Source organism: Protobothrops mucrosquamatus, unplaced genomic scaffold (assembly GCF_001527695.2).
Source record: "Protobothrops mucrosquamatus isolate PMUCROS unplaced genomic scaffold, P.Mucros_1.0 scaffold339, whole genome shotgun sequence".
NCBI classification, from domain to species: Eukaryota; Metazoa; Chordata; class Lepidosauria; order Squamata; family Viperidae; genus Protobothrops; species Protobothrops mucrosquamatus.
Window position 1 is genome coordinate 92,921 of NW_015386676.1, and position 72,089 is coordinate 165,009.

The 72,089-nt window shown below is 36.7% G+C and overlaps 3 protein-coding genes across 8 annotated transcripts in view; 1 reads left to right on the top strand and 2 right to left on the bottom strand.

Annotated features, from left to right (window-relative positions):
- Positions 1-7,445: 7,445 nt before the first annotated feature.
- LOC107286933 (ADP-ribosylation factor-like protein 5B) lies at positions 7,446-16,155 on the bottom strand. Its single transcript, XM_015815379.1, has 6 exons — positions 16,040-16,155; positions 13,072-13,132; positions 10,379-10,526; positions 9,189-9,272; positions 8,433-8,584; positions 7,446-7,566 (listed from the first exon to the last, which is right to left on the bottom strand). The coding sequence occupies exons 1-6, from the start codon at positions 16,083-16,085 to the stop codon at positions 7,518-7,520; spliced, it is 540 nt and encodes a 179-aa protein (XP_015670865.1). The 5' UTR covers positions 16,086-16,155; the 3' UTR covers positions 7,446-7,517.
- Positions 16,156-28,430: 12,275 nt separating this feature from the next.
- NSUN6 (NOP2/Sun RNA methyltransferase 6) lies at positions 28,431-60,354 on the top strand. Of its 2 annotated transcripts, XM_015815371.1 has the most exons (12): positions 28,431-28,492; positions 33,208-33,318; positions 34,881-35,036; positions 45,195-45,274; positions 46,574-46,683; positions 47,542-47,695; positions 50,057-50,138; positions 52,105-52,224; positions 54,815-54,959; positions 56,687-56,835; positions 57,965-58,090; positions 60,101-60,354. In XM_015815371.1, the coding sequence occupies exons 2-12, from the start codon at positions 33,244-33,246 to the stop codon at positions 60,305-60,307; spliced, it is 1,404 nt and encodes a 467-aa protein (XP_015670857.1). In that variant the 5' UTR covers positions 28,431-28,492; positions 33,208-33,243; the 3' UTR covers positions 60,308-60,354. The 2 variants fall into 2 exon arrangements, with proteins under 2 accessions (XP_015670857.1, XP_015670859.1); XM_015815373.1 differs by lacking the exon at positions 34,881-35,036.
- Positions 60,355-66,534: 6,180 nt separating this feature from the next.
- Positions 66,535-72,089, bottom strand: part of CACNB2 (calcium voltage-gated channel auxiliary subunit beta 2) — a 181,657-nt gene continuing 176,102 nt past the window's right edge. For all 5 annotated transcript variants that reach the window (XM_015815375.1, XM_015815377.1, XM_015815374.1 and 2 more), the window contains 4 exons: positions 71,494-71,645; positions 70,924-71,019; positions 68,528-68,713; positions 66,535-67,249 (listed from right to left, as the gene is read on the bottom strand). In XM_015815375.1, the coding sequence (XP_015670861.1) occupies positions 66,767-67,249; positions 68,528-68,713; positions 70,924-71,019; positions 71,494-71,645 (917 nt within the window). In that variant the 3' untranslated portion in view covers positions 66,535-66,766. The remainder of the gene's footprint in view (positions 67,250-68,527; positions 68,714-70,923; positions 71,020-71,493; positions 71,646-72,089) is intronic.

Consider the following 72,089-nt stretch of genomic DNA (forward strand, 5'->3'; position numbering starts at 1 on the left):
GATTGCTCACACAGCCACATTTTTAGATTTCTCAAGGAGAAAATCTCATTTAAAAAGAAAAAATGCTGATACTGTAGTTGTTTTGGTGCAGAGTATTGAATAATTACAAGCTACCAATTAATGCTAGTAGACATTTATTGTATTTGAAGTCAAGAGTAGAGAGAAAGGATGTGAAGACTCTTTCTCTTGTCTATTTTTCACCATTTGTCCAAGTGGTTAAATAGAGTTCATAAATGTCAAAAGATGACTCAGTCTTCAACTTTGTCTTTAACATATTGTCCATATACAGCTGGGATTGGCAACCTCTGGCTTTTAACATAATTTCAAGAGCTCCTGTATTACAATGAGTCATTTCAAACTTTTGGCACACATAATCACATATTGCTTTCTGGATCTTTGATTTTGTGGTATTTTGAATGATATACAAACATTACCTTATAGTGAAATATATAGAGTAGGATTACAAGGATTGTAAATGGCAAGTTGAATTTGTCTCAAGAAATCTTTTGTGCTGTAGAGACATGATTGTCTTACTGAAAAAATAACAAAAATGCTTCATATCAACTGACTGCCTTCCTTTACTATTTGCAAAGATGTATTTTTGCCCAGGTGGCTTGCATTTCCTCAGAAACTTGGAGTAATTGATAGGAAGCTTCAGAAGGTGCTTCTTTTATAAAAGCTTCTTTTAGGTCATAAATATCATATAAGGCTTTAGACCAGGGTAATAGAATACTAGTATTTTACTCTTAACAACAAAGGAGCCACATTATTTCACGAAATCACTCAAATGAAATATTGCCCTTGATCTAAAGTCAGTTTAGTTGAGCAAAGCTCCCTTCAAAGGTCTACAAATCCAAAATGATGGCAACACTCCATAGGCAGATTTAGTTGTGCAGTAACATAAAATGACAGCAATCACATTGATAAATAGCTTTTCAAATATTTGCTGAGATGCCTATGATTGAAAACTTTATACATTCTGGAGTTCTCCAGCATACCTCTAAGGCATTATGCGCATTTCTGTTAGGATGATGAATTCACCTTTGGCAGCATTGCAGATACATAGCTGGTAATTTAGGATTAAAACTTTTTCAGTTGGGTTGCACTCTTAAAGGAATAGGTATAACGACTATATTTTGTAGAATACCCACATGACTATAGCAACTAGCTACTGTATATCATTTGCTATAGGCCAGGGAAATACATGACCCTTTGAACATTACTAAAGTGAGGTACCATTTTACCAACCATGGCCAATAGTGAAAGAATCTGAATGGCTAATAATACTCCTAGCAAAATGTTAAGTGACTAAAAACTGTTGGACCTGCACAATAGATTACATTTAGTCTTAAGATTCTCTTCTGAGCACATGTTATCTAAGGCAACTACCATGGTTTATATTTTCAAAAAGTTCTGATTTAAAAGACTTGGTGAAATTGGGATTTTTACTTCTCTCCAATGAGGTGATTGTCTACAAGTAGGTTGTTTCCATCAGATACAGAAAATAATTGTTATCTTTGCCACTTATTTTCTCCAAAATGGCACTTTAAAGGTTAGATAGATGAGATCTCAAGATAAAAATGAACAGTGTGTACATAGTCTGGATACAGAGCTTGTTGATTATGCATAATGAGAACATACTATCCATGTGGATTTAGATATATATGAGTATTAAGTATGCTATAGGGCAGGGGTCTGCAACCTTAAACACTCAAAGAGCCATTTGAACTCATTTCCCAGAGAAAACACTGGGAGCAGCAAAACTTGTGCGCACGTGCACACATGCAAGGGGTGTGGACCTTGATTGAAGAGTTTAATTAAAAAGAAATAGAGGCTGCTGTGCATGAGTTCTCTCTCTCTCTCCTCTTCCTCTCTCCCTTTCTCTCTCTTAGTCTCCCTCTTTCTCTTTCCTCTCCCTTTCTCTTAGTCTTTCTCTTTCCTCTCCCCTTTTTCTTTCCTCTCCCTCTCTCCCTTTCTTAGTCTCCCTTTCTTTCCTCTCCCTTTCCTCTTTCCTCTCCCTTAGTCTCCCTTTCCTCTCCCTTTCTTTCCTTTTTTCCTCTCCCTTAGTCTCCCTTTTTCTCTCCTTTCCTTTCCACTCCTTCTTTCCTTTCCTCTCCCTCTCCTTTAGTCTCCCTTTCTTTCCTCTCCCTTTCTTTCCTTTCTTTCCTCTCCCTTAGTCTCCCCTTTTCTTTCCTCCCTTTCTTCTCCCTTTCCTCTCCCTCCTTCTTAGTCTCCCTTTCTTTCATCTCCCTTTCTTTCCTCTTTCCTCTCCTCCTCTTTCCTTTATTTCCTCTCCCTCTCTTTAGTCTCCCTTTCTTTCCTCTCCCTCTTTCCTCCTTCTTTTTCCTTTCTCTCTTTTTCCTCTCCCTTTCTCTTTCCTCCCCCTTTCTCCTTTTTCTCTCCCTTTCTTTCTTTCTTTCTTTCTTTCCTCTCTTTTTTCTGTCCTTCTCTCTCTCTCCCCTTTTCTCTCTCTCTCTCTCTTTCCTCTCTATCTCTTTCTTTCTCTCTCCCCCCCTCTCTCCGTTCTTCTGCTCACCTGGCAAGCTGGCTTCAGGCTCTTCTCCATCAAGCTGACACACATTATTGGGCTGGCTCTCTCTTGCCCTTCCTGCTTCCTGCAGATGCAGCAAAGGGAGGAGCCCTGCCCAATAAGCTTGTCAGCTTGTCAGAAAATAGAGTGAGGCAACTCTTTTTTATACACACACACACACACACAGAGAGAGAGAGAGAGAGAGAGAGAGAGAGAGAGAGAGAGAGAGAGAGAGAGAGAGAGAGACAGAGAGAGACAGAGAGAGACAGAGACAGAGACAGAGACAGAGACAGAGAGAATGGAAGCAGGGAAGCGCAAGTGCCTCTCTCTGTCTCTGCAAATGGCAGAGGCTGGGAGTCACAGGAGAAGGCTCAAAGAGCCACATGCGGCTCCGGAGCCACAGGTTGCCGATCAGTGCTATAGGGAGATATGGCATTCAGAATATCCTTCTAGAAACAAAAGTTTCACAATCTTCATTAAGTACAAATTAAAACATTATGTATTTCCTTTTCATTAGGAAAAAAAGGTATATGACTTAATTCCCGCCTGAGTAAACTGATCCCTTCCATAGTTAAGTCTTCTCGTCTTCCTAAATAAGGCTAGAAATTCATCTTACCTCTATCAGGCAACACATTAAAACCTGAGGATTACTTAACAAGTTCATTTGACTTTTTGACAATTTTTAATGTCAGCGGTGTGCTTAAGTATTTCATTTTTCTATGAAATTAGTAGGAACAAGATAAATTTGTATGCATGTTCAGATAAACTCCCTTCCACAGAAATTTTGTATACTTCCTTAACTTAGTCTTGAAAATGACAAACTTACCTGAAGCATATAATCAGTGTAAATTCAAAAGGCTACATAGTACTCATTCAGATTTATTACACTTTCTTTTTTCTAGTTTATTAATTTGTGTGCGTGATTGTAAAAAAAAAGTTGCCACAATACTTTTTTCCCCTTCTAATCTGCTAAGACAAGAAACACTTCTATAATTTGGTATTTACAAAATAGGAAGTCTTTCTTGCTAGCACAGGAATTAAGAGCTAACCACAAAAACCCAACTGCTACCGGAAATATAACATAAGGGATAACATTTCAAAAGTACTAAGTAGACCTCCTTTAGCAAATTACTAAACTAATGTTGGTGATGTGCAGAATTATTTTTGCCACGTGATTGTGGAGGGTGAAGAGGGTGGTATGAGTCCTCAGTGCTGACATAAATTCTCTGGATGCTCGTTTGTTAAAGGAAAGACAGCTTTAATAAGTAAGACCAACAAAATAATCCGTAGCACCTAAATATGTATTTTCATTGTTTATTTCAGTACAAGTTCAATGAGTTTTGGAACTGAACCAATTGCTCATTACAGAAATACAAAATGTAATATATCCAAATTTAAGAAATAAAATCCATGGTCACGATTCAGAGAACCAACCGTACTTGCATGCAAAAGGTGGGTGCAAACACAGTAAGAGTGGTTGTCAAGAATGAAACTTTGACAGCTACGTCCCTCTTCATTTCAATTTGCCATTAAAGTAAGGGGGAAGGTGTTGCTTTAGAATGGGTTAGATGGATTCTATGATTCTGCTGAAGTCCGTGAGAGCCTGAAACCTTTCCAAGGACACTGCAGCAGGTGTGGAGAAGAAGCAGATGGTTCCTCTCCACACCTGCTGCAGTGTCCTTGGAAAGGTTTCAGGCTCTAGGGTCTTCAGCAGAATCATAGAGGGTTCGTTTCTCCATTTAACCCATTCTAAAGCAACACCTCCTCACTTACTCTAATGGCAAGCGGAAATGAAGAGGCACATAGCTGCCAAAGTTTCATTCTTGACAGTGGTGTTTTATTGGCCAATCAGCCTCTCTTTCATTCTTGCCCCACCACAATATTGCGTTGCCAGCAGTTTTTACAGCAGCACAAAGGGTTTTACATAACCACGCAATTTAATTCACCTCAACATAATTACAGCCCAATGTCATGCTCACCATTTAATATAAAAGTGATAAAACCTTTTGACCATATGAAATGATAATACCAAAATGGGCCAGCTTTTTGAAATTCCACACCATAAAGGAGCCGAGATTTAAAAACATACTGTTTTCTTCTATGAAAAAATGGTATCTTTCCAGTTACTCTGAGGATCATAAATAGACTCAAAGAAAGAATGAAAATGATCTGTTATGATATATTATCTCACTTAAACCTTCCTTTCAAATGATCATATATCTTCACATAGGACACAAGCAAGGCAAAGAATTAGAAGAACCATGGATCAGAAATTGTTAAAACTCTCTTGGACTCATCTTGGACACAAGAGAATCACAGTGAGATAGTGGAACAGATGTTCCCAAAACATCCCAACTCTTAAGACATCTCTAGTTTGTAAACAATTAATAGATGATGAGACAGACATCTATCCAGCAATTCAAAAACAGTATTGGCCCCAAGTAACAAATCATCCATCAATTGTTACTCTGTAGATTATTATTGTTCCTATTCAAACACTATTTGTACCTTCAAGTTATGGAATTTGGGTTATCAAAAGGTACAGTAGAGCAATTTGTAGTTGACAACATCAAAAGGATAAACAGAATTAAGGGGATAGAGATATAACTAAATTTCAATTAAGAGTTCATTTGAAATTAGACTTAAAGATGTTTTCTCCAGAGAAATGTGTAATGGGATAAATGCCAGGAATAAGCAAAGCAAAATTATGGAGAAGCAACAATTCTTATTTTAATGAAAGGTAACTTGGTTATTAAATGAATACGCATGTGCATGTTACTGTATGCACATGTATATGTATGCTGAGTTTACCTCATACATGCTATTGGGACAAATCTATAATAAATTATAATAAATAATAATAAATAATCCTAGTTTTCTTGCTTGCTTATTTGCTTCCTAACTATCACAGTGGCTGGTAAATGTAATTTCAGTTAATATTTGAAATGAATAAGTAGCCTTTTCCAAAAGTGAGTTTTAAAGCTAAATGACCCACTTTGATATCCCTTTTTAAAATGCTCTTAGAAAATTTAATGGAATGGAAAAATGCCCTCCAGAAGAAATAGTAGAATTAACTGTTCACTTGGCTGATCTTAGAAAACTAAATTGGTTCAGATTACAAGGAAGGCAATGGCACACCATTTCACTAGTAACCAAGAAAACTACCTGGATATATCTATAAAATCACAAGCGTTGATTTCTATGTCTCAAACATTTGCTTCTCATTTTCTTCTGCTACAAAATGAGGCTTCAAGAAATACTGTGCCTTCTAAAACAGGAGTCCCCAACCCCCGGTCCGTGGACTGGTACTGGGCCACGGCATGCCAGCAACCGGTCTGCATAAACAAGGAAAGCCCCTTGCATGGGATGCAGGCAGCACACAAACCCAAGCACTCTCCGGTCCACGGAAAAAACTCTCTCCACAGAACTGGTCCCTGGTGCCCAAAAGGTTGGGGACCTCTGTTCTAAAATATTGTTTCCTCATGAAGATACAGTCTTCTTTAAACTATAACACACATTCCTTTTGCATTAAGTCAAAATGAGTTCTCTATTCAGGCTTTCATGTACAAAATATGCTGAATTGAAAAGTTTACCTTTGAAGTTTTTAGATACATCAAAATCAGTGTCTGCAAATAATGAGAAGCATAATCACAAGTATCATGATGCAACTGGCAGAAATGTCATAATTTGCATCACTTCCTGACATTAGTGGGGCTTATACTGTATACTTAAGTACACTGGCCTTCCCCAACCTAGCCATTTCTAGATGTATTATAGATTTCAACTTTTTAAACCATAAACTGCCTCTGTGACCATGGCAAGGAGATCAAGGAGGGTCCACAATCAGCTTCAATGTCACATGACAGCACCAGCATTACTACATGTCAAAAAATTCCTCTTCATAAGAAACAGACACCTTTGAGATTTAAAAGTACTACATAATACTGTTAGTGGGACATTTACAATAACTGTCCATGAAAACACAAGCCATTCACATAGTCTATACAAAATAAGACACTGATATGTAGTAGGAGTTCTAATTCTGGAAGAAAATCACATTAATAATCCAGCTTTCTATAAGAAAAAGTCATGGCCAATTTGCACAGAACAGAATTAATTTCAAGCATACTTTCTAATTTTCTTCAATGAATAATTAGCAGTTACTTTTTCAAACTTATTATTTCATACATTATTTACACCATTCAAATAATTTAATTCCATTAATCAATAATTTGAATCCAATTAAACGGTCCCATTGACTCATAGCCCAGAATCCCAAAGAGTTTGAGATGACATGTACTATCATTTGATAAACACATCTCTATTTATACTGGAATAGTTTTCTCTGTTAAATATGCATTGCTAGAACACAGTGCAGTACAATTAGCCCTCCTGCATAACATGAAGTTTTTTTTTCTATAATCATTTTATCAAAATCCTCAATATATAAAATATTTATAGCATACATTTTAAGAAAAAAGTGTATACTTTCTCAGGCAGAAATATAATGGTAAAAGGCAACAGCATTGATAGCAAATAAATAATCCTTTCAGTGTTGGAGAATTCCAATATTGTGTACTGACACTGGAATTCCCATTCCCTGGAAATCCACTGACTTTAAAAATCCATAATCCTGGAAGTCTTAAAGCTTAATGTTGTAGCATAAAACAAAAAGGGAACCAAACTGCTACAGGATATTAAGCTGCAAGAAGGAACCTTTTCAACTGCGAATTTGGTTATACAAGGCATAGTTCTTTAGCTTATGTTGTAGGAGAACAGTTTTATCCATCCAAGACTAGTGCATTTTTAAAAAGTTTAAAAAATACTCTGAGTTTTGACTAGCTGCACTTGATTCAAGTGTTGCTTGTTGTGGAGGTCTCAAACGTGGTTTTTTTTTTTCGTTTTTAAATTAAACCTGTTGCTACACTAAGCAGACAAGCAAAAAAGGGTAGTCCATGGGATAATTCACATTTCCAATCCAGAGGAATTATCTTACTCCAGTTTGGGAAGTCATCCATTCCAGCCCTTGGCACAATCTGGGAGAAAAGAATAAAACTCAAGTCTTAACAAATATTTGTTTGTTAATCATTGTGGCACTAGTAGTCTCAATTAAGAGATCATTATTTAAAGGCAAGATGTCAGGAACCTAAACAAAATGCAACTAAAAAGGTTTCTTCTGATGTTTGCCTTGAATCTAGATCTTTCCATAGCCTTCGCTATTACTGCCTTGGGAATTAACTGGAGGGAGGGAGGGAGGGAGGGAAGGAAGGAAGGAAGGAATTAACTTTTGTACCACTTTAGTATTTTGTCACCCCAGTCTGCTCCAGGCCAAGCCCAGACACAATAACATAATGATTTTAGTTAAAGAAAAAAGCAGAGGTCTATCTGGACACTACATCAAAGTTCCCTAATCTAGATTTCTTCAATTAACAAATACTCCTGAACAGAAAAATCTTGAACTTGTGGAACTGTTTAAAGATAGTGAACAATAGCTAAGTCTATTACAGCTCATTTTAATATACCTGCCTTCTATCCAGTGACCCCAAATTTAGAATTATCCTGCACTATATTACACACATTTCCATTCTGCCCCAGACCCAAACGTATTTGATTTAAATATCTGATTAAGCAGGAAAGAGTTAATAAATCAAACTGCTGAGTGATTTTAAAGCTTTTTGAAAATTACTCAGTGAAATATTCAGAAATATGTTCATGTTTTCTTATTTAGTTTAAGTTGTAAGAAACTAATGGCATTGTAATCATACCCCCTCTTTTCTATTAACAATTTCCTTAATTGAGAAGCTAGTATTAATAATGTATTTAGAAATATTTACATAACTTGAATAAGAAATATAGAAATTGTAATTATCTCCAAAGTAAAATATTTTATTACAATACTTACCCTTCTCCTGTTAATGCACAGCAGGACTGAATATGCCATGGGTGATCCTTTATGGAACTAAGGGTTAGATACTTGGAAATTTCAGCTGCAGTCATACAACCCTTCATATCTTGCTTATTTGCAAAAATGAGTACGGCAGCTTTTTGTAAATCCTGTAAATTGCAATATTTAGATGACTTGGATAACTATGATGCTACTTTCTACACATATATATCCTATATAAAAATATATGCTACTATAACTTTAATTTTGACAATTGCTTTAACACAAGGTAGTGATGCATTTCCCCCGTGCCAGAAAGGGACACTCTTTTTTAGGCAGTACTGCACAATGACATGTAAGTTTAACAAACAACAAAAAGTCAACACCTTAAAATATGAAATTTTAGCCATTTACAAAGTTTGTCTCCCCATCAGTGGAAAGTACTTCTCCACTGCTGGACCTTATAATTTTTGCCACTGAAATACTTTCTTCTTCCCAGAAGGCTGTTTCAGAGATTTGTCAAACTTTCCGAAATAACTGGGATAAAAAACTGGAACTCTTGTTCTGCACTAGTTTACAGCACTTAAGATCCAAACTGAAGTTGACATTCCAGGAATAAAGGTCAAAGCTCCCTTGATCTAAACTAGGATAATGCTGATTTCAAATACATCCATAGAATTTTCTCAACAACAATCCTCTTTTGGAGATTTTTATTTACTCCTTGATATAAATCCTGGAAATTTATAAGGAATAAAGCAAGACTAAATGAAATACCTCATGGGCCAACATTCGGTAGAGTTCTTCTTTTGTGACAGACAACCTCTCACGATCAATGCTGTCCACTACAAGGATTATAAACTGTGGAAAAAGGAAGAGTTGAAGAAAGAACTGAAGAAATATGTTGTAAAACAGGCAGTATCCCAGAAGACAAAACTTTTTATGTATGTGCAACTGCATAAGTCTGTTGCACAAACAAGAGCACCATAGCTCTTTTTCTACTCTTTCTTAAGTTCCTGCTCCTCTCTGAGAGCAAATGGCGAGAAAATCTTATGGTACAAAATAACAGGAGCAGGGACAATCAAAGGATTTAGCACTGAAACTCTCTAGAAATAACTTTTTGTTTTCTTCTTCAGGCTTTTCAGAGATCAATACCATGTGGTACTTCTCATGGCAAGTTCTTGGAAGCCTTAAAAACAAAGAGACTCCAAGCAAAGCCTTTTTTTATTATTGTCTTTCCAGGAATATCCTGCTTTAAAACTCATCTCAAGCACTTGTTAAATCATTGGGCAGAATGGAACCTTGGTACCAGCTGATGTATTTATAATAATGCCCTCCCACTTTTCTTAATACAAACCATTCTCAAAGTGAGATGCAGTATTTTTTTTCACACAAATCCCCAATACCATCAACATGAACAATCAGCATTGGGCATACACAAAGAACCAATCAGAGACTAGCCATCATTAACCTGTACCTGTTGCAAACCAGCTTAGCTAAGGGCCATTCAGAAGTCAGGACACCTGGCTATAAAGACAGGAACCCAGTTATTCCTTGTTTACTTGTCTGTGATCACCTTGCCTCTGAAGATGTCACCAATGTCACGAAATCTGTTCCCTAGACCAAGGGTCCCCAATCTGTGGGCTGGGGGCCACTATAGGCAATGGCCTATTTGCAACCGGACCATGTGAGTGGTGGACAGGTGCAGATGCCAGCCTCACTCCAATGCTTGCAGCCCCATTTATAAATGAAGCTGTGTGCGTGTCCGTCGCTTGCCCCTCACAAAAAACTGCCTCCTCTTCCCCCTGCGCCAGGCCACTAACCTGGAAAGGTTGGAGAACACTGCCCTAGACCATGGTCACAAACCTGAAGTTCAACATGCCCAACAGCTATTGGCTATGAAACAGTGCACCAAAAGAGCTCTGATACCATAAAGGGGCAAAAATCATAATAAAACAGTCACTTACCTCTGTATTTGAATAATACGTATTCCAGGATGATCTTAATGACTCTTGTCCACCAATATCCCACATAAGAAAATGTGTGTTTTTCACTACAATTTCTTCAACATTACTGCCTATGGTAGGAGATGTGTGAACCACCTCATTCATTAAGCTAAAAAGAAAGAGAAAAGATGATCTGTTTAAAGAGATCTGAAATGCAGCTACCAGGAGACTGCCCACAATGTTAACAATAACGATAACAACAACAATAATAGAAGAGACCTTGGAAGAGACCTTGGAGGTCTTCTAGTCCAACCCCCTGCTCAGGCAGGAAACTCTATGCCATTTCAGACAAAAAGTTGTCCAGTCTCTTCTTAAAAATTTCCAGTGTTGGAGCATTCATAACTTCTAAAGGCAGGTTGTTCCACTGATTAATTGTTCTGTCAGGAAATCTCTCCTTAGTTCTAAGGTTGCTTCTTTCTTTGATTAGTTTCCATCCATTGCTTCTTGTCATGCCTTCAGGTGCTTTGGAGAATAGCTTGACTCCCTCTTCTTTGTGGCAACCTCTGAGATATTGGAATACTGCTATCATGTCACCCCTAGTCCTTCTCTTCATTAAACTAGACATAACCAATTCCAGCAACAGTTCTTTATATGGTTTAGCCTCCAGTCCTCTGATCATCTTTGTTTTTCTTCTCTGTACTCTTTCTATAGTCTCAACATCTTTTTTACATTGTGGTGATCAAAACTGGATGTGGTATTCCAAGTGTGGCCTTACCAAGGCATTGTAAAGTGATATTAACACTTCACGTGATCTTGATTCTATCCCTCTGTTAATGCAGTCTAGCACTGTGTTGGCTTTTTGGCAGCTGCAGCACACTATTTAAATGATTGTCCACTAGAACTCCAAGATCCCTCTCACAGTTACTACTATTGAGCAAGGTACCACCTATACTGTACCTGTGCATTTGGTTTTTCTTGCCTAAATGTAGAACCTTACTTTTTTCACCATTGAATTTCATTTTGTTAGATAGTGCCCAATGTTCAAGTCTGTCAAGATCCTTCTATATCTTAAGTCTATCTTCTGGAGTGTTGGCTATTCCTGCCAGCTTGGTGTTGTCTGCAGATTTGATGAGTTCCCCTTCTATCCCCTCATCCAAATAATTGATGAAGATGTTGAAGAGCACTGGGCCCAGAACAGAGCCCTGGGGCACCCTACTACACACTTCCCTCCATATAGATGCAGTTCCATTGAGGATCACATGCTGAATACGGCTGGTCAGCCAGCTACGAATCCATCTGGTGGTGATGCTGCCTAACCCACATTTTTCTATCTTATCAAGTAATAGGTTGTGGTTTACTGAAGTCCAAGTAAATTACATCCACAGCATTCCTCTAGCCCACTAATTTTGTTAGTCCAATTTGATCCACTAATGTTGATATAGTAATTCTGTAGAGAGGTAGAGAGTGAGCACTACAGTAATTCTGTAGAAAGGTAGAGAGTGAGCACACATTTGTTTTCTTTAAAAAAAAAATCCCAGCGATTTTCATTATGTCCTTATATTTTGCTCACTTTTGCTCATCACTCTTTGCGATGTGCTTTTTAACATTTTGCCATAAATAAATATTGCTCACCAATTCTGGTATACCATTGTTCAAAGAAGTTTATAAAAGGGATGTGCTATAATTTGGAAATAAATTGAAAAAGGGGTTTATGAATGCAAATATAGCATCTCTATGGCTTTTTAAATCAATCATGAGTTTTTTTGGCATTGAACTACTTTCAATAGCTGCCATGTGATCCTGGCTAGTTTAGAGTTGCAGACAACTATTACATACATGCTCCATAGCAATATTGGATTCAAATATGAAATGTTTCAGAGCCCTAGTTTATATCAATCAGAACATCTAGGCCATATGCTGAGTATCACTTATGATTACCTGATCTGTTATCTGCAACCAAAAGTCAATCAGAATCGGAAGGGGTTATCAGCTCACATACTCCTATACAAAATCACATTGTCCTGTCAATGGAGGACCTTAGGTTCAAACAACAAGATTACAAGATCCAGTTCTACTTTCTCCATTACACAGTGAGGGTGATGTCTAAGTTCAGTTACATTAGAAGTCTTAACATTGTGCCAGATATGAAAATTTAACATTGTAAGGTATCCTTTTAGGCAGGACTAAAATAAGAAATTCTGTTTGATATTCTCTCTCTCGCTTATTCTCAGCATAAATGATTCAACAACACTTCCAGAATGTTCTGTTTCTGGACAGACTTCAATACTTGATCTTTGTGCTGACATCCAGCATATCAATTACATGCCAGTGTCCTTTAGAACAACGAATTCTAATAAGCCATAAAGTCAATTGCAATATAGGAAAGAAATATTCCAAAGAAAATCATATAGGCCAGTATTATATCATATGTAAACTAAATAAACTAAAACAGTAATAGGACATTACTCTTTCACCAATGGCAATAAACTGGATTATCAATCAAGTTCTGATACGAAAGGATTAAGGAAATTCCTAATATACTGGAAGAACTAAACTGAATATTGTTTAAAATGTATACTCATACTGAAAAACACATTCAAGCTCTCAGATTGAGATATTTGATACTCAGAAATTTAAAATATTTCTCAGTTTTTGGAAGGTTTAGTTTTCAGAAATTTATTAATCTTGCTAGACGTATATACTGAAATACTTACAATTGGTACAGAATTGTAGTCTTGCCAGCATTATCAAGTCCCACAATTATCACTTTGTGTTCTACAATGCATAAAAACAAGCAGTTATAAAAATTATAACACTTACAAGTAATCTGCCTTTTAATTTAATACGTCCTACAGCTATCTTATTTCATTTATATGTCTCAATATTATGATGTTTTCATTATAGAATAGTTCAAGTGACTAGAAATTTGATTTTAAAAGTGATGTCAGACAACTGTTTTCCAGCATAAAAGAGATTCTGTTCCTATATCATTTTTCCATTCTTACCAAAAACTTCCCCAAGTATCATTATTTCTTTAAAAAAAATAAAGTCTGGGGGCAGATACAAAAAAGCAGAGTGTTTGTTAGACAACCACAGTCTCCTAATATTTGTTTTACAAATAGCAACAGCTATATTGGAAAGTCCTCTATTTACAACCATGTATTTAGTGTAGTCCTCTATTTACAACCATTCATTTAGTGAATGTTCAAAAATATAATAACCTGAAAAAACTGACTTATGACTGCTCTTTGAACATGACTGTCATGACATGCCAATCGTCATAAGATTAAAATTCAGGCACTTAGCAAATATTTTGGCATATATGGTTACAGTATCCAAGAGTCACATGATCACCATTTACAACCTTCCTAAATGAGTCTGCCAAACAAAGTCAGTGGGGGAAGCCAATTTTTGCTTAACACTGCATGATTCACTTAAGAATAGTACTGATGCACTTAACAACTGTAGTGAAAAAGGTTATAAAATTGGGTGTTATTCACTTCACAACTGCCTTGCTTAGCAATGTAAACTCTGATTCAATTGTAATCACAAGTTGAGGACTAGCTGTACAAATTATTTTAAAACCAATCCATTTACTACTAAGAAAAATAAACACAGAGCAAGGGTTCAGGAGTTTGAAATTCCATCTCATGAAACATCTCAAGATCAAGGTTGTGAGTCATTATTAAATTGAGATGTCTTTCAATTACAGTATATACAAAACTGTATCAGCTTAATGCAACAAATATTAGGAGACAGATGAGCTAACATCATAAAATCAATCTGTTATTATCTCACTTTTTTCATTTCAATTCTTTCAATAGCTGAAATTATGGATCCACTCATAAAACAAGATTTTTAACCATGGATTGTTCACCAAAGTTGAATCTTGCTAACACACCATGCTAAATCAAGATAGAAGAACTCACATTTTATGTACGGTAGGTTGAAAACAAGCAAATCATATCATTGCTCCATGTTAACTAAGGTGCAGGTCAATCTTCTACTTGAAGCTATTACACAAGTCACCACAACCAATGTTATTTTTGATTAATATCTTTGAGCGGCTTCTCATACCAGAATCACTACTGAATCTTTTGAAGAATACTGTCTTCTGAGGACAAAACTGAGTGTGAGAAAGTGGTTTCTATCCACTCTCTCAGATCTGTAGCCAACAACACAGGCTGAAGATTTTTCACACAGTTCAGGCAATCTCCCCCAGGAATATAAAACTTTTTTGAGTCAAAGGTCAAATTAGGCCTTTCTGTTAGATACTGAGGGGCATAACCCCAAAGAAGATGAGAGAAGAAAGAAAATTGTTATAATGCTAATTTGATTTTAAAATGATTGAACATAGCTATAGTTACTAAATATATGACAAGTTATTAATACAGATTTATAATTTTTTTATCATGCTACTGTGGTCTGCAGCAGAATGGCTGTATGACTACATTCTCATTCTCATTCTCTCTCTCTGTGTATATTTCAATTAAAGAGATTAAAAGTTTATTTTCAAGTTCAATATAATGTTGCATTACCAACACTTAAAATGATTAACTATTGTAACAGCATACTATCAATGTATAATTTGGCAGACAATATTTAGGTCTTTGCTTTATAAAATTTTAAAATTTCATAAACTTTATTTTGTCTCTAAAAACCATCTGGCAAAACAATTTTTTGCATTCATTAGAGATTTTTAAAAAAAGACTGGTACATACTGTATACTTAAATATCGGCCACACTAATTTCAGGTATATGATACTGGAAGAATGACTGCAAAAGTTCTCATATTTTTACATTTTAATATAGTAAAATTTCTCCCTAAGGAGTCAAGGCCAAGAGACACAATAGAAGAAACTTTCTTTTCAGCCCAGTTCTCTATTCCCCTTTGATTCAACACCTAAACGTATCATCTATCCTTACCATCAATGACCTATGTCCCAAATACTTAACTACTTTAGTTCTGTGTTTCACAATCTTAACTTTAAGTTGTGTGGAATTCAGTTCAGTATCAGTTGGTGAACTTTCACTCCTAGAACTCTTTAGCCAGCAGGCATGTTAGCTGGGGAATTCTGGGAATTGAAGTCCAGGTGAGAAATGGTGTTCTGGTTTAATGTCTAAATGAGGAATACTGCACTAGCTAGCTGTTGATGGATTTGAAACTATCTTTTCCTGCCTGGCCACTCTTAGGATTGTTGGAGGAACAGGTGGGTGGAGAAAAGACAGAATAAGTTATGACATTTCAGGATAAAATACAGGTATTAAAAAGGGGAAAGTCCCTCAGTCAAGCTCAGCAACATGAACGTATTCCTAGCGCTATCTCAGCAACAATACAGAAGGGATTTGTCATTAGTTTTCTCCCACGTCCTCATCTGATCCATAGTTCTGGGATTCTCCTTTGCATGTGGTCTCCCATCCCAGTCCACACCAGAGCCGATTTTACTTAGCCTTCTAAGCTTCGCCTTCGGCTGCAACCCATTCCAGGAGAGCCCCCCCCCCATCTACTTTCCACTGGGATCGGCCTTCCCGCGGGACCCACTCCCTTCTTTGCTACAATATCCACGGCCAAAGCCCAGTCTGCCCACTCGGATCCATGTTGCCCCCCGGATTCTTCCCCTTGCCACCGCCTTGCGGGAGCAGAGCTGCTGCTAGGCTTTCCTGCTCGATCTAGTCACTCACCCTGCGTACAGAACAGGCTCCACAGCTTGGCAAACAGGAGCCCCATCCCGGAACGGGAGCCGCGATCTCCGATAGACCTGGCGAAGCTCCTTCCCTCCGTCCAATATTCCCTATTCAACACCGCCGGAGAAGTAGGCGGGACCGAAACTACTTCGGCTCCGCCCTGGCCCCTCCCTCCAGCCACACAGGCAGCAAGCGGGGCCCCACCCCTCCTGCCTGCCTCAGAGCTGACGTCACTACGTCGGGGTTCGCGCAAGATGGTAAAGCCCCGGGACTTGCAATGACGCATAACGTTGCTCGAAGAGCGACACAGGGAAGTCTCTTCTTGACACTAGAGCTTCCATTTCAGCGCCGCCATCTGCGGGGCAACTGAAGATTGCAAGTGAGAGTCACTGTTCGCTTTAAGTAGCTACGTCTTTTTTCACCGTTTAATATTCCTGGAGGGGAATCCATCCTTGTTCCAAAAGGAGAATATTGTTTTGGGATATTTGATTTCACAAATCCAGTTAACAAAACCAAAAATTATCCTTACAGTTTTTTTCTACTTTTTTTAAAAAAATCTGATTTGTGTAAAAGCAAAAAAATATGGGATTGACAGGCTATCACGGAACATATACACTAGCCTAGTTCATCTCCACAGAAAGTAGAAATGGCTTTCAGTTTACTGCCTTCCAGTTATGTTAGAATCATTATCCAGTGTTTCCCAAACTTGGCAACTTTTAAAACATGCTGGCTGAGATTTGAAGTCCACATCTTAAAAGTTGTTAACTTTTAAGTTGCAAAACACTGAATTAAACTCATTGTTATTTCCAGCAGAATGAAAACCAGTCAAACACATTTGATGGGCAGCAGGCTAGGCACTCTCTTATCTATTGTTAAATAAATAATATGCCTGGCTTTGCCAAACTACACTTTGCATGCTCCTTTCCTGTCAGCTGTAACTGCTGGAAATTTAGTCCATAACATTTGCAAAGCCATGATCTACAAATGTACCTCCCCTTCCATTTTTAGATTCAATTTCTAAAGTTTAAAGATATTTTAACGCTCACAAATTCTACTCACGTTGAGTAGTTCAGATTTAGTGTGTCTGATTACATATAGATGTAATGGTGTACTGGTCCATTATTCAATCTAAATCATCTAAAGAGCAAGTAAAAATGTAAACCATTAAATTAATACTGTATATTTCTTCATGTTTACGGAAAGTATACTTAATGACAAAGATGAGTCCGCAATGAGTCCGCAAGGAGAAGGGTGGGATATAAATATAATAAACATAACAAACATAAACATGATAAATATGCATCAATATGATAAATCTTCAGAGTCAGTTAAACCTACAATTGGTGAGAGTCAGGAAAAGAAAACATAAAGAAAGGATGTAAAGGAAATATGTAGGCAAAAATTGCTGGGTCTGAGAAAGGAAGAAGAGAAGCCATAAAAATATATAGGAAATAGCTAGCCAGGAAAGACAGATAATAGGAGAATAGGAAACTAAGCCGAATAAGATAAGAGAAACGGCACAATGAATTGAAAAGCAGAAAAGAACTTATTGTTTAAAATGGGGACACAACTATCTACTGAGTTTAAAATAACCATTTAAATGTATAATTTTTCTTATTCTTATTGTATATGTGAATATGATTTAATATGTTATCAGGAAATGTGTATAGGCGGTCGGAAAGAGTGTAACCTCATACTACCTCAGCCAATGGGGAAAGAGGAGGGCTGTAGCGGCCAGTGATAGGGATGAATAACAGAAGGAGATATTTTGGGTTAAAACTTTGGAGAGAACCAAGCTTTGATAGCTTCTCTCCCCGCTTATTGCAATAAACGAAACAAAAGGCCTTCACTGTGTCTTGGCTGGTTATTGGTCAGGTGAGCTTGCCTCTGGTCACGAAGGAAAGTAGCCAGGAGCACATAACAGCCTTGGGGGCTCGTCCGGGATTTGCATCCGTTTCATCTTTGGCAGCTGGGGATATTCAAAAGGGGAGTGCGCACCTGGGTAAGTTTTTCCCAGCCCTAAAGGTCGGATTGCCCCTGCTCAAACAAGGAGGAATTGGAAATCCCGAGACAAAAAGCCAGGGCCCAGTGAAAACCTAAGGGAAAGTCAGCCGACATAAGGAAGGACTTCAACTCAGCCTGACAGGTAAGATACCAGAGGGGTATCTATATATCAGAGGGGTATTAATGGGCAGTAAGAGCTTGAAGAGGAGGGACGCCTCCCGGCCAGTGTGCCGGCCAATAACGAAAAAGAGGAAAGTATTTACATTCTGGAATGAATCCCCTTAGGGAGATGGGAATCCCTTAGGGAGAATGTTGAAGTATTTTAAGTCAATGCTTTAAACAAGGCATTTGTTATACCTGGCCTAAGTACATGTTTGGCCAGCCAATAAATTAAATTGGGCTTCTCAGCTTGGCTTAGAGCGGTGGGGAATGGATAGGCAGTGGTTAAGGTCTATCAGAAACGCTCCTTGCATTTCCCCACTGCCTGGAGAACAAGCTGCAAGTTGCCCCAAAAGAGTAAAAGTGGAAATTTAAAGTGGAAATGATGTTTAATGGTCTGTATGTTTGTGTGTTTGTATTGACTCATTTCTAAAGACCTGGGGGAGGGAAGGGAGAGACCCTCTAACAGTAATATACAAAAACAACAAGGTCTTATTCCAAAAGGAAATTTGGGAAATGGAGCTCATTGGCTTTGAAAAAGTTCCTTGAAAATAAGAATGATTGTTTTGCCTGGGGTGAAGCATTTGGAATTTTTCGTGTCTGGTGTAAATGCAAGAAAGGGTGAAGAAGGCTAGTTTCTTAGTAATTAGAAGGACAATAGAAGGTGTTAAAAGAATGGAAATAATCAGATGGAAGAGAAGGAAAGAGAGAGAGAAAGAAAGGAGCTGTGTGAAGTTTTATGCCTGGCCAGGATGAAAGGCGAGAACTCTGATCTGCTATTTTGTGTGAAAGAGTTAAGTAGGAAGCTATGTATTTCTTGAGGTTCCTATAGTTTGGAAGGTGACAAGAGAGGGGAAAACCCCTCTCCAAGGGGGGGAATTGTCCCCTAACAGCTTTTGAAATCAGACAATTTAGGAAAGAATTGCCCAAACTAATAGAAGATCCTATTGAAGTAGGAAAACAGGTTAGAAATGTTTTTAGGACCAATGAAAAGCATGAGAAAGTATTAGAATAAAAATGCAGAAATTAGACACATGGAAAACTAAAACAACAGAAGATTTATTACTGGTAAAAGAGGCTCAGAAAGTATATGGGAAGAGAGAAGAGGAGAGAGATAAACGTAAGATAAGATAAGATAAAAATGATGGCTCAATTGTTGCAAACAAGCCAGCAAAGAAGATGGGGAAGGGTAATCAGGAAATCAATAAGGCAAGCTGGGGGGGAGGACAGCCAGTTGGCACCAGGGGATATAAATCCCTAGGAGAAAAATTTTCCCCAGTCCATCCATCCATCCATCCATCCATAAACAAACAAACAAACAAACAAACAAACAAATGTGCCTTTTGTAAGGAGGAAGGACACTGGGAAAATGAATGCCCTAAGAGGAAGGAGGGGGAAGAACTAGCAAATTTGGTGAATTTTGAGGATTAGGGGTGTCAGGGGACTAATCTGTTTTTTGGTCCAGCTTTTTAGGAATCCCTGATAAACCTTAAAGGTTGGATCCCTGGAGGAGGAAAGGGTGTACTCGGTGGATTCTGGAGCCACCAGATTTACCCTGAACTATATACCTCCAGAAATGCAAATTGGGAAAGGGAAGATTAAGGATCAGGCAATTATGGACATGTAGTAGAAGCAACAATGTTTAAACTTGCTATGGTCCAGACAGTAGTAAAAGGACCTGAACTTTGTATTGGTTAAAGGAAGCTGCAATTTGGCCAGGGGGTACTTAATTGGTAAATTGGGGGTTGTTATTATGGGGAATGAAAGAGAAATAATTGTAAATATTATGACCTTGAGTGAGGAAGCTCAAGGAAAAGTGGATCCTCTTATATGGGCCCAAGAGGGCAATAGAAGAGGGGTGCATATGGATCCTTTAAAGGTGACTTTAAAGAACCCTGGTGAAATAATTCACCAGATACAGTATAACATTACATTGGAAGGAAGAATGGGTTTAAAGCCCATGGTGGAAGGGCTATTGAAGGGGGGTGAAATTTTTGAGCAATCCTTTTAAACATGTTTAATTTGTTACTTTTTTTAACCCAAGAATTTCTGCCTTGGAGAAGTAAGAGATGCAGAAAGAAGAAGAAAAAGGAGGAGGAGGCCGTTTTGTCTGCATGTTTGTTTGTTTGTTTGTTTTTGTTTGTTTTTAAATAATAGAAATTGGGTAAAATTTCCTGACTGTAAGAATAATTAATCAGTGGGATAATTGTCTCTAGAAACTGTGGATGCTTCATTATTGGAGGTTTTTGGGAGGAGCTTAGAAATTGATAGGGTCTAAAATGGATAGAGTTTCCTGTTTCAGTAAGGAGTTGGACTAGAGGACCTCTAATGTCCCATCCAGCTCTGATATTTTGTTTTTGTATGTGTGGCATGCTTCAGTGGTTTTCCTTTGCATTTTAGTTTGGATTTATCCTTAATAATGTATTTGAGGGTATTCTTGTCAAAGGAACAATCTTATGATGTTTTATTCAACATCTGATAAAAGTGTCTTTGGGACTCCTTGCTACTGCAAAAAAAGAGATGACTAATTGCTGCACACTGTATGTTCAATTAGTTTTCCTTTTCCTTGGAGCCAAGGAGGGGAAGGGAAATCTTTATAGAAAGCCAATTTGGTTTCAGGGTTATAGCCACAGGCTGCAAGGCTGGATTTGAGTTCAAATCCTGCTTTAGCCATGAGGGTTGGCTGAGTGTTTTGGGGTTAGTTTATTTTTGTTCAGCCCTAGGAGGGAGGTTTTGGCAAGCCATTTCTGTAAATGTTATGCCAATTTTCCTCCTGAGGGCTGTTTCAAGCAAAAGTTTTGTATAAATTTTTACTCTGTCTGGTTTGGTGATGGGGGAAGGGGGAGACAATCTTTTGTCTTCTTATGTGCTGCCAAAAGAGTGATTTGAATGTTATTTGCCTGAGACAAAAGGCATTCCAGAAATGTTGGCCCAATGCTAATTGGTGAGCCTATGTGCTTTATCTTTTAAAATCCTGAATGTGTTATTTACAATAAGTTTATTGAGTTATATTTTTGTAACATAGTATCTAATCAGGGTGAAAGGGGGAGGAGAAAGAAAAATGTGACAATTTTTGATAGAGCTTCCATGAACAAGTATAGTTTATCTGATACAGGACAAATTATTTTTTTTCTTTCTTTTCCTTCCTCCATTTTTAAGCTGTGGAAGCAAATACATTTTTATGTAGTTTCCCAGTTTTGTAAGATCTTATTATGGGAATTATAAAGAAATGGGAAAGCAACTTTTTGGCAGAAGAAAGAATTCTTCTGAGGGTGTTTAGCAAATAAAGCCCAATTGGTATGAAAGGAGGTAAAATATCTAGAATATATTATAGTTGAAGGGGAAAGGAAAATAGATAGTAAAAGGATTGAGGCTATAGTAGATTTATGATTACCAAACAACAAAAATGATCTTAAGGGGATTCTGTGGTTATCACAAGGTACTGCAAGAATAGTGATCCAAAAACTATATGGAATCATTGGGGAATTAAAGCATAGGTAGAAATGTATTTGAAATTCTATGCTATCCTTGGAATTTATGGGATAACCCAAAGGGCTACAGAGGGATGTTTGATATGTAAAAGGGTTAAGGCTCCCAAAGGAGGGAGACAAATAGCTAAATGGAGAACAAATACTGGGGTCTCTGTCTTCTCTTTGACAGGAAGGCTTGGTGGTGCAAACAACTCCTTTGGAATTTCCAGTCCATAAGATCTAGCCGGGACAGTGGGTGCTGATTTGCAAATGGAAGGAGGAACTTCTACAACCAAAGAAGGGAAGTTCCTTATGTTAAATCTGCTGTCCGGAGGGCTGAGAAGGGTTGGACTCACTACACACGAGCAAAGGTGGTGACTGGACCTGAAAGACCATGTTTAAAAGGACTTGAATGGGTAGTGGACCAGAACCCCTACCTATTTTGAATATCTCTATTAGAATTTCAGGTGACCCCAGATGAAGAACAAAAATGTTGGTGGTGACTCATCAGAGAAGTAAAAGTGGTTTGTTACAAATAAAATGAATACCGTATTTTCCGGCGTATAAGACGACTGGGCGTATAAGACGACCCCCAACTTTTCCAGTTAAAATATAGCGTTTGGGCTATACTCGCCGTATAAGACTACCTCTCTTCCAATGCACACCAAATAAAAATTAAAAAACATCAGATTTGATTCAATATGGTAATTTTAATTCAAATGCTTATGACATGCAGGTACTTAGCAGGAAAACTGTCACTTATAAATATAAGGCTGATTGTCATCAAACATGTAAACATAAAACAGTGCAAGTGGATTAAACTTTTCCTAATTCACTCTAAAGCTGAAAGAAAGGATAAGACAATAAACCCATGGGAGCTGCCATGCTGTTTTTTTCTAAGCTGTCAACCAAACTGGAACTGATGATGATAGGAGGAAGATAACAAACAAGTGCTGGGCAAGTCCCTGGTGAGTCAGCAACGTCCATCATAACTGCAAGCTATTTTTACAGGTTTTGCTGGCGTGACACTTTCCCTTTAAAAGCCTTCAAAATCATCCTGTTCATCATCTGATATCATAAAAATATCAATGACATCTTGTGATACATTTGTAAGGCAGTCATCGTATGGATCAAATTCCGTATCAGATGGTGTGGTCTCAGCTTTGGCTTCTTCTTCATCTTGCCACAAGTAGTCGTCCTCCATACCATCTAATGAATTTGATATGCCACACTTCTTGAAAGACTTGATTACTGTTTCTGCATCAATATCATTCCAGGCTTTTATGACAAACTTGCACAAAACATCCAACTGCGGAGCACGCATGTTTCCTCCTTTTGTGAATGACTTTTCGCCGCTAACCATCCATTCATTCCACTGTTCTCGAATGCGATCTTTAAATGGTTTGTTTAGGCACACATCCAGTGGCTGTACCAACGATGTCAATCCTGCAGGAATAACTGCCACATCTGTGTTTATTCTTGCAAGCCTTTGCTTGGTGCTGGGAGTTAAATGAGCCCTGAACATATCCCACACCAGTAGACTATGTTTTTGAATAAGTCCACCTGGTCGCCTGCTCCATACATTATCAAGCCATAGCTTTACCCCTTCTTCATCCATCCAGCCTTTTTCATTCACATATACAAAACAACCAACAGGGAACTTGAGTTTCGGCATTGTTTTTCTTTTAAAAATAATCATTGGTCTCAGTTTTGCACCATCAGCTGTGCATGCTAGTACCACTGTAAAACTGGACTTCTCATGTCCTGTTGTTTTAATTAAAATTGTTTTTTCACCTTTTTGATGGACAGTTTTATTTCCAACCATATCAAAATTCATTGGAGTTTCATCCATATTTCCAATACTACTTAACGCATAGCCATGTTTAATGCGCTGTCGTATTACGTATCGATGGAAACTAATTACTTTGCTATCAAGATCTGCAGGTAATTTATGTGCAACTTTCGTCTTTTGCCTCAGTACCATATTATGCCTTTCCAAGAATCTAGTACACCAGGATACAGTGGCCTTAAATCTGTTGCTGTGATCTGTGTTAGATATGGCCCACTGAAGTGCAAACAAACGTATTTTATTTCATGTCACTACATAACAGTTTTGGCGATGCTCATTCACCATGTCTGCTACATGTTTTTCGAGTTCTGGCCAATGTGGGGTGCCTCTTTTTAATGCACACTTACCCCTTGGCATACTCTTTAATGCTTTTTCATTTGCTTTCCAGTCCTGAACCATCTTTTCTGTTACTCCATATTGTCTTGCAGCAGCGCAGTTATTATGTTCCATGGCAAAGTTTACAACTTTAAGTTTGAAACTGGCTTAAATTCTTTCTTCTTGCTGGTGGAGCCATGATGGGGTCTTGACTAGTGGACATTTGTATTCTGTATTGTATGTATTGGTGCTGTACTGTATGAACTGGTACAGATACTGGTGCTGTACTGTATGTACCCAGTATACAACAACCAGCCAATCATGTACCTTACCAGTGATTGGCTGGTTGTTGTATACAAAGCCTGCTTGGATTGGGTGGGTCAGCTATCCCTGCCTGCCCAGCCCTCTGTCATCTTATAGGCCGTAGGGAAAAAATAGACAAGCTAATACACCCTTTAGCTGAAGAAGGGGAGAGGGAGGGGGGAAAGGGAGCGAGGTTTTCTGAGTTCTCATTGGCCACCTGTAAGCCCAAATGAGTAGCTCAGGGTGTGTGCGTGCGCCTTACATAGCGTAGTCATGCCCCAAACACACCACAGGCTCACCGCACCCTCAATTAACCCCACCCTACTTGCCATGACCTCATCCAGGTGGAACAGAAAGGCCCCACCTACCCATTTGCGACCGCACCCCCCCCATAACTTACAACTCCACCCCCATGGCTTGCCCCTAGCCAGGCTTCAGCCAGGTCCCCAGCAAGGTCCGTAAACTACTCGCCACCGATGGAGCCTTGTCCGAGCACCGCCCTCCAATTGACAGTCCTCCCAGCTGGTTGTCGGCCCGGCGAGCAGTCCGGCGCTCCCAGCTGGTTGTCGGCCCGGCAAGGCGCTCCCAGCTGTCGGCCCGGCAAGGCGCTCTCGACCGATGTCATCAGTTTGCGACGCCGACAGAAGCAATGGAGGCAGGCAGGCAGCACGGACCCTCCCAGGCAGTGGAGCAGCACGATGGCTGCGTTTCCAGCCGTCCCAGGTGAATGGGCCTCGCAGGGCGCGACACGTATTTTCTGGCGTATAAGACGACTGGGCATATAAGACGACCCCCGACTTTTTAGAAGATTTTCAGGGTTTAGAAAGTCGTCTTATACGCCGGAAAATACGGTAACTAAGACAGAAGTCATACCATTAGAAACTGAAAACGTAGAATTGTAAATTGTAAGAATTAGGTGGTAAATGTATATCTTTTGTTATTGTCAATGTGATTGCTGTAGCTGTTATTACTGTTGTAATTGTGGATCAATTTGTGGATGTGAAATACTGTGTAATAATCATGAAGGGTGGATTCTACTTCTAATATTACTGAAGACAACACACCAGAACAGCCTGGGAAATAAAGGTAAAAATTTGTTTGTGGGATTTAAAGGTAGATGACAATCATGAAGCAGTGATGGACATTGCAAAAGGAATCAGGAATGTGGCCAAAGCTCCTGAACAAAAGTATGAAAATATGTGGGGTGATTGGAGTTGGTTAACAAATTGGCTTCCCAATTTTGGATGGTTAAAACAAATATTTATAGGACTAGTGTTTATAGTTGTGATAGGTATTATGTGTTGTGTTTGTCTCCAATGTTTACCCTGCTGTATTTCATTTTGCACCAAAACATTGGGGTCAGTAGCGAAAAATATCTCTGGAGAAGATGTACAGATTCAATTTATGTTATCTAATAAAGCCAAAAATGAAGATTCATCAGAGTATACAGAAATACAGGGGGGATTGATAAATATGCATCAATGTGATAAATCTTCAGAGTCAGTTAAACCTACAATTGGTGAGAGTCAGGAAAAGAAAACATAAAGAAAGGATGTAAAGGAAATATGTAGGCAAAAATTGCTGGGTCTGAGAAAGGAAGAAGAGAAGCCATAAAAATATATAGGAAATAGCTAGCCAGGAAAGACAGATAATAGGAGAATAGGAAACTAAACCAAATAAAATAAGAGAAAAGGCACAATGAATTGAAAAGCAGGAAAAAAACTTATTGTTTAAAATGGGGACACAACTATCTACTGAGTTTAAAATAACCATTTAAATGTATAATTTTTCTTATTCTTATTGTATATGTGAATATGATTTAATATGTTATCAGGAAATGTGTATAGGCGGTCGGAAAGAGTGTAACCTCATAGTACCTCAGCCAATGGGGAAAGAGGAGGGCTGTAGTGGCCGGTAATAGGGATGAATAAAAGAAGGGGATATTTTGGGTTAAAACTTTGGAGAGAACCAAGCTTTGATAGCTTCTCTCCCCGCTTATTGCAATAAACGAAACAAAAGGCCTTCACTGTGTCTTGGCTGGTTATTGGTCAGGCGAGCTTGCCTCTGGTCACGAAGGAAAGTAGCCAGGAGCACATAACAAAGATATGAAGGTGTGTTCTTGAGCTAAAGAGTAAAAAAAAAAATGGATAGAATGAATGGAAGTAAATGTTAATCTAAAGTGGCAGCCATAGAAAATTTAGATTAAATTGATATTCTCAAACTTTGCAAATTGTCAAACCCCACACTTGAAAATCAGTTTGAGTCAACTTATCCATTAAATAAAAGGCTTAAGATTGTGCCAGAAATGTATTTAATTTTAATGACTAATTATTGATCATAAATATCTAAAACTATGACAGAACCTTAGAACTATTTGTGCAATTTCCTTCCAGCCGACATTTTAGTTGGTTAGCTCTGACAAAAAACCGCACTGAAGCTGTTTTTCTAGAGAAACAAAAACCCTTGTCAAATCAAAAGATACATATCTTTCATTATACAATTACTAGCATGACTTAGGCTTATTTTATCTGCCCTAATGGTGGATTAGTCATTGTTACCTTTCCTTGTGCTAACCTACAAACCATTTCCGTTTTGAAAATCTAGATTTAAAATAACCAATAAAAACTGAATTTATCTTAGATGTACACTTCTACAGATACACATAAAGTGTGAAATTGGAGATCCTTTTTTGGGAGGGGGACTCTGCAGACTATATGCTGTGTACACTACTGGGAAAAAACATTGTCCTGTAGTAGTTGGAAGCAATAGCAATAGCACTTTGACATTATTTTGCCCATAACGCTTTACCGCACTCTCTGGGAGGTTTACAATGTCAACATATTGCCCCCAACAATCTGAGTCATTTTTCAGACCTCAGAAGAAATGCTTGAGCCCATTAAGATCAAACTCCAGGCTCTGGGCAGAATTTGCCCGCAATACTGCATTATAACCACTGTGCTATCACGGCTTCTTAGCATCTGAAGGCTTATAGTATTCTCACTTCCACAAACATATCATTCAAATATCACTTTTTCTATAGAAACCTCTATTACAACAAATAACACCATTGAGTCACAGCCATTCATTCTCATGATTTACGCAAATCTATTCTTATTTGAAGTATAATGGAGAAGTGAAATATTGGCCTCTGCTTTAGGAATTAAATGTATGGGCTAGGCTAGTACTGTATCTATTTCAGGAAGTTGATTATGTTAACCAATACATGTAAGACTCTAATTGCAAAAAGCTAAAAAGATCAGGGACTTGATTCAACAGTTGGGCACAGGAGGGACAAGGCAATAGCAAATCTTCACATCACTGCTATACACATTCATCAAAGAAAACATATTGGAGATGTCATTGTGGTCACTGGTTGTCAAATGTGATTCCTCAAGGCAGAATCAGGTGCCTAAAACTTGCCTGGAAGGTAGCTTGAAAAGACCCAAGGGCCAGGCTTATATATCTCAGATGCAAAAATCCAAAAGACCACTAGATGGGAGAAAAGAACTTTTGCCAGAAGACAGCCTTTTGCTGTCTTCTGGACTTCTGCAGCCCAGATTCAGGATGCCTATCACGTTATGGGCAAACATCCTTCCACAACAGATTTATGGATTAGGTGTGATAAAGTCACTGACTCTTTGCAAGTATGTAGATAGATTTTCTCCATAATGATCTGTCCCTAACCTGGTCCAACTCTTCCAATGGTGCATCCATCGCCATTGTAATGAAATCCAGCTATCTTCCTGCTAGTTTCTTCTTTCCTTCTGTCTACAACAGAGCCACCAAACCTCCAATATAAACGGCAAGGTGAAGCTTTTTTGCAAATGCTTAAAAGACATACAAATGAGAGGGTTGTATATAAAAATGGTAGGCTACGCTTTTCTTCAAAACCAATCTTTTAAACGGACACAAAATGAATCCTGTTCTGCAGCTTGGTGACTGCTCTCCTACTAATACTGTGCTTGCCTACAATCAATCCAACCAGATAAGAAACAACAGATGCTGGTATTCCTCCAATTGAAGCACTCCAGGAACCCAATTTCCCAGAATTCTCCGTCAGCCTGGCCATTGGGAACACTGCAATTCCCAATCCTAATGCTTTTCGGAGGCGCCAGGTTCTCAAAACGCCTCATGAGTCTCAGCGCAGCTTGATGCCCAGTAGGCTGATGCCCAGTAGGCGCATGCCAAGTTGCCACCGCGCCTCTCCCTCCGCCTCAGGAGGGAGGCGGTAACAGCGACCCTGGTTGGGCTGGGCCCGAAACAGGGTAGGAGTTCCTTTAGTTCCCCGGATGAGGCCGAGCGGGGTGGCCGGAAGAAGGAAAGCAGAAGGTAGGATCGAAGAACGATGAGGTGAGGAAAAGAAAACGTCTACTCCGTCCTCGGGCTCTCGGACTACTTTTCCAAATTGCCGGCTGGGAATTCTGGGAATTGTAGTTCCGGCGCATTAGGAGAAGAGAGGGTCTGGCGCTCGTCAGCAGAGGGCGCCCAGGTTATTACATTCCTGGGTTGGAACTTAATGGGTCTGGTCACTGAGACCTATTCAAAAATGGCCGCCCTTTCTTTCCGTCTTATCTTCCCCCGCCGGAAACCAGAAGACGCTTCCGGTTGTAGTGTTGCGTCAGTTCGGAGGAGCAAAGTTTTGCTCCCCGGAAAGACGGCAAAAAGGTTGTGTGGCTTCTCCTATTTGTTGGGCTGGATACAACTCGCAAAATACTCCACCGTCCCTGGCCATATGGATTATAGAGATGGAAGCTCAGCATTCATGATGGGTCTTAAAATGGGTCTCGGCAGCCACTGTTAATTGGATTAGTCACAAAGAGATGATCTCTCAAAATAGCATCTTAGGAAGGGTGGGGATTTTATTCAGCAAACCTGGAGGACGCCAGGGTCGGCAAGGCTGCATAAAAGGGTAGTTCTAAATTTGTGGGGGTGGGGGAAATAAATTTAAGCCACCAATCATATATTTTTGGAGTACATCATTTTGGGGTCAGTCATTTTCTTATGTCTCTGCATCCTATGGCTGCTACTGGTCTGAAATGAAGAAATGTTTTATTTGAAGCGAGTGATAGAAATACCAAGAATAAATAGTGTAATTAAATTATTAGTGTTATTAAGGAGAGATGGCTGTTTGTTTTCCCTTATTTTTAGCCAAGTTCTCTTTCATAGCATTAAAGAGTAAGACAGATATTTCAAAAAGGCCAGGTGAGACTTGGGTATCCATAGAATCATAGGTTGGAAGGAACCTTGGAGGTTCTGTAGAACAATATATCTCTAATTTGGGGCAGTACTTTTCAACTTTTTTTGCCTGGCAAATTATTTTTATTTATTCTTTATTATTTTTATAAATAATTCAAGGTGGCAAACGTACTTAATTCTCTTTCCTCTTCTTTTCCCCTCAACAACCCTCAGAGATGGGTTGGGCTGAGAGAGTGACTGGTCTAAATGTTGACAAATTATATTATTACAAAATATAATTATAGCCACTGGGGAGAGGGGAAAATGGACTGGTCTATTTAAAAAAATGGGGGTTGTGTGTGACAGAGCCAGTTACAAAGCACCAGTTATGAAAAGGTGACCTGCTTTCTTAGTAAAGCATCCTCTAGTTCTGCTTACTTTTGTTGTTTTATTCTTAAAACATTTTACGTTTAAGTGAGCCAGGAAATCAAGCAGCTGCCAAATGAAATATTTGCAAACTCTCTTGTGCACATGCAGAACCAGGATACTGTTGTGATACTGGCAGTACATGAATGTTTAGAATAAAATAAGACATCAATTTCAGTTTTCTGCATTACAGTATCAGAAAGAAGACTATTATCTATTACGGCTAATGGTGTTTTTAATGTTGCCAATTAAAAGAGGCTACATTCTGTAAAAAAAATGAAAGTTGCCTTAAATAAGTGAGTAATGTTTGCCTTGTTAATTTCAAGTAACTGAAAGTTTGCAACCAAAGCAATAGGAAACCTAATTAGCTATGTATTGTGTAGTAAGACTCTGTAGTAGCAAGAAATCTTTGACAAGCAGAAAATCATCTATTTTTAACAATATTTTGGAGTAATCACCTATCAAAATCTGGAAAACAGCAAATGAATAGTAATATTGTCATACAGACTTCAGATCTATGAAAGATCATTTATGCTTGAGTTGGCACTCTTTGTTCAAACTCTACATTTGAACTGTTACTGAGAAGTGAATATTATATGTAGAATTTACTTGTATTCTACATTTGAAATCATCTAATAAAACTTTTGAAGTAAGCTAATACTTTCATGTCCAAAATTTTCAATGTCTCTTTTTAAGGACAACAGGTGGGCTATTCTGAGTTTCTCCCACCCTTTCTATATCCCAGGACTGAACAATCATTCCATTTTTCTCATCTCTTCAAGGAGCATCATAGAGAAGTAGACCTGTCTAACCTCTGCAAAGAGCCATTCAGAAAAGGCCCTTGGAAGACAAAAATTAGGAACCTAGTGAATAATGTAATCTAGGTAGTCCTCAAGTTGTGATCACAATTCAGACCAAAATTTTTGATCCTAAGCAGAACAGTTGTTAAATGAGTTTTTCCCCATTTTACAACCTTTCTTGCCACAATTAAGTGAATCACTGCAGTTGTTAAGTTAGTAACAAGGCTGTTAAGTGTGTCTGGTTTCCCCATTGATTTCGCTTGTCAGAAGGTTGCAAAAGATAATCACATGACCCCAGGACACTGCAATCGTCAGAAATATGAGCCAGTTGCCAAATTTTGATCACATGACCGCTTGGATGCTAACAAAGGGTTATAAGTGTGAAAAATGGTCATAAGTCACTTTTTTCAATGCTGTTGTAACTTTGAATAGTCATTAAACAAATGGTTTTAAGTCAATTACCTATATTGCTTTCCCAACCTGTGTTCTGTGAGATGTAGTATATTGGACTTATCCATAGTCAAGTTGGTGAAAGCTACTGTAATAGTTATTCCAACCAAAGAACAATGCCATATACATGTCATATCCTTGAAAGAGGGACAAATCCCAATGCAGTCGGATGCCATTCCATTTCATTTCAAGAGATGGAAGAGGTCATCTGTTAATTATAATTGTGTTTTCAGATATATAGCACTGAAGAGACTAAACAGTACCCAATTATGACATAACTTCTACCATGTATACAATTGAAGTCCCCAATTTTTCATCCTCCACTTCTAGAACTTGAACTCCTAGTACTATATATTGAGTAATGATTATACTGGCTGGAGAATTATGGAACTGAAATCCACACATCTGGAGGATTAACAGATTGGGAAGAGAGCAGTAAGGAGAGATGATCGTAACTAATTGCTCCAATTTGCAACTTAGGGCCTAAAAGGAGAGTCAGTTTGGTCTAGTGCAGTGATAGTGAACCTTTTAGAGACCTAGTCCAACCCCCCCACCCACCACACTGCCCCTGCCCTGCCCACCGCCTGCCCGCAGGGCCACCCACCACCTCCACGGCCCACCGCAGATCGCCATGGCGGCCCACCAGCGCCATGGTGGCCACACCCTCCGCGCCCCACAGCGTCATCTGCGTGATGGGGTGCGAGGGTGGAGTCTTGTTCCCGCTGCCTGGCTGCCATGTCCTTGGCTGTGCTACTCTGCACGGCTGTGCCTGGGGATGACTCTTTTCCAGGGGGGCTGCTGGTGAGGGGGTTGTGGGGGGAGGCGGGGCTGGGGCGACCGCGCATGCCCACAGAGAGGGCTCTTGAGTGCCGCCTCTGGCATGTGTGCCATAGGTTTGCCACCACTGGTCTAGTGGTTAAGAAACCAGGCTTAAAACTTGGAGATCTGCCTTAGTTATGAAAACCAGCTGGGTGATGTTGGCTCTCATTTCGAACTGAAGAAATTTCTTGGATGAGAAGCAAAACATTTTCAAAGAAAAAAACTAAGAAAGTCCAGTTGCCTTTTGAAAAACACACCTCTGGGAATTTACAGGGTTGTTGTGGAGGAAATAGGAAGATGTGTTGGATATGTTTGCTGCCTTGAGTTATTTGTAAAAATAATAAAGGCAGGATACAAATAAAAACATTGAGATATAATTGAAAAAGGATTTCTTTTTTTTTCAGAGTTCATAACCAAATACCGTATGTAAAGCTCTCTGAACATCTGAAAGCACTGCATGGACACTAAGCATTATTTTTAAACATTGTAAGAAGAGTCAAGCACCAGGGGATTGGTACATTTTTTTTTAGCAATAATTAGCTGTAAAACTAAAGATTGGCCATTCCACATCTAATTTCATGCTATGTGATTTCAGTTGCCAACTTCAGAGATAAAAAGCAAGTAAATCTGCAATTTTAGTAGCAAATGATTTGGGGAAATAGGGTTGGGATTTTGACTCATCACATATTCCTTTTCAAACTTTCCAGAAGAACTAGTTTTATTGGTTAGTTTTAATTTGACCAGTTAGAAGTAAATTCCACCTTATGTGTTTGTTTGCAGAGAAAGGCAGTATATAAAATAAATAGTTAAATAAAAATCAAGATATTCCATTGAGTTCACTACACTTCTAGGCATATCAAAGAAATTGTAATATTTTGAACGTCATTGGGCAGAAAATTAAAATACAAATATAGTTATTTAATAATAGAGAACGTTATGTTACTCCATAAATGGTGTGATACTATCCTATATACTGTGTAATCATCGTCATATGAAATAAAATTTTGTTAAATTTTAAAATGTTTCATCATTCTTTTTCTGAGAATTAAGTATCAAATTCAATTCATATTGAGTTTAATCATGGTTTACTAAGTAAGCACCACTGGATAGATGCACAATGCACCAAATCATAAATCATGGTTAAAAACTACAATAGTTATTTACAGCATGCTAAATTATAATCACACAACCATATACTGGCCTCATATGTGAAATGACTTTTTTAAAAATAAAAACATGATCTATTGATAGAAAGACAATTACATTTCTTCAATAGGCTTCCTGGTATGACCATATTTATTGTCTATGTGAAGAATTTATTAACATCTGTTTTTATTTTAAGCTTATACATATTAAAAGCACATATCTGATGAAATAATACATTGTTTATTGCAGATGTTTCCCTGAGAAAAAAGGAAAATAGATTGAGCTATGTCTATTTTCTGCAAAATCTTACTGAAACCAGAGGTTGAGGAATATCTCAGGGCTACATTTCAAAATGCTGAGGTAAGAATTATTTTGGTTGATTAAAATACAATGCACCAAGAAAAATTAAGTTGCAGTTATCAGAATGCTGTCCTGTGAACTTAATTCATAATACTGGCTTGTATTGTACTGACAAAGTATTAAGTTTTCTATTACAGTTCTGTGCAGCTCTCTATATGGTTGGGAAAAAAATAGTGTTACATTTTTATAATTACTGCATTCTTCTTCAGGGCTATCAATTACTTGGTTATCAGGCCATTGCATTGGCAACATGTCAAAATGGAGACAAGATTGATATTGTCCAAATGATGGTATTATAAGTTATTAAATATGGACGGTGTCTCTGAATACACTGATATTGTTTCTAGAATTAATATGTGTCACACTATCCATTTTAAATGATAGTGATTTTATTTTAATTTATTATTTATTACAAGGTGAAATCTAAATATTCAGATTAAATATATAGAATTACCATTGTGCATATAGTAAATGAGGCAGGGAGGAATACCCAGGGCTAGTCTAAGGAAGAAAATTTCTGGAAGAAGAAGACAAATATTTAAGGCCAGATACTACAGCTGAGAGGTAAAATTTTATTTGTCAGAATATAATGAGGTATCTTTTTCTTCAAGCTGTTTATGTTTTAAGATAAAATATATTGATGCTAAATAAGTTTATTAAACAATAATATTACAGGTAGTCCTTGACTTAAAGAGTTCATTTAGTCACTGTTCAAAGTTACAATGCAGTGAAAAAAATGACTTATGTCCATTCTTCACACTTATGACCATTGCAGCATCCCCATGGTCACATGATCAAAATTTGGATGCTTGGCAACTGACTCATATTTATGATGATTCTCACAAGAAACACATTTATGACGATTGCAGTGTCTTGGTATCATGTGATCAGCTTTTGCAACCTTCTGACAAGCAATGTCAATGGAGAATCCAGATTCATTTAACAACCATGACAATTGCAATGATTCACTTAACAACAGAGGCAAGAAAAGTCGTAAAATGGGGCAAAACTCACTTAACAAATGTTTCATTTAGCAACATAAATTTTGGGTTCAATTGTGGTCATTAGTCAAGGATTACCTGTACTTTATGATTTAACTTAGCAAACATATGGTGGATTTCATTATTACTTTCAAGATATCTTTATATGTATACAGCTGGATTTATTTAATTAAATATATTTAAAAGAAAAATATTTTCAATTCTTTTGCCCACACATTCCCAGTAAAGCCAGCTCTGTAATAGTTAACATGAAGTAACAATAGAATCTTTAGTTAAAATGAATATAACTATCAACAATGAACAATAAAATCATTCTGTCGTGATTGTGAAACATCAAATGAACTTCAAGAAGAAAATTGTACTTTATAAATCCCATCTTTATCTCAATAAATTTATTTTAATTTGTCCCAAATTTTAATTTGCCCCTTAAATAAGTTAACCTACTTATTTAAATTTATGTTAAATATTATGTTAAAATAACTTATAAATCTAGAATACTGTGATTATATCATAAAATGCTATTATTCTTGAGTAAATCTCTTTATTTACTTTTATTTTAAGATTACAACATCTATTGGTCCACTGAAAGCAGAACAGAAATATGAATCCTTGTTAAATAACCTAGCACATCCACCAGCTTTTACTAGTGTTCGAGTAAACACACATTTGGCTTCTGTAGAATATGTAAGACATCTGCTGTCCAGTGAGATCCAAAAGGTCAGTACTTTACTTCCTTCCTTTACTTCCTTGTTCATCTACTTATCAGTTAGTTGAGGATATAGGTAGTCCTTGACTTATGACCACAATTGAGGCTGGAATTTCTGCCATTAGTCGCTGTGGTTGCAAGTTAAGTCAGAGCAATTTTATGACATTTTTATGGTTGTCGTTAAGCAAATCATTGCAGTTGTTAAGTATACAGTCATTAAGTGATTCCAGTTTCCCCAATGGATGATTTTTGCTATAAATTGATAAAAGTTGCAAACTGCAATCACATGGCTGCAGGATATTGCAGATGATCTTAAAGGCAAGCAATTGCCAAGCACCCAAATTGTGATCCTATTGTGATCATATATCAGTGATGGCGAACCTTTTAGAGACTGAGTGCCCAAAAACTGGCCCCGCCCCCGCTCCACCCCCTGCCTGCCCCTGCTCTGCCCCCCATCCCCCGCCCCGCCTGCCCACAGGACCACTCATCGCCTCCAGGGCCTGCCACAGATCGCCCAGGCAGCCCAGCAGCACTATGGCGGCCACAACCTCTGCCCGCGCCCAGCAGCATCAACTGCATGATGGGGTGTGAGAGCAGAGTCTTGTCTACGCTGCCTGGCTGCCATGTCCTTAGCTGCGCTGCTCCATGTAGGCCACGCTCGAGGGCGAGTCTCCTTCAGGGGGGCTACTGGAGAGGAGGGGTCATGTGGGGAGGCAAAGCTAGGGCAATGGCACGTGTGCCCATAGAGAGGGCTCCGAGTGCCACCTCTGGCACCCGTGCCATAGGTTTGCCACCACTGTCATATATCATTGGGACAGTGGAACAATTGCAAGTCATTTTCCCCCCTGTAATTTTGAACCATAGTTAAACATCGATCATAAGTTGAGGACTACCAGTAACTAGGAGTGCTGCATATAAAATAAAGCCAAATTATAGGATACAATTTTAATAGAAATAATTAAAAATAATTGCAATTGCTAATGTTTTTATTTATAAGCTTTGTTGAAATATTGGGATAAGTTTGCATTTCAAAAAATCAGGCAGACGTTGTATTGCTGGTATAGCCTGCAAGAAATTAAATAAATTGCATATAAATTAGAGTGAGAGAAAGCAACATCAAGAGAAGGAGTAAAAAGTGATGATTTCGACTATCTTGGGCTCTAAAACCCTGCTATGGCATGCTGAGGTAGGTAAGAAATGGAGCTAGATTTTACCATTGATTTTTTTTAAAAAAACCTGTTGCGGCCCATAAAGCAAAATTGGCTTTGCTCAACCTGTTATGCTTGATAAACCTAATTCAGGGGCTACTCAGCAGACCAAAGAGGCATTGAATTTATAATTATTTTTCTCCAGCTCCAGAATACCTTACTTTAAGGCCTAAATCTACTAGTGCAGCACAATGTGTCCCTCTGATTCAAGGGTGGGATTTAAAATATCACCTCAGGAGAAATGTTTAAAATGCAAGCCTTTGCTGACAATCTTGTTTTCATAATTGAAGAGCCACTACAATCAGGGACAAGGCTAATGGAAGTACTGGGTAAATATGGGTAAATAGCAGGCCTAAAGATAAATAAAGAAAAAACCAAAATGCTTGTTAAGAACATGACTAGAGCACAGAAAAATGAATTAGTTGATAGATTAGGCATCCAGACTACAAAGAAAATAAGATATTTAGGGATACAATTAACAGCTAGATGTGCCACACTTAAGAGAGATAATTATGATAAATTAATGGAACAGATTAAAACTGATTTAGATATCTGGACCAACCTGCAGCTCTCATTCATGGATAGAATTGCTGTAATCAAAATGAACGTGCTACCTAAAATATTATTTTTGTTTCAGTGCATACCCATCAAATTAGATAAGGATTTTTTTTGAAATTTCAATCAAACCATACTTAAATGTATTTGACAAGGGAAAAAAGCAAGGATCAAATTAAAATTATTGCAAGATTCAAAGGAAAGGGGTGGACTTGGTCTTCCGGATTTGGAAAAATATTATCAGACTACAGTTTTATAATGGGTGCGGGATTGGATACAATTGAAAAACAGGAGATTGGAAGGTTGGAAGGTCATGATTTGCAGATTGGATGGCACGCTATGCTATGGGATCAGAATTACAACGCCCACCAGTACTTCCGGAGGCATTACATTAGATAAGCGCTAATAGATGTATGGGTTAAAATTAGGCAACAAAAGTATATGCAAGTCCCCAATTGGATCTCAACATTGGAAATGGGAGGTGGGGCCAGCTGTCAAGAAGAACGGGTGTGCTGGACGATTCTCCGGAGCGTCTGTATCCGTTCCCGACCGCTTGACAGATCCTTAGGGGTCCCTGGTTCCCTGGAGGAAGACCGGGAACAACAAGGCGTCCTGAGGAGCGATCCTTAACAGCGGTTGGGATCAGCGAACTCGGGCGAAGCCTTTGTAAGTTGGGCAGAGGAAGAAGCCGGCTGCAAATGGCGGCCACGAAGAAATGACAGCTCCAGCTGGCCGAAGTATAGCGGTGGAATAGCTGGACGGAGACGTGACAGCTCCAGTTTAAGGTAACTTGAACAGCGATTTTTGACAGCTGATCCAGAAGGGCTCCGGCGTAAGAACGCTCCGGAGGATTCCGAGAGAAATTTGAAGCTTTTGGATGCCCATAAGAGGTGAGGAGGGATTTTTCCCTGCTCCTGGAAAAGCGGCGAAAAGAAAGTTTTGGGCTTAATCAGTTTGCCTACACAGCGGAAACATCACACTGGTTGGACTCAAGGAGAAGAAAAATCTCTTCTTTCCATCTTGTTCCAAGGAAGGGAAGTTTGACTTTGAAAGGTGAATCGGCTATAAACTAAAAGTGGAAGTGAAAGTGTGGAAGAAAGCAAGAAGGTAGACATTTTGGAATGACTCAGTGAGACTGAACATCAGAGACTAAGTGACACCTGCTGGCTGAATTGAGAATAACCACAAGAGGGTTTAAAAAAAGGGGGGAAAGTGGTTGTTAAGTATATCTAATTTTGTCTGCAAAGGTTACATAGTAGAAACTTTTGATTTTAAGTAAGAACTCTGTAGCTCTGGAGAATACTATAAATAAGTGGGGAGGCTGGTTTGGAGAATTGAGGAAAATGTCTAGTATTCCCAATCTCACAAGGGTTGGAACAGGGAAGAAACAGACAACACAGACTACATTGTTGGAACCAAGCCCTGCTAGACAAAGATCTTTAGAAGAAATGACTCAGAGAGACAAGACAAGTCCATTTAGAGACTTGCAACAAATGTTACAAGCGATGCAAGAGATAATTTGTAAGAATCATGATGATTTAAAAAAAGAAATAGGTGAAATAAGGAATGACACAGGGGAACTTAAAGATAGAATTAGTTCAATGGATGGGAAATTTGAATCCTTTCATCAATAGATGATGAAAAATGAACAGAAAATGTTGGAAATGGAAGAAAGGATGGATAGAGAAGAGCGAAGGGTGGATGAAATGAATGAAAGACTAGTTCAGGCGAATAAAGAACTAGAATCTACAGTAATTTTCCTTGAACTTGACAAAGCTGCCCAATACCTATGATTTCAAAACGTATGTGAGGTGAAAGGTGAAGACCTTCCAACAACAATGGCGGATATACTAGCGGGGGCATTGGGGTCCAGTAGAGAAGAAATGGCCAGTGAAATGGATGAGACTTTTAGAATACATACAAATTACGCAAGACGGAATAATCTTCCTAGAGAAGTACATGTTAAATTCACTAAAAAATCAGTTAGAGATGAAATATTATTCCGGGCTAGAGATGAGGCACTGGAGTACCAAGGGCGACGATTGTTCTCAAACAGGTACCGAAGAGAGTGAGGGACCTGAGAAGACCTTACCAAAAAATAACTACTAAATTAACGAGAAAAAATGTCAATTTTAGATGGCTGACACCAGAAGGGATTCTTGTCACATGGCAGGAGAAAAGGTTCCGTTTAGACTCAGTGGAGAAGGCAGAGGAGTTTTATAGGGAGAATTTTGGTAGTGAGGAAGATCTAACTGAGGGAGAGGTGAGACAGGAAAGGGAAACATCAGTTCAGGCTGTGGAAAGAAAGCGGGTTGATACTAGAGAGGATATGGACAATGGCAAAAACGAAGGGAAGCATGATGAGGATAGACCCAAAGAAATTAAAGAAGCCAGACCGACAAGATTGATGGAGGAAAAAGAAAAAGACTTACAACCTCAAGAGTCTAGGCCACCAATAATAACTAGATCTAAACATAGATAAGGAGGGGAAAAAAGGTGTTGAATCCATATCCATCAATGTTAATGGTCTCAACTCTCCAATAAAAAGGAAAAAGTTTTTGAATAAATTGTATAAGATGAATTTAGATATAATTATGTTGCAAGAAGTCCATATAAAAAAAACAATATCAATATCTATTGAACTGCCCTAAATTGGGGGATATGTTTGCGGCACTGTCACAATACAAGAAAGGAGGAGTGGTAGTATATATTAAGCAAGAAATCTCGGCAAAGCAAATTTATAAAGATGAAGAGGGCAGAATCTTAATTGTGGAAATAATTTTGAATAAAATGAAAATCCTTCTAGTGGGAATCTATGCTCCGAATGAGGGGCAGAAACAATTTTATAAAAAACTACATAATATTATTATCCAATTGGAATACGACAACATATGTATAATGGGAGACTACAATGTAATTATGGATAGATGCCTAGATTATAAATGTGGAAAGAATAGAAAAAGAATTAGAAGTACAATACCTGATACATTCTTAAAAATGGTTAATGAGCTTAATATTCAGGATATTTGGAGAGAGAGGAATCCAGGGAAACAACAGTTTACATTTTATTCTGGACGGCACCAGTCATGGTCCAGAATTGACATGGTGTGGATGTCAGCAGGTTTAAATTTAGAGGTAGAGGAGGTGGTAATCGACACAAACTCCTGGGCCAACCATAACCCAATTAGAATTAGATGGAAAGGGCAGAAAAGAATGGGGAGATGGACTTTGAAAAGGGCAATTCTTAAACATAAGGAATTTAAATTGAATTTGGAAAATCAAATGGGCTTGTTTTTTGAGACAAATAAAAAGGAAGACACGAACTGCCAAAACTTATGGGATACTGCCAAAGCGTATATGAGAGGTGTGGCAATTTCCTATATGGCCAGGGAAAACAAAATTAAAACACAACGATTAAGACAGTTAGAAGAAGAATTAACCAGAGTTGAGGAAGATTTGCAAAAGGAACCACAAAGAAGTGGGTTGAAGCAGCAGATAAATTTAATTAGGCATAAGATGGATATTATGGGCAAGGAAGAGCTAGGGCAGCAGATAAAACGTACTAAACAAAAAAATTTTGAATATGCCAATAAACCGGGGAGATGGCTGGCCTATAAAATTAAAAAACATGACAATAAACAAAGGATTACCAAACTTTGCAATACAGAAGGTGATATGGTGTATCAGAATGAAGGAAAGAAATCAGTGGCATACAAATTTTATAAGAATTTATACAAAGATGAAAAACGGAGAAATAACAATGATATTGTACAGTACTTGCAAACAGCTGACTTACCGAAAGTCCCAAAAGAATTTAAAATTTTATTGAACAAAGAGATAACACCTTTGGAACTTTCGGAAGCAATTAAGAAACAAAAAAATAATAAAGCACCCGGGCCAGATGGCCTACCTGCAGAAGTGTATAAGATCATACAAAAACTTTTAAGTCCAATAATGTTGGAACTATTTAATGAGGTCTTAACCAAGAAGCTTTCCTTACTCTGATTCCTAAGGAAAATGCAGATTTGGCGTATATCAAAAATTATAGACCCATCTCATTATTAAATTCAGATTATAAGATCTTTATGGCTATAATGGCCCATAGACTTGAAAGATTTTTAGCAGATTTCATACACTCTGATCAAAATGGTTTCTTACCCAAAAAATACATAAGAAACAATGTCAGGATTATTTTAGATATTTTGGAGTATTATGAGGTGCACAATGAAAAGCAAATGAGTTTAATCTTTCTTGATGCACAAAAAGCCTTCGACAACGTGAAATGGGATTTTATGTTTGAGCAATTGGTGTATATGGACTTTGGGGTAAATTTTATAAACATGTTTAAATCAGTTTATTCTAATCAAGTAGCGAAAGTAATAATTAATGGAGAAATGACTGATAGCTTTCCAATTCAAAAAGGTACGAGACAAGGTTGCCCGTTATCACCTTTGTTATTTATTTTATCCCTAGAGGTATTGGCCAGAGTAACTTGGAAAGATAGGCAGATCAAAGGTTTAGAGATCAAGGAAGAAACGTTCAAAACGCAAGCTTTTGCAGATGACCTAGTTTTTATAATTGAAGAGCCATTGCAATCTGGGATAAAATTGATGGAGGTCTTAAGCAAGTACGGGGAAATTGCAGGTTTGAAGATCAATAAAGAAAAAACTAAAATGCTTGTCAAAAACATGACTAAAGTACAGAAACATGATTTGGCTGATAGATTGGGTATTCAAATTACGAATAAAATAAGATATTTAGGAATACAATTAACTGCTAGATGCACCACATTAAAGAGAGATAATTATGACAAATGAGTTGAACAAATCAAAGCTGATTTAGATATTTGGACCAACTTACAACTTTCTTTTATGGGCAGAATAGCAGTCATTAAAATGAACGTGTTGCCGAAAATTTTATTTTTGTTTCAATGCATATCCATAAAATTGGACAAGAATTTTTTTCAAAATCTTAATAAAATTGTTCTCAAATTTATTTGGCAGGGAAGGAAGGCAAGGATTAGATTAAAATTACTGCAGGATTCAAAAGAAAGGGGGGGGGTTGGCCTCCCTGATATGGAAAAATACTATCAGGCCATAGTTTTAACATGGGTACGAGATTGGATACTCTTAAAAAACAGGAGATTACTATGTTTAGAAGGCCATGACTTAGAAATAGGATGGCATGCCATGTTATGGGACCAAAAATATAGGTCACATAAATATTTTTGTAGGCACTATATTAGACGAGCTCTAATTGATACATGGGCCAAAACCTGGAAACCGAATTACACTCAAGTCCCTGGCTGGGTCTCACCGCTAGAAATATACGTACATCCAAAATTTATTCAATTAGGGAAGATTATAACATATAAAAACGTATTAGATGAGAAAGGGGAATTGAAATCTAGGAAAACCCTGCAAGACGGAGGATTAAAATTAGAATGGTGGGCATACTTTCAATTGCAAGCGAGATGTCGGAAAGATAAAAAAGAATTAGGTATAAAAACAGAATCGATAGGGCTGGATAAAATATTATTAGGTACTGAGGATAAAATGATTAAAAAGCTATATCATTATTTGTTAGAACAGGCCTTATATGAAGAACAGGTAAAAGAGACCATGTTAGCATGGAGCAGGGACTTTGATCTTAATTTTGATCTGCACATCTGGCAAGAACTATGGGCACGAAATAGGAAGCTCACTCTAGCTACATCCTATAAAGAAAACTTGTATAAAATGTTTTACAGGTGGCACTACCCACCCACGAGACTAGCTAAAATGGCCCCCAGCATTTCGCCTACATGTTGGAAATGTAATTTGGCAAGAGGGACATATTATCATATGTGGTGGGAGTGCCCGAAAGCCCGTGTTTTTTGGAACAAGGTTCAAAAATGGTTAGAAAAATATTAACAATAGAGGTAGAACTAAAACCAGAACTCTTCCTACTTGGTATTACTATACAAAAATATGATAAAGGGACACTCTACCTAATGCTACACATCTTTGCGGCCGCCAGACTGACCTATGCACAAAATTGGAGAAACAAAGAAATTCCTACTGAAGAAGAGATTCTACAAAAAAATTTATCATGTACGGACATGGACAGGCTAACTATGGAATTAAAAGACAAGACGGAAACGGACTATCTTGGAATCTGGGACAAATTTTACTGCTGGCATGAGTCAAGAAGAACTGTTCGGGTTTTGAGTTAAAGTTTAAGTTTGTGGTATATAAAATTATATGTTAATATGTAGAGAAATAAGCTTGAGATTGTATTATATAGGGGAATATATGTATAGAGAGATGTATATATAGAACTTTAAATATGATAAGGAACGAATTATTAGGATTATGTATACTGGAACGTCATGCCATGTCCTTTTTTGTTTTAATTGTTTTATTAATAAAAAAAAACATTGGAAATGCATATACACCCAAAGTTTATACAATTAGGGAAAGTAATAACCTACAAAAATGTATTAGATGAGAGAGGGGAATTGAAATCAAGGAAAAATCTTCAAGATGAAGGGATTGAATTGGAATGGTGGGCATATCTTCAATTACAATCAAGATACAGGAAAGACAAAAAAGAGTGGGGTATAAAAAGAGTTGATAGAGCTGGATAAAATATTATTAGGAACTGAGGATAAGATGATTAAAAGACTATACCATTGCCTCTTAGATCAAGCAATGTATGAAGAACAGGTTAAGGAAACCATGTTAATGTGGAGTAGGGACTTTGGCTTCAATATTTATCTGCAAACTTGGCAAGAATTGTGGGAAAGAAACAGGAAAATCACCCTAGCCACTTCTTATAAGGAAAACCTCTACAAAATGTTTTACAGATGGCATTTCCCACCCACAAGGTTAGCCAAAATGGGCCCAAATCTCTCATCCATATGTTGAAATGCAAACTGGCAGTAGGGACCTACTACCATATGTGGTGGGAATGTCCTAAAGCCTGCGATTATTGGAACAAGATAAGAAAATGGTTGGAAGAAATATTAATGATGGAGATAGAGCCAAAACCAGAACTCTTTTTATTGGGCATAACTATTGAGAAATATGACAAAGGGATAGTCTATTTGATGCTACACATTCTGACTGCTGCTAGATTGGCATATGCACAAAAATGGAAGAATAAAGAAACTCCCACAGAGGAAGAAATATTACATAAAATATTATCGTGTGTCGAAATGGACAGGCTCACGATGGAACTGAAGGACAAGAGTGGATCAGAATACTTCGAAATCTGGGACAAATTTTACTATTGGTGGGAACAAAGGAAGTCTGTTTGGGTTACAGATTAGTGTTAAGATAGAAATGTATATAATTTTAGGTTAGTAAATAGAGAAATGAATTAGGTATTGTATAATATATATATATGTACTTATAGAGATACAGAATTAAATGTAAGAAGAGAATCAATTTGTTAGAAATGTGTATACTGGAATGTCAAGTCATGTCCAATCTTTTCTTTTTTTCTTTTTTAATTGTATTATAAATAAAAAACTTTTTTAAAAAATAAAATAAAATATCACCTCAGAACTTTTTTCTTCTTTTTAAAAGAATGATCCTTATCTTTGTTTCAGAGAACATTTGTTCTGTATTATCTGATCTGCAAAGCAGATGGTTATGTAATGCCGCTATATATGCCTTGGCAAATCCTGTTTGTTTCTCTAGAGATAAATAAATAATGGACATTTCAGCATCTAGAGGGAGTCAGTGCAAAATAAGGATATGCTTAGAATCAGCTTATGCTAAAGTTTTCCTTAGTAGCATAACATACAATGAACAGGAAAAATAATTAGTATTGTGATTTTTTTAAAAAAAGAAACGCAACTACATTATTGCTTGCATTCCATTCCATTATCATGCATTGTTCATTTTGTTGTTAGATATATCTGGATCATTAAGCCTATCCTAAACTAAGCTACTCAGCAGCATGCTATTTCTGTGCTTGCTAATAATGTAAGAGCAAATCATTCCTTCAACTGTTACTGAAATGACCTAGAATGTGTTATAAAACCCTGTCTTTCAGATATCCTTATGCACTTTGTGAATTTCTGTAGAGAGAGGAACTTTGTCCAAATAAGTTTTTTCACAGGTGCAGTGGGCAAATCTCCACAGTATAATTCCCTTTGTAAACCTACTTATTTTTGGTAGGACCTGAAACAGATTAATGAATGTATCCTTGAATTCTGAAAGGAGGCATGTCATTGCAAGTTGTACAGTGGTGATATCCACTGGGGGATCAAAATCTGCATGATACTGACTCTTTTGCAGACACTGATATTATATACAGTACAGTCTCTACTTATTTGATCATAAATATTCCTGTCTACTGAAAATGTTTAGAGATTATGAATATTATAACTATAATGTACTTGTTTTCAATTTACAGCAATATGAAAGTCTTAGTGTTCCAGTTCTACAACATCCAGAACTTCCTGACATCTTACTTATTCCTGTTATTGGACCCAGGTTTGTGTTCTTTTGTTTGAGTGTGTGTGTTTGGGTTGGTTGGTCAAGCATTGATAGACCAATCCTGAGTTTGAATATACAGATGATACATTAAAAAGATATGTCCATTATCACTGCTTATCAATATGGAATTAATAATATTCATTATTAGTGAATATTAACATATTCATTTAAATCATAATTTGATATGAAGGAGATGAATTGCAGCACATCTGAGCTTATGTGTTTGTCCTCCATGGATGATCCCTCACATTTCTTTGATAAAATATGATAAGCAGTTTCAAGCATGCCAGATTCACACCATGATTTACATAGCTTTTGCATGCTCAGACAAAAGATAAACCAAAGATAAGCTCACAGTATTGGAAATATTTTTATCCTATTTAAAACAGCTATTTATTTATCAATAACTTCTTTGATAATTACCTCTCTACTGGAAAATGAAAGAAAGCATAACTGAAATATCTTTCCCTAGAATGTCAGTTTTAATATTTAATACTTATTATGCCTGCCTGCTGTAGTGCATAATGGGGAAAAATGGCAATTATTAATGATTTGCAGAGCTTTGGATTGGACTGTGAAGAAGTGCTTCAGAACACAAAGGACCATCCAGTCATTAAAGCACCTCAATCTTTTTATAGGATTACTTGACTCTCATATAGAGATTCTGCCAACCGATTTAGCTGCTGTAATAAGTCTCAGGTGCTGTGTTTGTTTTACTATGTGTTTTGAAGCAGCAGTCCCCAGCATTCCTGGTTCCACAGACCATTGTGGGGGGAGGGCATGGTTTTGCATGCTCAATCTAAATCCCACACATGCACAAATGAAGCTTCATGTGCTTGCCTGTGGCTTCCACAGCCTGGTTCCCCACAGGCTGCAGACTTGTACTGGTTCACAGCCCAGAAATTGGGGACCCCTGTTCTGAAGCATCTTCACTCAATCAAAACAGGAGCTCTATGTAGGCCTAATGGTTATATTTCAGAAATCTAGAAACAGATTATATTTGATTAACTATCAATAATGTGCCCTATCTAAATGTTCTACTTTTTAAAGAACTCCTTAGTTTTATGAAACACATATTTACATTCTTTAATGTGGCTTTTACATACAATTATTATAAGCTGCAACTTTGAAATTGAAAGGCTGTAAATGAAATTTAAAAGCTAGAAAGCAAATGCATTGTCAGTAAATAGGAAAAAAAACTTAGCTGTGGGTGAGAGTGGAATGTGGTCAAGTTAGCTTTTCTTTTGAATAATACTAATAAGCTAACTTTATTTAAGTATGATTGTTTTCTTGCAGAAAGGATCTGCAAAGATTGCCAAATGAAGTTATTGTTGATGCACAGTGTGGAAGTGCAGTGCTTCGTGGAGCACATGTTTATGCTCCTGGGATTATATCTGCTTCAAAATGTAAGAGTGATTTGTATGTTTAATAAATACTTTTTATTATGGTCATTGTCTAAATTGCAGACAAAAATAAGTTAAAAATAAAGTAAAAACAAAATAAGATAAAATATTACAATGGTGGATGGGTTCATCAAAGTCTGCTTAATTTTACAGGCAGCATAACAAAATTTAGCTACATTCAAGGAGACTGACTCATAGTGCTATTTTCTCAGCTGTTTTAACTGGGAAAGAAGTTATAAGATGGGTCCTTTAGTCTTTATAGAGGGTACAGGTAGCAGGAATGAGCTGTAGTTTCAACACCTAGCTAGCATACAGGAGCACAGTCTCAAATTATAGAAGATTTTGTGTACATAGTACATATACTGTATGTGCATATAGAAATTATAAAACTGTTAACATATGCTTTTCCTTTGTTAATATACCTTTCATCTTGTTGTGTTTTTTTATATTTGTATCCTGCTGTGATGCATCCTGGGCAGCTAGGCTCCAAATTCTTTATCAGAGCTTTATCATGATCCCATTTTCATACCCTGATTTAGATGACTGGTTCAGCCAAAATGTTCTACTGTCCCTCCCTTCCCCTTCCATAATCTGCTAGCCTATAACGTTAGAACGTTAATATTTCTTGAGGATTAAACATTAGGATGTATTTCTTTAAAAGTTATGCAAAACATTGCCAAGTTTACATCTGGAATAGCCATCAGTGATGTTTTTCCAGAGCTTATCTTGACTCAAGCACATTCTTTTAGACAAGGGGGTTCAAGTATGTGGACTCACAAAATCCCCAGTGAATGTCTGGATCTGTGTTCTTAAGCCAAGGAAAACAAAATCCAAAGATGTCTCTCCCTCTTTTTTCCCCAGTCATGAAACCTGGCAGTGTGGTTTCTGTGTACTCTGATATTGAAGGGAAATGCAAAAGAGGAGCCAAAGGGTTCTCCGGGAATAAAGTTTTCATTGGAAATGGGATTTCAGAACTGAGCCGCAATGAAATATTTACTTCTAATGGCCCATTGAAGTAAGTCAGAAGTGTATAATCATGGTTGAAAATCTATCTCAAATTGCTTATTTTAGTAGAAAGCTACTGTAAGTCATCTCACTGTCCAACTAATTTTATTTTTGAACACACTGAAAGTATGTATACTTTAGTCCAAATTCCTGTTGGGTTTATTTCTCCAATGTTGAGGGTTTTCAACAAAACTTTTGAATCTGAATCTGCCTGTTCTGAAATTCTGAAAAAAATGTGGCACTGATGTTAAAATCCAAGATGACAGTTTCAGTAATACATATTTATCCTTTGATAAACACCTTTGTAGCTTTTTATGCTTTATGGAGTTGTCCTCAGTCTTCTTGGTTTCCAGTTTTGGAGTTCAAATATGAAAGATACCATTGCAAGAGGATATGGTTGGGTTTATCTTCTTTTTGATGAGCTTTCCAAAATGTTTGGATTGGTAATAGAGGATCAGGATGCTGAATTAAACAGCCTTTTGGTTTAAAAATCAGTGCGAAAGTATGGATTTGGATTTAAGTTGAAAAGCTCCTTGCTTAGTCAAATAAATTATTCTCGGGTACCATCAGAAACCAAGAAATCTCACAGGAACTAGTCTTTGATAGTACTATAGGTTCATTAAGGATTAATGGCTAGATTAAACAATTATTAAAATTGTTTTACTTTTTATATTATTAAAATTAGTAATTAAAAATGATGGTAGAGTACAAATGGAAGATTTTCTTTATTAGCAAACAATAAAATTTGAGTATGGTAAGGTCTGAATAAAAAAAGAGTCAGATGATAGCCACTGTAGTAGGGCAGTCAGATAAGTTTATGGTAGCAAAAAATTGGAAGGCAGTTCATAAAAGCTTGTGCTTTTTAATAAAATGAGTTGGAAAAAGTGGTATTAAACTCTTTCCAGTGGTACCCAATTACTATTACATGACTGGTTAAATGGTTACACATTAATAAACATTTATAAAGATTATCAAAAGTTAAATATAGTTATTCACAAATTATATGTATTGAATTTATTCAGAATTTTTTTATTCAAGATGTAGCTCTGGAGCAATTGTATTATTTAAAAAGCTTTGGGACATTACTTGAGTCATTCTATATTTTTCAACTAAATTAATAAATGTATCAGGAATAATCTACGCCTCACTGATGACTACAGTCAGATTTCAATAGTTCAGTCTGTCCCTATTTATGGTGTTCTGACTATTCTGCCTAGTATGAAGCATTTACTCATGTCCATTGCAGTTATTTATCAATTAACATCAATTAAAAACAATTAATTTGTACTCCCCCTTTTTGCTTTCTTTTTTTTTAATCTTAGAATATTGAACTATTCAATCAATATTGTCTTAAAAAAACTTTCTTTGCAATAAGTGGTTATTTTCCTCCAACCTATTTTCTTGCAGATGTTTCATTACCCATACTAGGTAACATCAACAACGCTAGTCTGCAAGGAAGCATCTGCAAGAAAACAAGCAAGCTCAGAGAGCACCAAAGACCCCCACGTCAACCCTGAGCTACAAATATTCTCTTTTATTAATTTTCTCTCAGCTATGTTGATATCTTTAGTCTTGGAAAGTGGGACCACTCTGAGTGATTAGAAATTATAGTATTGATTTATCCTACCTAACACAATTATTTTCATGTTATATTGTTGACTTGAAAAGGACTTCCACAGAAATGTAAGAAGAGGTAGAAACAGTCTACAAAAAATAAGAATTAGGAATTTCCTTAGAGGGCTACAAATAGATATTGATCTGAAATTGATATGGATTCTAAGTAACAATAGTTTTAATCATCATCATTTGCACCCCACTTTTCTCTTAGAGCTCAAAGTAACTTTCCCAATCTTTTCTCTGATTCTTAATGCTATATGGATCCTGTAGGTTTTATTAGGCTCAGTGACTGACTAAGTTTTATGCATTGGATTATTTAATATATAGGAAATAATTTTAATGCTTTAATGATACAGAAACAACATTTTTAGAAATCTCACAAGAATTTCCCTAGAGATCTTGAATAATATGTTGGTGAGAGCATTCAATACAATTATACAAATCAACCAACTAAACTGCAAGCCACGTTCCTATGGAAGAAAATTATTTTTATATTATTAACAGTGACAGCAGTCTGTTTTAAATTAAGTCACACATAACAAACCCATTTGAGAGAAAAAAATTATACTGTTGAAAATATATGGATTCAAAAGGCTTATCCTCTAATTAATGTTCCTGAAAGTAAAAACAGAATGTGTTAAATTAATAGCATATATTATCTGATAGGCCCTAATAAGCATTGTACATTTAAATAATGTCAAACTAGAAATGAGGAGCAGATAATTTATTCATGTTCCTGTGTTATGCCTTTCAGAGGGCTGGGAATAAAAATGACTGAACCAATTTACCATAGTCCCTCATTTGACAATATGTTATCCAGTTACATATTTTTACAGGTATGTTATATTCAAAATAAATGCTATTTTCTGAACATTAAGGTTTCAATACATTCATGGGATCAAGTATAGTGGCTGGATTCGCATACACTACTAAACCATAGACATTGCTTAGTTCAGGGGTGGGCAACCTTGGCTCTTTTATGACTCATGGACTTCATCTCCCAGAATTCCTGAGCTCAGCATGGAAACCGCTCCATTTCTCCTCAGCATGGCTGGCTCAGGAATTCTGGGAGTTGAAGTCCATAAGTCAAAAAAGAGCCAAGGTTGCCTACCCCTGGCTTTGATATTATAGTGGTATGGCTGAATTCCTACCTCATGCTGAGCCAGAAATACACATGTCATGTAAATTAATAGAATTGAGTTTTGAATAAAAACCTTAATTTGAAATCCAAATGTATTTATGATCAGGTTGTTGCATTTTTATATTTGATATATTTTATTGGGAGCAAGCTGGATTTCCATTTTCTATAGTGCTTCTTGTGAAGTGCTGTAGTGTTTAGGATTACTTCTTTCATTCCAGTTCAAGAATTCAGGAAAGTATATCCAGTTCATTATGATGTTTTTTTCAAGGTTTACTTGCAGAAAACATCAGGGTTGGGAAGTCTACTTCTCCAATCCTTGCTGTAAAAATCACTTTCTGGAGAAAAGTAGAATAAAGTATTTAATACATTGTTACTATTGTTGTGTCATTTGTACATTTAAAATAACAACAAGACATTTCCCAATTTATTGTGTTCCCATCTAAAGTACTATATTTCACAAGTAAAAGCCAGGTGTTAATTTTTAAAAAATATTAACCTCGCAACATAATCCAGCCAAGTTTACTAAGAAGTTCATTTTCAGTATCAGTAAACCCTACTAAAATATTGTTGGTATAATGTTTGAGTCTCTCAATGCCTGGCATCCAACAGGATTTTGTTTCACGTGTTACTTGTTTTAAATGCTTTTAATTCAAAATGAATAGGAAGCATTCATCCTGCAAAAAAATCAAGCATCACTCTTTTATTATTTCTAACAATTCCTCTGAGTCTCATCTAGCCTCTATAGGCAGGCTTAGAAAATGAAAAAGGGAATGGGTGCATCTCAAGACTTGGGATGGAAGTATGGTGAGGGAGGGAGGAAAAGAGGATAGAGAATGAGAGAGGCTAGAGCAGTGATGGCAAACCTTTTAGAGACCGAGTGCCCAAAAACTGCCCCGCCCACCCCATCCTGCCCCCGCAATCTCCTCCAGGGGGGTTGGTGTGGAGGGGGCCGCGGAGTGTTGCATGGGCAACGGCACGTGTGCCAGAGAGGGCTCCAAGTGCCGCCTCTGGCACTCATGCCATAGGTTCGCCACCACTGGGCTAGAGAATATGAGGAACAGCTTTACCAGACTGAAGTAGCCATATTCCCCACATCAGTGATTTTGTTCATGTGCCTCTATTATATGCTTAAATTCTCAGTTATGCCTACTCATATTTTATCTACCAATAAAATATGCCATAAGAAAAGTGCTTGGATTTGGAACAATAAGAAAAGTGCCATAAGAAAAGTGCTTGGATTTGGAACAATATATTTGTTTATTAAACATCTATATCACTGCATCTTGAGAAACTCAGAAGTTTACAAGGTTTAATGTGACAAAAAAACACAGTTACAGCTGCCAAACAAAGAGCAGCATTATACATTAAAAGCAATAAAATAAGGATAGGAGCTAACCATAGGAGTCATATGGTTGTCTACCTATCACAAGCTCTGAGGAATAGCCTTTCCTGTCAAAAGTTGCTTGGTTTTTAATATTTACAATTTTTTAAGACAACCAAATAACTTTAATTTGGGATGATTATTTAGAGAATTAGAATAAGCATTCATGCACAGTTTAGATTCTTAGGAAAAGAAAGGTCAGGCATAGATTCGGAAAATTATTTCAGCATTTTTGTGATCTCTGGGTTATTAAAATATTTTTTACCATTTCCTTTGCTAGAATTTGCCTTCATCAGTTGTGAGTTATGTTTTAAATCCTCAATCTGGACAGAGAGTCTTGGACATATGTGCTGCTCCTGGGGGCAAAACTACCCACCTTGCAACATTAATACATGATGAGGTGAGTCTCCCTCCCTCCCTCCCTCCCTCCCTCCCTCTTTCTTTCTTTCTTTTTTTCTTTCTTTCTTTCTTTTTTCTTTCTTTCTTTCTTTCTTTCTTTCTTTCTTTTTCTTCCTTCCTTCTTTCCTTCCTTTCTTTCTTTCTTTCTTTTCTTTTCTTTCTTCCTTTCTTCAAAGAAGCTTGCTTGTATTTTACTAGCATAGCTTATTTCACACATTGACTGAAATTCACAGATAATTCAAAATTGCACAGCATTCATACTTGAATTTTATGTATGTTTTCTAATCAAACAAGCTGTACAGACTCGATAAAGGGACATTGATCTTGCTGAGTTACCACAAATCTACTAATTCAAGCAATAAATTGCTAAGTGAAAATAGGTGTTTTTCTAACTTATGCCCAGAAATATGTGAAGGGTATACATTTAATTAAAATTAAATGGGTTTAAATTCAGTTTCTTTCCTAATCAGTCTTTTTTCTTCATTGTTGGAATGCAGCCGCATGCTTCTTAACCACATGCTACCTAAAAGCCATAAATAACCATCCGTTCTAAAATGTTTGAGAAAGAGTAAGGAATTTTGACATAATACAAATTTAGCAAAAATTTATTGCAGTTAAAAATATCAGGAAACTAAGAACTTCCAAGTGGACTGTCCAATTAATTATGAGTTTATACTGATGTATGAGACTTGGGGTGTAATCTAAGTTGAGTTGAATTTGTGACTCTTGAAGAAGGCTACCTAGTTTAGCCATCTGTTTATTGCGCTGAGGTCCTTCCTAGGTTGTTAGCAGGAAAACTATTTGTACTGTGGTGGTAGAGGAAGGGGGTGGTGCTATTGGCCTTGAATGAAATAGTAGAGCATCTCCTCGAGACCATCCCTGGACCCAGCCATTTAGTTAACTATTGACTTGTCTCCAAATCTTCCCATTTTAGTTGCAGATGCCCCTAGAAAAAAGTAGGGTATCTAGTCCCATATCAGTCAGGTTTCAGTATTTAGTATGGAATCATCCTTAGTTGGACTTGTATGTAATCTGTGGCAGACCTGGATAGAGGTGGTGCATTTTCTTGGGCTCCTTGATTTCATGGCACCTCTTTATACATTCAATCTTGGTATCCTTCTGGACTGGATTCAAAGATTAGCAATTTGGAGCATTGTTTTATATGGTTCTTTTCCTACCTCTAGAGCCATTCTGGTTGGTGTTGTTCCCCAAGCACTCTTTTGTGGGATAACACAGGACACTTTCTCTCCTCCTGCTCAAGATCTATAAGAAACCATTATGTGAGTTTACTGGCCAGTTCGGGGTCTAGTCTCATCAATATGCTAATGATACCAATTGATCCCGGGCAATTAAGCTTGCCAACGCTCTGTCTCAATGCTTGGTCGCTGTTAGGCCTGGATAGAGAGGAATATCAATAAACTTGATTCAAAACTATCAGGACTGAATGTTTGTGAATATTAGATCAACTAAATCTGAATTTTCCATCTTTACCCTTGGATGGGATTACACTTTCTTATTCAAGGGTGATGTGCCATCTAGGAGTCCTCCTGGATTCACAGCTTCTACCTGATGACAGCTTTGGCTAAGACGGCCTTTGAACATCATCTAGTAATCAATTGCATCCTTTCTTGGATCACATGGGTCTTCAAATGGTCATTCAAGCGCTAATCACTTCACAGCTTGATTATTGCAATGCATTTTACATGGGGCTGTCCTTGAAGATCACTTGGAAGTTTCAGAATGCAGCATCAGAGTTTGCAGTGAGGAACATTGATATTCCCATGTGATAATTCTATTTATGTAAGCTGTGCTCTTTGTCATATTTATAATTATAACCCGGATGTAATACTGTTACGCTTACTGAACTATTTAGTTTTCCAGCATGGAGAAATTGCCAGCATGCAGAACACAATAATGAAACACTGAAATAATGTTCTACGTAATTAAAATATTTTTATGTGGTGTTGCTGTTTTTATACATTTGCATTCCTAAATGTGCAGTTTTTCCCACATATTATATTTCATTCAAATACTGTAACATATGTCAAGCTGTAATTTTTTCCATGTTAATAGTCTCTATACAGAGGCCCATTGAATAGTGGAAGTCTTTAAATTAACTGTTTCAGATTATTATTTTTCCAATCCAATCTGCACAGTTAATTTAAAGACTTCCACTATTCAATGGGCCTCTGTATAGAGACTATTAACATGGAAAAAATTACAGCTTGACATATGTTACAGTATTTGAATGAAATATAGTACTTTGTTTTGGTGAAGTTAGCCATGAATAAACTGTAACATGCTATTAAGTAAAACGTTGCTTAAGAAATGAAGAATAGTGTGATGACTCTGAAATGGAGAAAGTCACCACAAGTTTTTCAGATGCAGGCATCATAGCTGATTTGTGGTTCTTTTGAGGCAATTTTTTCACAGATGTGTATTGAATCAGGGCTAAAACAGATTATATTGTATAAATCTGGTGCTTTATGTATTGCACTTTAGTTATTTGAAATTATGTGTATCAACCTCTATACTTTAGCAATTTTAACAGCTGTTTATGTCATTAAAAACTTTTAATTTTTAATTTTTAGGGGGAAGTGATAGCACTGGACAAGATAGCAGACAGAGTGAAAAAGATTGAACAAAATGCTGCATTGTTAAATTTGAATTGTATTAAAGCTTTTTGTTATGATGGTACTAAGGCGCTTACTGATAGCAAATTAGAGGATGGACAAGGTACTGTTACTTTTTAACTATTGTTCATGGAATAATAGAGTTTATGATATAAAGACTAATTTGAATTTGATTTGGATGGCACAATAAGGTACACTAAGTAAAATTGTACATGTAGTCCTTGCTTAACAAACCTAAGTGGGACTGGAATTTCTGTTGCTATATCTTACAGTACTGATAAAGTCAGTAAGCAAAGCATCACATGACTTCACTGCAACAGTAGTTCTGGTAGCAATAGAATTTAGAGTTAGGTACCATCCTATAGTGCAGGGGTGTCAAATTGCCGGCCCACGGGCCAGTTTCATCATACCGGAGCTGTGCCCACCCCATGGCCGGCGAAAAAGCTCCGATACGTCGCGAGATGTCACATGACGTCGCGAGTTTGACATGCCTGCTATAGTGTCTTACAACACTCTCTGGGCAGTTTACAATATAAAGCATTATTTGCATATTCCCCCCAACAATCTGGGTCCTCATTTTACTGACCTCGGAAGAATGGAAGGTTGAATAAACTTTGAGCCCCATCAGGATTGAACTCCAGACTATGGGCAGAGTTAGCCGCAATATTGCATTTTAACCACTACTAGGTCTCCTGTAGTCTCAGGTTATTAGACTGAGGACTGTGTGCCATTAGGCAAGGGCATCACAGTTATCTGCTGATGGCCTTTATGCTGACTTATGAGACCTTGGATGGGCACACCTCAGCAAGAGGAGGGAGACAAAGGGTAGCTGGAGGGACAGAGGGCAGCAGAGGTGAAGTGCGGGGTAGCCAAAAGGGCAGATATGGGAAAGCAGGTATAGGTAGGTGGGGGAATTGAAATGCATCCTGCAGTAATCAATGCTAATGGGCTGCCAAGCAATCAAATTTTGATCGCATGACTGCAGGAGTGCTGCAAGCTAACTTGGAGGACCGATCCTATCTACCATTATAACTTACCAAATGATCATTAAGTGAGGACTATCTGTATCAAAATTTCTGAAGCTTACTAGTTTCATAAGAGCAACTCAGAGCACATATAATGGGGAAAAAGTGAGGAAGAGGAATCTATTTTTATTAAAGATCTATTGTATTTTTAATCATTGTTTAGTGCATTTTGGTGGCTAAAGTATGAAAATACTTGTCCAACAAATCCTTAGAATGTCTTTAATGAACTTAATCTTTCCACATCAGTTGCTTCATAAACATATTTTGCCTTTCTACAAAGATGTAACTTCAAAACGTTAGTACTTAGATTCATTTTTCATCAATACAAGTGAAGTGTTGGTCTATTACACAGAGGATTTCAATACACATATTAAATCTTGACTTGACATGATACAGATTTAAGGAGACTGGATCAACTTGTATACCAATTAAACAGGACACATTTTTTGTTACATAGAAATAGAGTGGAAGGCAAAAGCAATCATAATTTAAATTTTGTAAGCCACCTGGAGTCATCTATGCAGCTACAGTATATTAATTTTTTTAATAAATAATAGTAATAAATAAAAATTCCATCCAAATACAATGGCTATTTATAACAGTTATTTAAAAAGACTTTGAACCAAAGCCAGTAGGGTTCAACTAGATTCTACTAGATTAACTACATTAAATTGATATGACTCATGGAATTTTAATTAACAGTTCTCTAAAATTTTCATTAATAACAGAATTAGTTATGCAAAACATGTGAACTATTGTCTTTGAAATATATATATATATATATGTATGTATATATATTTTGCAGAAGGACCTCCATTCTTACCCGAGTCATTTGACAGGATACTTCTTGATGCTCCATGCAGTGGAATGGGACAGAGGCCAAATTTGGCTTATTCGTGGTCTTTAAAAGAAATAACTTCTTACCAACCTTTGCAGCGCAAGCTTTTTAGAGTGGTATGATTAACAGTACAAACTATTAAATAAAATATGAAGGAGAGGCTTGGGAGTTGTCTGTTGTTTGCTGGATTGTTTTAAAAGAAATACATTTTATTAAAATTGAAACAGTATTGATAATAAGATTATGTTTGATAAACTTTTTCTCATATCCTTACAGCAGAAATAGTTTCATTTCAGGAAATAATTTTATTAAAGAATTTTACTTTTCTGTACCTTGGTTATATAACAATTCCTGAAAAATGGTATGGGGGAAAAAATCAAGATACAGTATTTGCTGTAATGGTGCAATTGCAATTTCAACTGTTTATTTGTTCAGCTGCTTCTGCTGTCTATTAGAAGACATTGAGCCAAAATGAAAGTAAAGCCTTTCATACAATTCTTTAAAGAAGTTGTCTTCAGATTCTTCTTCCTTTTCTCCTAAAGGAGAAAGAATTTGGGAATTATTGGATCATCCTCTGAGAATATCTCCTGGTAAATAATATTTACCATTCCATCACACGGTATAGCTAGAAAAGGTTGGGCTGTGGAGATATACGCCAAAGAATAAGCATTCTTCACTTTCAGCAACATTTCTATGGTGGTTCCATTATGATTAGTAGCCATGAATCTTCGAACACCTTGTTAGAATTAATGTGCACTGTGCCACTGATCTGTAGAGAAGCTTTTAAACTACAGATAGTCCTTGAGTTGCAACCACAATTGAGTTCAAAATTTCTATTGCTAAGTAAGAGTCAAATGAGTTGCACCCTATTTTGTGACTTTTTCTGCCATTCTTGTTAAGCGACTCAATGCAGTTGTTAAGTGAATCATGCAGTTAAGCCTCCCCATTGACTTTGCTTGTCAGAAGCCAGCTGGGAAGGATGCAAATAGTGATCACATGATCCCGAAATAGTGCAACTGTTATAGTTGCCAAGTGCCCCAGTTTTGATCACATGATTATGTGGATGCTCCAAAGATTGTATGAGAATCGTTCATAAATCACTTTTTTCAGAAGCATTGTAACTTCAGTTACTAAGTGAATGGTTGCAAGTTGAGGACTACCTGTAGTCTGTATGTTTAAAAAACAGCGTTATTTGTGAAATACTAGAAAAAAATCTACAAAGTGAAAATCTGATTATCATTCTAGGCAGTGCAACTGCTAAAGCCAGGGGGCATCCTAGTATATAGTACCTGCACAATTACCCTTTCTGAGAACGAGGAGCAAGTGGCTTGGGCACTAGAAACTTTTCCCTGCCTCCAGCTTGAGTCACAGGTAAATTTCTTTGTAAACTTTCATCTGTGTAACTTTGTTTCCCACTTTTATATTACATTGTCAGTTGAAAACATCTTGTGGAAGAATTCACCCAATTACAACCATTTTAGTAGCTATAAAGATTGAGCTGAGATCAAGAAATATCTATCATGTTATCAAGAATCATTTATTTGATGTTTGTTGTAGTTAACAGTTTTATCCATCTGCCTAGGAAAATATATATTTTGTAATTTTAAACTCTTTTCCATATTTTGCTTACATCCATAGAGACCCAGTTTGTTGTAGTGATTAAAACTTCAGGCTAGAAACCAGGATTTCTACCCCCACCTTGGACACAAAGCCAGCTGGATGACCTTAGGCTAGTTACTCTATCTCAGTCCTATAAAGGAGGCAATGGCAAATCACTTCCGAAAAACCTTGCCAGAAAAAAATCTGAAAGGACATGTCCAGGCAGTCTCCAAGAAATCGGAGAATTTAAGAAAAAAAATAGAAAATAGCTTTTGAGAAGGCATTAATTAACTTGTATATCTTGTTAAACCATGGTTTATCACTGTACAGAACTAGAATGACCTTTTCAGCTAACTTCCTGTCCTGAACAGATAAGAAATGTTCCTCAGTTATTATTTGATTTTATTAAAAAAAAAACCTGGTGTTTTTTTTGTAAAAAATAGAGATAGGGTTTTAAAACAAACTCTGGATGGTTAAGAAGCCAACTTGGACAGAAGTTGGATAGGTTTGACTGAATGATTTACAGAAGTCACATTCTGTAAATCGTACAAATGCTAAAATGAAATACTTTGGAAGGGAAAGTAAACAGTTCAATCTACTTTAGAAATGGAAAGCAGAAGATCTGATATTTGCTGGGGCTGGCTATATACCAGGAAAAAAACCCACAATATTGTAATAGGGTTTTAGTGCAAGGAAGAGTTTTGTGCAAAGCATGCCCAATAAACATTACATATTCTTGCTACTAACTACTGTTGTTGAGGAATTGAATCCAGTAAGGCAAGGAAGTGGATTTTATCCTTGATTTGCTGAGCCTTGAAACCTTTGCATTTTTAGTATTCAAATTAAAATCTATTCACTTCTATTAAGCATATATATTTAAAGTATTAAGATTGATTTGCTAGGTTAAATGAGATTAATTCTATTCCCCCTTGGACATGAAAATTGACTGTGACTTTGGAGGAACCCCTCTCTGTCAACCCAACACATGCCTCAGGATAATTGTGGGGAAAATAGGAAGTAGGCATATTAGGTTCATTGGTGACCTTGAGTTATTCATAAAACAGTAAATGCATGTTAGAAAAAAGTCTAAATTCTGCATCTTCTACCCTGTTTAGTGGGGCGTGGATCCAGAACCTGCAAACTGGCCAGATGCTGTAACACTCATCAGAATATATCTGACATCTCTTACCAATTTGCCTCCTGCAAAGGAACTGAGAATAGTAGAAGGGCAACTGAATTCTATGAGATATATTCCCATATAAATGATTGTGAGATTGAGGGCTAAATTTAAATACACTTTTGATACTTAACACAGGAAATGGCTTCCACCTACAACAAAAGAACTCTATTTTAGATGGCAACTTAATATAATTATGTCTCCTTTCATCTATGTTTAGTTTTTGCTAATAAATATAGCATTTTATGCTTTTATTATTTTATTACTATGCTATATTATTACTATAGTAATGAAATAATCTGCATAGAAATAAACTGTACATATTGAGGAAACTTTGGCTGGCATTAAATTAGGGTTTTTTATGTTACTGATGGCTGAGGAATGGTTTTCATTCTTTTTATATCATTGGCTTTCCATCTTCATTTTGAATAATTATTCTTTACAGAGGATTTATACCAAGACAGTTTTCTCTATAAAAATATTCCAATAATGTTCTTGCAAAGGTAGAGCTAGTGTGCTGATCTTTATAAATATCAGTTTCTATTTTAAGTTAAATAATGACCAGCCAAATAACCAACCATTTCTTTTATTTTCCTCCCTAAAAGGAGCCCCATATTGGAGGAGAAGGCATGATGGGAGCTGGACTGTCACCTGAGCAGCTGAAACTGCTACAGAGATTTGATCCATCTGAAATTATTTTGCAGGGAATGGACTATAATTCTTTGCAAAATGTCAACTATGAAGATTTGATACGTCTAGCAAACAAAGATTGTATAGGGTTTTTTATTGCAAAATTTATAAAAGTGCGGTGAAAATTGCTTTAGATACCAATGTAAATAAATTTATGCTTTCCTTTAAGTGTTCCAAACTGTGTTTCATTCTGCAGCTGTGTTGCCAAGCCAACAGACTGACGACATAGTTGCTATAGCAGCAGTAAAATCTGCCAGCTGTTTCTCCTGGGAGGAAATCCTCAGGTTGGAGAAACAAGTCTAAGAAAATGGACCATTGCAATTTGAAAACTTTCAAGTTTCATTTGGTTTTACATTAACAACAGGTCACTAATTATGGAAACTTGTTTGCTCAGTTTGCCCATATGGTTTTGTTTACAATCTCACACAGTAGGAATCCTACTTTAAAACTATACTATACTGAGTTCAAAATAAAATTTGAATGGATTTTAATACACTTCATAACATCTAACATATCGCTTTTGAAAAACAATTTTATGGCATTAAAAAGCTTTATTTAATCAGAATTGGTATTAAATGAGCATCTGACTGCTTTTTATTATAATTCATTTGAGAGCTTTCTAACTGCTTCTCTACAAAATTAACTGTTTTGCTTTTGCCTATCAGCACAACAGGGCATGTTCACTTATGCCCTCAGGAATGCTGACTAGATGTGTTGTATTTGATTCTAGAGCCAGAACCAAAGAAGAAATACTCAGCTGAAGAAACAAGGGAAATCCCCTGACCTGTAGATAAGATGGTATAGGTCCTCCTGCTTAAACAGGGGACTGGACTAGAAGACTTCCAAGGTCCCTTCCAGCTCTATTCTACCTGTCTTCTGAATACTCATGTTCTTCTTAAATTTTATTTTCCTTTTAAAACCACCTATTGGTGACTTTTGCCATGTCGGAGAAACAGCAACTGTACAATTGTGTATGCATTGTATGAAACACTCTCTACTAAGACCCAGTGTTTTTATCTTGGATTTTAATATGTATATGTGTCAACATTACCCACATCATGTTTGATTTTATTTTTCTTATTATGGCCTCCTTACCTATTTTTAGCAGCCCTCCTCCAATATAAGGAAGGTCCATTAGTTTCATAGTGTATCATTTTAATTATACTTTTTTAAGTTCTATGGTACTTTTTTGACACATATGAGTAAGAATAGCAGACTTGCATTATATATTTATAAAAGGATTTAACTATAATGTCCTATTGAAATCTTACTATCTAATGTGGGCAAGGGAATAGAGAATAATTTTATAATATATGCAACTGATTAACTGCAAAATTTGGAGTAAAATTACAAAAATATCTCAGATCTGCAACAAAAATAAGTGTTGGATATTATGTTGAAAAGAGATAGAAAAATAGAACATTTAGAAATATTAATCTGTTTCCATATGGAAGTAAAATGGAAATAATGGGACAGAATGCTTGGAATCATTTTTCAGGGATAATGTGGACTTACAGATGTTCAATTCATAATGTTTGCTGCATTTTCTCCAAAACCAGTAGTAGTGTAATCTGCTACCTATAAATAGTGAGTAGAGAAATATATAAAAAAAACTAAAGGATAATCTTATTTATATTATATATCTGATATATCCTGTCTGTATACAATGAAATTCAGATGATTCCAGTTCTGAAAAAAAATTGTCTTAGAGGTCACAGGCCTTCAAGCAAGAAGACCACTCCAATGTGATTTGATAAATAAAAATCCTGATCAGGAAAGTAAAATTAAAGATTAACAAAGGTAAAAATCTCATGCTTGCTGAAGATACAGAACATCTTTTAATGCTGCTGAGGAAAAATGAACTAGGAACCCTTGCCTTTAAGCATCTAAAGTAAGATTAATTTAGAAAGTGAGCATCTAGCAAAGCTCAACTTGACAATCTTTTGACAAGAGGTATGTGAATATGTTATACAAATTAATACTTTATATGTGTTATATAAAGTATTTTTGTTTTTGGAACTACATTTATGATTTGCAAAAAAGTATCACAATAATAAGTACTACATATAGGAATATTTGGAGAGAGAAGAGTGTTGTACAACTCAAATGTTTTTACAGAGTTCCATTAACTTTAGTATATTTCTTCTTGTTTTCAGTCATGGGAAGAAACCTAAAGAAAAGGTCATCATAACAAAGAAGCTGCACTGAAAGGAGATCTGAAGCACTTCATCCTAAAAAGTTACTTAAATTATAAACTCAAGGTTTTACATATGGAAATTTAGTAATTTCTGTGTGTCAAAATTTTGAGCAAATAGTTATCTCACAAAAGGGGATGGCTACACAATTCCTTCCACTTTTTTGAAGAGTAGTTGAGAAAAATGTGATCATTAATTGTACTTAATTCTCAGAAACTCAACGAATATAAAATGTCACAGCCAGGTTAATCTTTGGAGGTTTCCATAATACCCGTTTTGAAATTTTCACACTGGCTGCCAGTTTGTTTCTGTACACCTGATACTTGTTATTTTGAAAATCCTGGTTTTTTTGCTTGAGGGAAGGCAAGACTCCTACCATTCAATCTTCAGAGACCCACCTCCAGTAGCATCTAGCTCTTGCCTGGCTCGGAATGAATCTTTTATTCATTTTTGCCCCATCTTTGTCTGTGGATGGCTAACAGTATCTCTATCTACTGTCCTACAGTGTACAATTGTTTATTTTATTTATTTATTTAACTTTAACTTATATGCCGCCCTTCTCCCCCATGGGACTCAGGGCGGCTCACAGCATATTAAAAACAATACAAAACATTTCCCTATAAAAGCCAATTAAAAACCAAATATTTGTAGCTGTGTCTTGTTTAAAATCATTAAAATTGTCCCTATTTAAAAATTCACCCTAGGTCAGTCCCGCTTGNAGCAGCGGCGTTACATGGGAGCGACGCGTCGCTCCCAACACCGCCCGCGCGGCCGCATTCTGGACCAGCTGAAGCCTCCGGATGCTCCTCATGGGGAGCCCCATGTATAGAGCATTACAGTAGTCCAGGCGGGAGGTGACGAGGGCATGAGTGACCGTGCGCAAAGCGTCCCGGTCCAGAAAAGGGCGCAACTGGTAAACCAGGCGAACCTGATAAAACGCCCCCCTGGTCACGGCCGACAAATGATCTTCCAGTGTCAGCCGTGGATCCAGGAGGACACCCAAGTTGCGTGCCCTCTCTGAGTTTTACTTCTATCAAAATAATTTATTTTAACCTAAGATTGTATGTATCTTTTATATTTTAACTTGCTGAGAGAGGCAAAGAAGTTGCTATCAGTATGATCTCTCATATCTATATAGCTGATGGGAAAATTATTCATAATCTTGTAAAACTGTTGTTTTCATTCATTCTGAAACATCCCAGAATATTCATAAGGGAAGATATGCATTTTATTTTTGCTATCAATACACATTTCTGTCTTGAAGAATAAGCATCTGGATATTTGGGGGCTTTGGAAACTTAGTTGGGAAATGACGCCTTCCCCCACCTCCTGAGAACAAACTGAAGTAGCAGTAAAAGTCCAGATTATAGAAGCACTAGCAGTCCAGACTACGGGAAGTAATTATTTTGCTCTATTCTGCCTTGGTTAGGTCTCACTTGGGGTATTGCATTCAGTTCTGCACATCCCAACTTTAAAAAAATGCCTATTATTTTCTGTTGTTCATCATCCAGAGTCACTTCTTGATGAAGTAAGTGGCCATATAAATTTTACAAAGAAATAAATAAACTGAAGCAAGTCCAGAGAAGGACCACCAAGATGGTGAACTTATGGAAAACTAAGTTCTATGAGGAACAATTAAAGACCTAAGTAGGTTTAATTTGAAGAAGAGAAAGTTGACAAGGTATATGATAGTGGTCTTCAAATATCTTAAATGCTATTACGTTGTAAAGAGTTAAAACTTACTCTCACTTGCACCAGAAAGTAAAATTAAAACTGATGGAATGAAACTTCAAAGGTATAGATTAGGTATTAGGAAAAGCTTCTTGAAAATAGGAACTATGAATCAGTGAATTAGGTTACTGCATGAAGTAGTTTCTACCCCTTCACTGGAATTTTCAAACAACAAATTTTCAAACAATCTATCAAAAATGTTGCAGTATATATTGCCGTGCACAGGGAATTGGACTTGATAGATCTAAGGTAACTCTATGATTCTAGGAAAAAAAACATGCATAGATAAATCCTTTTATATTTTTGTCAAAAAAAACTACATGGGTATATCCATTAAATCCCAAGGAGTTGAGTTCAACTCAAATGAGACATTACTTTTCATGCTCCTCTAGTTCTGTAATATTTATATTTCCTGATAATTATTCTTTGGAATTACCAGATTGCACTTGTTTCTCTTTTCTTACTTTAGTTATCTTTCTTTTCATGTATATATATTTCTTTGTAGCCACAGGATTCTAATACAAAATTTGGTCTTGTAGCTTGGACATTAGAATGAAAAGTATGAAGTCAAATACTAATTTCTTCTGCAATAGAGATTTTACATATTAAGACACTATGTACATAGTTAATTTACAAATACAACACTGAAATACTACCTGCAATACATTTTGAAGCTATGCCTACATTTGGGGTCAATCTAAAGTTTACCCCCAAATTCCCAAAATCAATATTTCAATATGTTGCAAATTTATGAAAGACTTTCAACTTGTATACGTTAAGGAGAATTTTCAGGAGAGTTGAATACAGTGTCAGTCCATGTTTTGAGCTGCAATGATCTTCCCCTCCCAATATAAATAAATCTCATTTATGCTATGTATGTTAAGTCAATATGCTTAATATTATTTCTTTATTCTTATTATTTTCTATAATACTATAAAGATGCTGGGCAGAACTAAATCTAGCCTGTCCATGCGTGAGGAATGTAAATATATATATACTGTAAATGCTACAATTATTTACAGTATTACTTAAAATTTGTAGTATTATTTGTTTCTGATAAAAATGTAGAAATTATCATAATGGTTCAGCAACCTTGTAGCAGTAAATCCCATAAGTAAAAGATAAATGAACAAGTTGATTAGAATAGAAATATGGTCAAATATAGAAAAAAGCAGAGAAGCTACAAAATTTATTTTCCAACAAAATAACTCTCCACAAGCTGTGTAAACTCGTCTTACTAAAACAAATATTCTAGAACACAAAAAGTTTACATTTCCAGTGAAACACTCACAGTCACATTTGCTTGTGTTTTTAACTTTCCTGGATCCTCAAAAAATAAAATAAAATAAAAGCCAGCAGATTGATGCTTTCCCAATTACCTGTTAGTCGTATAGTTTCCCATGTTACTTGCCTGCAATCTTGAACTTCTGATTTAAAAAAACAGCAAGGAAAAAATAAAAGCACACAGATTTTAGAATAATCTATACTTGGACCTGATTGATGCATTATGATTTAATCCTAGTTTCCTCATTCAGATGCTGGGATCATGCCTGAAGCAGAAAATGATATGCTTCTTCTATAAAAAGAATAACCACTCATATCTGCTTCTTGACAAGATCTTATACCTAAGCATAACCATATGATAATTATGGCAGATTAATAAGATATGGAATGATCCTCAGGTAATTTTAATAAGCCTTTCTTTCTGTCTCCCTTCCTTTATCACTAACACAAACACCCTCCCCACTCTTTCAGATACACATATGCTTGTGCATTATACAACTAATGCCTGTCAAGTTGATAAAAAAAAACAACAACTGTGTGCTGTCAGAGCAATTGGTTAAGTAGTATGCACAGCAGGACCATTTACAGTGTCACATTATTTTTGCCATAGATTTAAAATGCAAAGATTATAAGTTTGCAAGAAGAATCCAACCTGTTATCTAAAGTGATCACTCCTATTAGAGTATAAGAAAGTGTGTCTAGAGTGAACTGTGCTATCCATTTTCCAGTTGCCCATAATTCAAAAGCAAATCTGCTGACTTGGCATTAGGATTCTAAAATAGTGTGATCAATCTTATGTAAGAAGGTGTCTGCAGAAATAACATTTATAAACTGTCTATACAGTACACAGTACCAGTATATAGAAAAGAGATTTTGAATTTATGATCCCTGTGTATAAGGCAAGACTGAATTGTTTCAAAATGTAGTCCACTAGAGGACCAAGCAACAGAAATCAATATGCAAGTCAAGATTTTTTTTAAAAAAAAGAGCCTTTGAGAGCTTCAATTTGAATATGCTGATTTTGGCTTGCTGAAAAATGGGGAAAAATATTAAATATCAACCATATTTTGTTTAAAAACACTAACATCATCTTGATGGCAACAGGTATCTGTTCAAATGGCAGCTACAAGAATCAGTTTGGGGAAAAAATAGCATAGCATAACTTCAGAAAATCCACAGTTGCACTATGCCAGTGTGTTATAGCACTAATCAAAATGAATATCCTATTTTATGCCATCGCTTTGAAAGCACCAGCACTTTAAAATCAGCATACAAGATACTACATTCTGCACTGAAAAAAAATCAAGATTATTTTAAGGACCTTTCTCATACCCAATTTCAAAAGAAACACAAAACTGTCAGAGGCAGGTGTTACTGATGGATATACACATCTCTCTTCCATTCCACTGTGTCACTACGTTTCTTAGGTACCACTTCTCCATCCCTGTCACAATACTGGTCCCTTGATTTATGACGGCTACGTTGTTTGTTGCCTTCATTGTGGTCCTGTTCTCGGTCCCTTTCCTTTGATCGATGCCTTGATTCTTGATGCCTGTGATCACTGACCCCATGGGGTTCATCCTTGTGATTATGATCTCTATGAGAATCATAGGGTTCATGTGAATGGTCCTCTTTTGGTTCTATATATGCTGAATCTCTGTTGTCTTGTGTTTCTGAGTCAACAGTTTCTTGTCGAGATAAACCACGGTTAGTTCCACTACGATGGTTATGATGATGTCCTGAAGAGGAAGAGCGATGTTGAGATTTCCTGGTGGTTTCAACTCGTGTTTCTTCTTCTCCTTGTGAACCAGTTCTTTCAGTGGCTGATTGCTCATTCCTCTGATCAACCTGAGCCTGATCAATATAACAAAATAGTAAATGTATTAGAAAAATGCCTTTTTAAATCAGCAATGTCAGAATCTTGAACAAATTTGTTCAATAAATCTATGTGTCAGAATAGTAAATTTAAGGCAATTATTTATGGCTATCTAGTTGGACTAATTTAATACTTCAAACTTTATCATCAATATTTCCTAGTATAAGTAAAACTTCATTCCAAAAAGAAAGCAATCAGCCTCTCTCTCTCTCTCTCTCTCAGCCTCTCTCTCTCTCTCTCTCTCTCTCTCTCTCTCTCTCTCCCTCCCTCCCTCTCTCTCTCTCTCTCTCTCTCTCTCCATCCATCCTAACATCTGGCAGTCATGCCAATTTTTGTTTGGTCTCCTCTGAGCCCAAACATTTCACATAAAAGTAAATGAGAGAATCTAGCAGTACAAGAGTGAACCAGGCATGAAATAAGCCTCAGAAAAAAATTAGAGCAGGCATCACTGAAAAAGGTGTAGCTTAATTTCAGCAATAAAATCACTTAAAAGCAAATTAAAAAACCTTTAGTTATTGTGAACAATTTGCTAATATTTATATTATCCAATCTGCATTATCAAACCTAGAGTTAAGTTCAAGCAAGGGCAGAACTGTTCAGATACATTATAGATTTATAATTTCTAAGAAAATAATTTATTCTTAACTTTGAAACTGGTATTTGGTCTCAGAGAAATATTACATCTAATTTGGTAGATATGCAAGTAGATTGTTAACTGAGAAGTTTGGCTTCAGACCTGAATTTGATAATGGCAATTTTCCCAAATTGAGAGTTCCCTGAGAGTCAAGTCAATTTGGTTTTCTTGAAAAGGCAACAATAGATTCCATTATTGTTATTTTTCAGAAGTATTTTAGAGAGAAATATTAATGGACTTCTTTTTCCTCCTATTTTTCCTACAGCAACCACCCTGTGAGATGAGTTGGACTAAGAGAGATTGACTGGCCCAAAATCACTAATTTCAGGCTTTCATGCCTGAAATGGGACTAGAATTCACACTCTATTAGTTTCTAGCTGGGTGCCTTAATCACTAGATCAGGCATGTCAAACTTGCGACGTCACGTGACGTTGTGCGATGTATCACGACTTTTTCCCCATTGCCGGCAATGGGGTGAATGTGGTTTCGGCCCGTGATGCATCCAGCCCGCGGGCCGGCAGTTTGACATGCCTACACTAGATCAAACTGGCTATTGGAAGATACAGTTATATTTATAATGTAAATAACCAACCCAGTGTATTGCATTTTTAAATGACCATACCTGTAAATTAACATTTGGGCCTGGGTTGATGGGAAGAGTGGCAGATGCCAATGTGCGAGTGAGAAGCTGATTGGAAGGATGGCTGCTAGTAGGATGTGTGGCCTTCCAGTACGCTTCCAGATAGTCAGCCAGGTGTTCACAAGCATCTTCAAGCTGGTTCTCATCCAGAATCACATCAAACATTTCCTTATCAGAGGAAAAAAAGTGTGGAAAAGCAAAATCCCAAAACCACATCTAACGATCAGCAAAAGCAGGAAATACATGATTTTAGAATACTGAATTCAATATTAATATGTGGCTTGTTTTGGGGACAAAGCTAAATCACATTTACAGTTTAAAGTTTTTATTTAAAATTTTAAAAAAAAATTAGAAAAGAAAAGGACTGGGTGCTAAGTCCTTTGATAAATTTGGAGCAATAGTATGGAATCTTCCAGATATATCTAAAGGTAAAAGGTAAAGGTTTCCCTTTCCAGTCATGTCCAACTCTAGAAGTGGTGCTCATCTCCGTTTCTTGGTCAAGGGAACAGTGCTGTCCAAAAACATTATATGTGGTCATGTGGCTAACATGGCTATATGCCAAAGGCGCATGGAATACTGTTACCTTCCCACCAAGTGGTACCTATTAATCTACCCACGTTTGCATGCTTTAAAACTGCTAGGTGGGTAGGAACTGATGCAAGGAACAGGAGGCTCACTCCATTGGACAGTGCTTGTGTCTCGAACCTGAGCTGTCAGCTTTCCAGCTGACAAGCTCAGCGTCTTTAAATGCTGATCCAGTGCACCCCCATATATCTAGAGGATTCGTATATAAATTGTATAATATTACATTGAACATATCTGCCTCTAATTGGTTTGAAAATGGTTTTGAAATGATTTCCAATAAGAAATTAAGATTCAAAATAGAATAAATATGTGCACCGCCCTGAGTCCTGCGGGAGAAGGGCGGTATATAAATTAAATTAATAATAATAATAATAATAATAATAATAATAATAAATGGAAACCAATTCAAATTAAAGAATTTATTTTAGGTTCCAAATTAAACGTTTTCTTACCATGTTTTTAAATACATGGTATATGCCTCCATATAAAATAGCATATGTGAACAAAAAAGAATCTTTCTTTGTTGGAATGGTTACAAGGAAAATGAAAATACTTGCACTTGTCATGATCATGTCCCCTTATTGTTTTCTATCTTATCTGAGATGTTTTTTGAGATTAGTAAATCTAAGAACATCTATCCAGAATTTATTTTCCTAAATATAATTTCAGTGATTTGGGCAAATATTTGCTCCAAAGAATTTAGTGGTTATTTTTATCTACAGCCACTAGAATGCCTATAGCTAAACATTGGAAAAATAAAATTATGACATTGGGACTCTTATACTAAAATGTCTGATGTATTGCCATAGCAGAAAAATTGACCTACACTCTACAACCGCAACTGGTCAAGCTAAAATTAATTTTTTCTCAAATATATTGTCTGGTTTTATATCTTATGCCAACCGTAGGAACAGTAAAAGTTTTATATCAGATGTAAATGATAGAAACATATTTGGTTTCATGAATCCTTTTTCTTGTCTTCCTTTTTAACCATTTTAAGAAATATTTTTAAAAATCCCATATTTCTATCATTCTGATTTCGACTACCAAACAAAAACAGAATGATTTCTCACACTGAAGTATATTCAGAAGCTAAAATTATACAGTGATATTCAAAAGTGAGTAATTGTATGTGCAAATACATGTTGTCTATGCAAGCCTTTTCCTTTAGTCAGTTGACATAATATACTTTTTCCCTAAGAAAAAACAGTATCTCTGTCATTTAAGACAGGTCTGCCCAGTCTCAAGCCTATATATGGATGAAGAAACCCATCTGAAATTCCCAGGATGGATAAGGACAGTCAGTTCTGATTTTTGAGGGTGGTGGTGGAAGGTGTCTACAAGGTTTAGGACAGAGGTGGGGAACTACGGCCCCTTTATGACTTTATGAGTTGAAGACCACAAGTCATAAAAGGGCCATAGTTCCCCATCCTTGCTTTAGGAGATAATATTTTCCCTGACACTCCCAAATGAAAAAGAAAGGCTAAAAATGACAACCCTACACAATGATTTAACATCCTAAACAAGATAGAAAGAAGAAATGTAATCCAGATTAAGATTGCCCATGTAAGAGGAAAACAAAGGAGAGATGTTTGCTATTCTTTACCAGTCAGCTGATTTGATTACTGCTTTTCACATAGGGCACTGCATTCGCAGTCTGCATTCATTACTGAACCAAAGAGATTTTTGTTCCAATAGAAAATATTTGCCACAAAAATGAACAGAGAGATAATTATAAAACAGGAAAGCTTGTAAAGATGTTTTTCTACACATATATGTTAAGAATGACTCACTGGAGGGCATTGAGCCAGTTTATCAGCTGCTACCATTTGAACGTTAAGGTGCTTAGCCTGAGATTTGCCTCGGGATTTTATCAGTCTCTGTAAAACCTGTGGAAAAGATACTATAGTTAAAATAGAAGTTAATGAGAAAATGAAACAATACAGGATACGATACTGCACACTTAGCTATCATTTTAGAATCTTCTAATTCCAGTATCTTAAAGTAATGACAATATGGGAGACAGGGTTATATGTATTCAGGAAAAGACTTTTTTCCTTCTCAAATGTTGCTTCCAAACAATGAGGTCAGTACTTACTAGAAACTTATTCTTTCATCAATTCTTAATAAACACCCTTTTTCCTTTATTTAATATAGGATACTCTATTTTTAATTAAATAAGAAATGAGAAATTATGTGAACAAATTCATTAAAAGCTACCCATTCAATTAGGATTATTTTCAACATACAGTGGTTCAAAATGTCAATGTATTAATAGCAACATTTAAAAGCTATATGTTTTCACAATATAATTACATGAAAGAAAAGAAAAAGGGAAACAACAACTAGATGGAATTATTTACCTTTGGAGAAGTAATCTTTACATATACTATAATGGGTGCCAGGGAAGTTTTGCTAAGTTGAGCAGGATGATTAATAGTATCAGCATCAAGTACAACCAACTGTAATGTTCTTGCTAATTCAAATATTCGTTCAATTTCACTCTGAACTTCAGCTGCAAAAAGTACAGACATACTAGTTAAATAATTTATTATTTAGCAAATAATACAATGCAAATATAATATACATAGCATCCTATACTGAAAATTTTTCTTTGGTTTTTTTGTTACATATTTTACATTGGATATAATTATTCAAAAATGTTATGCTTCCATTGATCTGTCTTCAACTGTAAATGTACATTTCTACATTCCTGATAATCAGTCATGATACTCTTGCTTTTACACATAGTATGAACAATTACCACTAACAAGTTTTTTATTTAGAATGGCTGATTCAACATAATTCCTAAGTCACTGATGAACAGTCTGTTTTTAAATTAGACTGAATTTGGGCACTAATAGGTCCCTTTTCCACCAATTTGGATACTTCTGCACAAACCAATTATTAAAACAGAGGAAAAGCGAAATGGTCCTCACTCCATTTTTATCATTATTTT

What these genes read in the sequence shown, in the direction of transcription:
- LOC107286933 (XM_015815379.1), bottom strand. Translation starts at nt 16,085, where the DNA reads ATGGGGCTCCTGTTTGCCAAGCTGTGGAGCCTGTTCTGTACGCAGG. An exon ending in ACTACAATTCTGTACCAATT is followed by an intron (nt 10,527 to 13,071) that starts GTAAGTATTTCA and finishes CTTTCTTTTTAG; the next exon opens with CTTAATGAATGAGGTGGTTC. An exon ending in TGTGCATTAACAGGAGAAGG is followed by an intron (nt 7,567 to 8,432) that starts GTAAGTATTGTA and finishes CTTTTCTCCCAG; the next exon opens with ATTGTGCCAAGGGCTGGAAT.
- NSUN6 (XM_015815371.1), top strand. Translation starts at nt 33,244, where the DNA reads ATGTCTATTTTCTGCAAAATCTTACTGAAACCAGAGGTTGAGGAATAT. An exon ending in CAAATTAGAGGATGGACAAG is followed by an intron (nt 54,960 to 56,686) that starts GTACTGTTACTT and finishes TATATTTTGCAG; the next exon opens with AAGGACCTCCATTCTTACCC. An exon ending in AGCGCAAGCTTTTTAGAGTG is followed by an intron (nt 56,836 to 57,964) that starts GTATGATTAACA and finishes TTATCATTCTAG; the next exon opens with GCAGTGCAACTGCTAAAGCC.